At 38.4% G+C, this 72,089-nt stretch overlaps 1 protein-coding gene across 1 annotated transcript; it reads right to left on the reverse strand.

Annotated features, from left to right (window-relative positions):
* Positions 1 to 782: 782 nt before the first annotated feature.
* On the reverse strand, positions 783 to 48,016 carry nudt14 (nudix (nucleoside diphosphate linked moiety X)-type motif 14). The gene is made up of 6 exons (XM_056264430.1): positions 47,715 to 48,016; positions 21,240 to 21,283; positions 14,799 to 14,863; positions 10,378 to 10,675; positions 1,605 to 2,814; positions 783 to 1,573 (listed from the first exon to the last, which is right to left on the reverse strand). Exons 1-5 carry the CDS (start codon positions 47,793 to 47,795, stop codon positions 2,565 to 2,567), a joined length of 738 nt encoding a protein of 245 aa, XP_056120405.1. The 5' UTR covers positions 47,796 to 48,016; the 3' UTR covers positions 783 to 1,573; positions 1,605 to 2,564.
* Between the last annotated feature and the right edge of the window lie 24,073 nt (positions 48,017 to 72,089).

Here is a 72,089-nt window from a genome sequence, read left to right on the forward strand (position 1 = left end):
CTCGCCCCGGACATCCGTCAGTAAGGCTGTGTAATGATTACCAATGTGCCTAAAAAGAGCAGAGACGAAAACAAACATTACCTTGACAACTCAACTCCTCTCAAATCCCTACATAACGAAGAGCGCTCTGACCCCTAGAGAGCTCTGGATGAGAAGCTCTTGACAAATTGTCCCTCAGCTTGAATGAAAACATCAACGTCGTTTGACACATGGAAGCCAGATTGTAACCAAAAGGTGTGGTAATGCGAAAGGAGAGTAACACGAGGGCAAGTGGAGTGGATTTGGTCACTATTTAAATGTATTATTTATCAGTCATTACAACACTTTACAGCTGATTGAGGTTGATTTTGGACAGATACGGACTTACATTGATAGATGAAAGTAGAGACTCCATGACCTAAGGCAGGAACCTTTTTATTCATTTAAACTGAATGCAGATCAATGTAATACAGAGTGCACATGCAATATTTCATTTTTGAAATATATATATATATTTTCAAATGTCAAAAGTTACGTATATATATATTACATAATTGAAATATATATATATATATATATATATTTGTTCGCGGTGCCATGAAAACAATCAGTTAAACAACTTTTGTGAGATCAAAAAAAAAAGAAAGAAAAAAGAAAAGAAAAAAAGATATATAAAGACATAAGAGCACCTCTCTTGAGATAGTCGGAAAAACAAGCATTAGTAACAGTGGCACATGACAATAAATCAACAACTTATTAATAAAAAAAAAAAAGCCCTATCCTGAGAAAAACGTACAAAACACTCAAAGAAATTTAGAGTTTATTTTATAAGAAGAGATTAAGAAAATGAGGGGATGATATCTGAGGCATCGTGATAAGAAATAATGCTCCCAAAACAAATGCATAATTCTTAAATGTCTCATTTGCATACTTTAAAAGGAGTGCTTAAAGTTAAAAACACTGTCATTGTGGACCAAATCAATCCTGTTTGTCCTTCCCACAACACTCTTTTTGTCTGATTATATGAACATGGTAACTTGTAAATTAGCACATTGACCATATGTATTGATAAAGTTATAACACTCAATCACAACAGAATATAGACCAAATACAGTGATAGGACAGAGGAAATGCTTTACAATAAGATCCAATCAGCTGATAATATTGAATTTATTTAACATGGAGGTGATAGTTGTCAAGACAAGAACAAAGAAAGCATTAACAAATGTTTGTGCACTTCAATATCCTTCACAAAATAATTAAGCCAACAAGATATAGGAAAAATGATTGATTGATAGATCGATCGATCGATCAATTAAACTAGTGAATGCTTTGTGCTTAAGAGAATTTGAACTGAATTAAGAGCAAGAATCTGATTCAGAAAGCTTCAGCTCACCTTAAAAAATTTGTAAGTGAAGTTACAAGCAGCCTCTCAAATCTTGGAGGTATCATGGAGAATATTGAGGGTATATTGATTATATTCAAGCATTTATAGTAATCACCCTATATATTCATACAGTAAACCGCAACAGTAATACAAATGATTTTCAAGTATAGTAATCCATGGACTTTAGAAAGCCAATACTTTTTGTTCCTGTGACTTTGAGAGGTACCAGGCTTCTGACACTACATGGTGTTTGAAAATAATTTCTACTTTTTCAGCAGGCAAGCTCATGCACCCCTAATATAGTCTATTCCATAAGTTCTGAAAGAAGTCAGAACGTTGTTTCAGTTAAGATTATGATTATGGCAAAGCAGCTTTAAACCTGTAGTACTAGCACTGTACTCATACTTTAGGTTTTTGTAGTAGATATTTCATAAATTCTGTGCAAAAACACACTTAGAATATCAACTTAATGTTAAGCGGCAATAAAAAAAACACTTCAGTATTTTTCAGCATTGTCACTAACCCTGAATTTCCCAAAGTCAGCTTTGGACCTGAGATATATGCAAGAGCGTAATTGTTTTTCTGTCAATGATTGTTTTCAAGAAGTGGCTCGTTTGGGTAGCTGCCTGTGTTGTTTACATAAAACTCAAATTCGTTATTGTGATTATTTACTTGCTTATTTATTTCAAAAATTAGTGTTGTTATTCTAAACAGCAAAATTGGAATATGGCTATATACTGTCCCTTTCTGACCACATTGTACAGCTTCAATTGCGAATGATCCAGGTCTGATGTTCTCTCTCTGATGGTATCAACACGGTCTTTCAGATCTGTCCCTCTCTAACAAGAGTGGAAAAGATCCCCGTTACAAAGTCTTTAAGGGCTGTGGTGTGATTTCAAATGGCTGGCTGAAATTCCTGACATGTTTAAAACAAAGCATTCGGTTACACAAAACAAACTCTCAATGAACATCTTCAGTTCTATGGTTAACCGATTGGGATGTGTCAGCTCCCGTGGAAAGCTGGTAGCACAAAAGTGCTGCTTCAGTTTGAAATAAGACAATAGCTAGAACCACAACGAACAGATAAAAGTGTAAGAAATACCCCGAAAAAAATGAACAGTTAGTGACCATTTTGATTACTACGTATAAAAATGTATGTAATGACTTGTATTTCAGAGGATGGCTTGGAACTGTTACGTTACACATTAGTGGAGATCTTGTACTTCGGTGACATGTTGCTGTGGAACCAGATGAAGCTGAAAATGACACCCATTGTTTTCGGGATGCTCTCGTCAAAGGCGAAGGTCATGGCTTCGTGCAGGGGCACTTTGACCACCTCGATCAATTCGCCCTCTTGGGGTTTACCTCCTCCCTCTCCGACGCAATTCTCATCGGACACCTCTGCGTAGAACATAGTCTGCTTCGATCCAGTCACTCCGACTCCTGACCTGTGGGGGAGGAAAGCACAAGGGACTCAAAAAGAGCAATCCGAGAACACTTCAGTTTTCCTTCACAAGGCACTGCAGCTATAAACTATGAATGCCTGATTTAAAGGGATACTTCACCCAAAAATGTAAATCCTGTCATCTTTTACACACCCTCAAGTTGTTCCAAGCCTGTATGAATTTCTTTCTTCTGCTGAACACAAAAGAAGATATTTTTTAAAGAATATGGTTTACCAAACAGTTGATGGACCCCATTGCCTTCCATAGTATGGGGAAAAAAATACTATGGAAGTCAACTGTTTGGTTTCCTGCATTCTTCAAAATATCTTCTTTTGTGTTCAGCAGAAGAAAGAAACTCATACAGGGTTGGAACAACTTGAGGGTGAGTAAATGATGACAGGATTTTCATTTTTGGGTGAACTATCCCTTTAAGCTAAAGAAGCCACACGTTGATTAAATAAATGCGAATGCTAAATGCTAATGCCCCATGTGTTGTGATTCCTCCTTGGTAATCCCATATGTGTACTCTTTATTCTTCCACGATTTCCCTGTCTTTCCGTGGGCAGATTTGCTTTCTGCGTCTGAAGTAGTTCCATCCCAGTCTAGGTAGGACCTACCACAGAAGCCATTCCATACGTAACACTTATTGTTAGATTTTATTCCTTATTTTAAATGTGGACAAACAGCTTAGTCATTTTTTTTGTTTTTTTTGCATAATTTAAGCTAAAGAAGTAAACATTTTGCTAAAATAGAGGTTACATTCTGTACCAGTGTAGTCACATTTAACTCCTGATTTGAGATGATATTGAAATGTAATCTTGGCAAACAGCTTAATAAATGGTTTTTCCACATTCAGATACCTGAATGCTTATTACCAACTTGAAAACTATTTGACCAGGGGTGTTACCAAGATGGCAGGCAAGTGAACTGGCTGCCATTTAAGTCACTTAATGAGCAAAAATAAATTATGCTACATGAAAATAATTCCCATCTATTCAATGACGATTCTGAAACCCATTAGGGATGTATAGATGAGGAGACATCCACCATTCAAGCAGCTCTTGTGAAATTGCTTTTGTACAATGAGGACTAGGCATGGGCAAAGGGGTCTACTGCGAGGACCTGAAGGCATGAAGCAAGACCTCTCATACCTTAGTAAACAGCTATCCGGTAAGCTCCACTGTGGCTGAGGAGTAACCTCACCTGAGACTCTGTCATGGAGACGTCACCATGGAGATCTCCCTAACACCATGAGAGCATTACAGAGATGTGAAGCTTCCAGCTTATGAAATATGGAAGAAAATTACAAGGCCGTGATGCCTGCATACCATCAAACTGATGGATGATGGCCAGAGGAGGTAAAAATGGAACAAGCCCAGGCAATCACTTAGGATGAGTTTAAACTAACCACAATGAGTGCGTTGCAAAACTTAACTCTACATCTGAGAGGACGAATTTCACGAGAATCTCCAGGACACTGTGTCTGTTACCAATGAAAAATGCTGACATCCACTCCTTAGAGAATGGAGACAAGATGTGACAAATTAACTATTCTGAAGCCACCCTGCATGGCGCACTTATGGGCCCAGAAGATATCGTTTTCTAATAAATCTTTGGACAATTCCAGTTTCACAATGGTTTCAACATAAAAGATAGAATACAGCTCCTTCCTCTCTTTAGGAGAAAGTTTAGGAGGTAGTTAAGCTATACAAATGTAATTTTAACTTTATTATGATGATGGTCAAGAATCTACATTTTGCAAATTGTAAATGCAATGCAAATTACTCCTGTTCCTTCAGTACTGCCCAAAATAACTTGGCTTAATTTCTGTGATACTAAGTAAACAGAACTGCAAAAATAATTACATAAACAATGTTTTGATAGAGCCAGTGTTTACAATTATTGGAAGAATTAACCTACAAATTGCTTGCTTAGTTGTCTGCGCAAGTTGGAATATTTTCTAAAAATACATACTTTACCTTTAAATGTCTATGAAGTTACTCTCTGACTATGAGCACAACTTGAATGTTTACATGGTAAGGAATGTCTTGCACACAGATGTTAAAGGGTTAGTTCACCCAAAAATTCTGTCATTAATTACTCACCCTCATGTTGTTCCAACCCCGTAAGACTTTCATTCATCTTCGGAACACAAATTAAGATATTTTTGATTAAATCTGAGAGCTGGATCTCTCCTCCATACACTTCTTAAGGGATCTAAACTGAACGGCCCAAAAGTTATGAAAGACATCGTTAAAATAGTCCGAGTGACTACAGTGGCTCAATCTTAAGTTTATCGAACGACGAGAATACTTTTTGTGCACAAAAAACAACAAAAATAACGACTTTATTCAACTATTCATTTCCTTCTCTGTGAGCCTCGACATTTCACGTAGTGAAACTACGCAAAGCTTCTAGGTTGTACGTCACACGCATCACACACATGACCAGCGTCGGCCAATAGTGAGCCTACGTGTGACGTGCAACCTAGAAGCGTTGCGCAGTTCCACTATGTGAAATGTCGAGGCCCACAGAGAAGGAAATGAATAGTTGAATAAAGTCGCTATTTTTGTTTGCTTTTTTGCGCACAATAAGTATTCTCGTCGTTTGATAAACTTAAGATTGAGCCACTGTAGTCACTCGGACTATTTTAACGACGTCTTTCATAACTTTTGGGCCGGCCAGTTTAGATCCCCTTTAGATGGAGGAGTGGTCCAGCTCTCAGATTTAATCAAAAATATCTTAATTTGTGTTCCGAAGATAAACAAAAGTCTTACGGGGTTGCAACAACATGAGGGTGAGTAATTACTGACAGAATCTTCATTTTTGGGTGAACTGACCCTTTAAGTCAAGTCACATTTAGACTGCCATTCATTCAAATAAACATTGTTGTTTTAAAGTTTCTATTCATCAAAGAATCCTGAAAAAATGTATCAATTTCCACAAAAACATTGTGCAGCACAACTGTTTTTAACATTTACATGTGTGAAATCAGCATATTAGAATGATTTCTGAAGGATCATGTGGCACTGAAGACTGGAGTAATAAGGCTGAAAATTCAGCTTTGTGCCATTATTCTGTGCCAAAATGCCATTAAAAAAAAAAACATTAACAAAAGAAAATGGTTGTTTTAAATTGGAATGACATTTCACAACATTAGTTTTTAGTTTTCAAATAAATGCAGCCTTGGTGAGCATAAGAGACTTAAAAAATCGTATAGACCCCAAATGGTAGCGTATATTTAAATATATGCAAATAAGGATAAATATTGACCTATGTGCAGTGATATTAGAACAACGAGCTAAGACTACCATTCAATTTGGTTTGGGACATGATTTAGTCTCAAGTCAGCCACTGGTTTGATGATCTAAGGGCCCTTTTCACACCTACCTTGTTTGGTCCGGACTTTCAGACTTTTCAGTTTGGTCCGAATCAAAATTACAGGTGTGAAACCTCCCCCGGACCACGGTCCGGACCAAACAGACGAAATTGGTTCCGATGAAAAGAGGTAGTCTCGGTCCGGATCAAACTAAACAAAGGTTTGGTTCGTTTCTACTAATTTGAAAGCATTTTCTGTATGGTTCGGACTTTCAGACCTTTTACAGGAAGTTCCGGTGGTTCTCGCATAGCCGAAGAAGAAAGCAGAGATAGCCGAATGAGCCGTGGTAGCCATGGGGAGAGGAGAAGACAAGGGTTTTAATTGAAATATGGTCGACATACGACATAAGTAGTTCGCTGCTCTCGCAGGATTGTTTGCAGTGTTCTCCTCCTTTCCTGCTGGCGACGATAAAATGTTCGCACAACGAGGACGTTCATTTGGCGAATTTGAACTAGCCTCGAGTATAGTTGGTGCTTTACAGTATAGTGGCAACGATATACGTCTGTTCATTCATTGTTGTCAAAGTTACCCGCCGAATTGACTGACAACACGCTGGCTGACGTCAGACGCACGTCCGTTTACAAACCAATCAATGTCAAGATGCAGCCCACATAGATGATGACGACAGGACGCAAATGTCATGTAAAGTTCTTTAGTGCACTCGCATAATTGCAATGTGAAACCAAACCAAAACTTACCGAATGTATAAAATGTATCAAAAGTAAAACATGAACTTTGGTTCGGACCTTGATGGGGACTCTCAGGTGTGAAAACACCCTAAGAGGCCTGTCAGTTTGTACCTAGATAGGTACTAAGAGAAGCTACATTTTATCCAGTCAGGGTGTATATATCAGGATAGAAAGTGGCAATGAGGTTAAGAATTGTATTTTAATGATAAATGTCAGTGAAGGAAAAAAAATCTTAAACTGATTGAACACAATCTCTGGTTAGTGCCTTGATCTAGAGGTTAATGTAAATGCATATATGGACAATGCGTCATTTCCTCATCCACTTTCCCACAACATTTCTTGTTCCCTCTGGTTTCTAATTATGTGGAAAAGGAAAAAAAAAGTGTAATAATTCATTGTGTAACAATTTTCACTGAGTAACACAATCAGAAGTAGGTCATCCACTTTCTGCATTCCTTCATGTCCCCAAATATGTCCATAAAAGCAGCAGGTGCAGCAGGTGTTTATGATGGTGCAGTGCAGTCAGCAGGTGCGTCTAAACTGTGTCTGTGTGTTCATTTGAGAGGAGGATGCTTTGTGACTCCATGTGGTATTTTAGCAAATCAGAGATGGCTGTGGCACAGGTCACAAACAGCAACATGCAGATGTTGCAGGCTCACACACACACACACACACACACACACACACACACACACACACAGGTGGTGTGACTCTGGCAGGTGCGAGGCGGCAGGGGTTTACGACAGTCTCCTCAATGAAGACTGATAAGAGCATAATGCAGCACTGTTTCATCTTTCTTTACAGATGAGATTGTGACACAATTAACCCCTGAATACTTTATCTGAGGTTCTTTCCTCTGGGGGTTTACCAGCCAATGATCAAGATGAAGGTTAAATATTAAATTGGGAAACAAGATAAAAATGTATGTCAGTCATGGCAAAGTGCATATTAGCAGACATGTATACATTCCTCTCTCACACACTCTCTATAAACAACCATTCAAAAGTTTGGGGTCAGTAAGTTTTTTTTTTTTATATGTTTCTGAAAGAAGTCTCTTATGCTCACAGGCCCTGTTTACACCTGGCATTACGATGCGTTTTGGTTGATTGGGTCACAAGTGGACAACACTAAATAAAGGTGTAAACGGGGTGTAAGCGTTTTGAGTTTTTCCACTTTCGACTACTTCCAGAGGTGGTCGAAAACGCATTTCGACCGGATTGCTTTCGTAGTGTAAACACTCATGTGGTTGAATGCGTTCGAACAGCAACAAAAGAGCCTACTCTACGCCTACTGACCTAATGCCTAAACATTATGGGAAGCGCGCTAGCCAGACATGATTTAAACTTTGTTTGCAGAAGACCCAAGTTTGGTTTGAAGCCAAAAACATACCAAGCTCAATGTTCTCTCACCATTCCTGATTTCTAACACACACTCACAGCGTTCGGCGTGGTCTTGCGGCTGTCAGAGCAAAAACTATTAAACGAAAGCTGCTGTTCTCCGTGTTTTTTTCCCCCGTCGTCTCCAGGCATGTTCATATGTAAAGTTGTGTGAGCTTATTTTGTCCATTAGATCGAAAAAAAGATTGAAAGATTTGAAAAAAAGAAATAAAAATAAAATAAAGATATCAGGACAGAAGTGGTTGAAACTAGTGGACAAAAGAGACGGGTTAATACACCAGGTGTAAACGGGTACGTGTCTGCTTCGTCTATTTGTGATCCAATCGACCGATCTTAGTAACAGGTATATTTTCTTTTCTTTTTTTAATACATTATAAAATGTTATTTATTCCTGTGATGGCAAAGCTGAATATTCAGCAGCCATTACTTTAGTCTTTAGTGTCTCATGATCCTATCATTCTAATATGTTGAGAATAGGACGTTCAAAACAACTGCATTCATTTGAAACCAAAATCTTCTGTAAAATTATAAATGTCTTTCAAAAAAATCTTACTGATAGTAATAGTATTAAAGTAGTATATACATAAGGGGTGTATCGTACACAGAACTCACGGTTCAATACGTACCTCAGTTTTGGGGTCACGGTTCGATTTGAGTTCGGTACAACAGGAAAAAGCAACAAATCCCCAATGCTAGGTTTCTTTTTATTTATTTTGAACAGATAGTAGTGCAAATTACAGTTTGCTCCAACTTGTGGCATTTAGTCCCCCCTGAGGTAGTTGATACAGAAAAGACTCCTTTAGTGTATTAAGCACTAAACAGTAAACAGAATGCACTCTTGCATAAGCATCTTTTGTGTTATAAAAGTATAAAAATATAACTTGTGCAGAGATTAGTTTTTGCACTCCTGTAGTCTTTTTCTGCCTAGATCCGGTGATTGGTACATCTGGATTATGTCGTCTGCCCACCAACCCCCTCATTATAGCAGTGGACACAACTTAAAATACTCCATCATCTATGGTCATACAGATAAGAGTAACTGTAAAGGGTCTGTTTTTATTTGTGTACACTCACAATAAAAATAAAACATTGTGATTTTGTAAAATAAAGAAAAGAAACAAGATGCCGCTTTTTGATGTCCCAGTTTCCTTTCTGTTATGTTAGTAGAGCGCATACGAAAAATGTATTGATATTCTGCGTAGAGGCTACTAGGAAGCTCTTGTGTGCCATCTGAACTCTTGTTTCGGGTTGGTGCATAGATCGCCTCTTCTTCTTCTGTTCTTTTTCCTGTTGTGGCAGTTAGCAAACAGCGTTGCATTACCACGCGTGCACCGTTCTGGATTGTAGTGTGGATCGCCTGTGACTGACTGTATTCGTCGTCAGATTGTATGCACACTGTGATGTCCGTACTGTGACGGTTCGGGACGATTATATATATATGACAAAATAATCTCGATAGGGTCATATATATATATATATGACAAATAAACCTCGATAGGGTCATCAGGCTGACTGCAGAATGCTGTGATTGACCAATCAGAAGTATTCCAGAGAGTCATCTAATAAAGAAAGTAAAAAAGCCTGAGTAAACCTCACGACTTGTTTCATTATCAGTGTATCACTTACGACTGCTTGTGTTATTTTTAGCCACTTTCACACCTGAAAGCTGCTAAATTTCCAGATTTACTTTCCCACATCCATTATTATCCATGCACAAGCAGCAGCTTTGACATCACCAAAATACTTTAGAATTAGACTTCCTTTATTAATCCCAGAGGGGAAATTAAGGTGCTTCAACAAGCCAACAGAAAAACAAAAATAGACAATACAATCAATCAATCATCTCAGTAAGTATTTTAAACTCATTGACATCACCAAAATACTTTACATCTGACACCATTGACAAGAAATAACCTTTAACCATAAACCTATTGAAATTTAATGTGATGACATTTCTCATCACAATGTAGCTGCTTGATCTGCATCACATGGGCCTACAAGTAAATGCTTTGGAGTGATTGCTCTCTAACTTCACGTGTGAATTACGCCAATGAATTAGCCAGACTATCAGAAATGTTACTTATTTTAGATTGGTTCTCACCTGTATGACGTGATCTTTCTCAGTTTAGTGACCGGCACATCATATCCGCACTCTTCCAGCACTTCCTGCCTGGCAATCTCCTCTAGAGAAAGGTTGGGTTTGTCCACCAAGCCTGCGCAAAGCTCGTAGGTCACACCAGCCGAAGCTGGAGGTTGATGGCTTGATGTCTCTTCGCTTGAGTCCCCTGCTTGGTTCTCTTCCGGGACTTTAGCTTCTGTTGGTGCGGGTTCTGCTGACTCTTCCTCCGTAGGCTGCAGGGGCTTAGGTTTGCTCCGCTCCCATTCGCTCATGTATACAGCTGGGAAGAAGTAAGACGTGTCACTCATCGTTCAAGAGTGCTTTTAAACACAAAGATACTGTAGATGAGGAAATATCTGAGTGCACAAACACTTTGATTGATGAGGTCTCAAATATAGTGTTTTAGATCATGTAGGCACGTGTGTGAGAACAAGAATCTTAAGACAAAAAAAGTCTTCACATTCATACGGTTTTGAAAACTTTAAGACAAGTTTAAATTTGATGACTAAGAATGTTTTTTTTTTTGTGTAACTGTCACCTTATAATAATAACATAATATACTAAAATCATAAATGCATGGAATCATTATTTTCAAAAATGTTGTAAAATATACTTTTTGTTGTTTTTATACAAATATCCAGAATTATTTATTTAAAACAGTGTTTTTTGGTGAGTCAAAAAACAAACTTTTTATGAGTTTTGGCCGTTCATTTACACGACGATGGCGTTTTGGGGGCCTGAAAATGCTAAATTTTGAAAACTGGTTTAAAACATGAACTTGTGAAAATGGTGACGTCATGCGCATGCATATTATACGTTAAAGGTGACCTATAATTCAAAATTGAATTTACCTTGGTATAGTCAAATAACAAGAGTTCAGTGCATGGACATGACACTGGACTGTTTTTGCGTTCTCGTTTAATTCACGTTTATGAAAAACACCCCTGAAAAACGGTCGGTTCTCCACACAATACCGACTGTGACGCAATAGTCGGGATCATTAATATGTACGCCTTCAAATATTTGCATAATGCCAGCCCTCAATGCCAGGCGGAACAGCGCAGCCGAAGGATGGCAGTTGCTCAGTGTTTGGATGTACACATGAACACAAAAGTATTTTTTAGTTCCTTCATCTGAGCCTCTGAAGAAACAATGGGTTAATTTTATTTTCTCTGGAAATTTCCAAACATTTCACCGACTGTTTCCTCAACTTGGGCCAATACAGAGCTGGCCTCGGATCGAGCTACCAAGCAACACTTTCTGATGTGTAATTGTTCAAGTTCAGACAGGTAATCTTTCTCTCAAAATCGTTCAATACTGTTTATGCATCAGTAAGTCAAGCCAGTGACTAAAATATCAGCTTCACATCGTTTCTTTTAGTAGGATGAAAATAATCGTATTTAAATTGTGAACAAGTTATATACAGAAAGCGATCAAAGAACAATCTTTCCACACAGCGCGAGTTTATCTGGACACTTGCCAAACTCGTTATGAAATCAATGACGCACGTTACTGCACAACGAAGCTCTTACTGTATTTACATCATCGTGTTTGCATTGGTGAAAGCAGAGAGAGTGCAGAAACTGCTTTGCAATGATTAGATCTTCATTCTCGCGATCAACACACTGTCATCTGCTCAATGCTCATCACGGCAACATTTTATGTGATGGGAATAGATCTAAATACTTTAAAAACATCTCACGATTCGTTAATCTCGATAGCTGTTATAGTAAAAACGTATAATAGCAGTAGTAAAAGTATTCGAGAGAGTTTCACATGTAATGCGTTGCTATTTCATATGCAAGCATGTCAGCCAATCACAGCAGTGGCCGCGGTTACACTGAATCCCACAGCAGACACGCCCCTTCAAACAGAGTGTTCAAATCAGAGGCTAAAAGCAGGCTAGGAATAATGCCTTTTATTTCTAAATTATGATTATTTTTTATCTAAAAAACATACTAACATTATAAGGGTAACCCAGGAAACATTATAAAATAATAAAAAAAAACATTCTAGGGCACCTTTAAGTCTATAGGCGTGTAATGTTTCTTTACAAAGTGACATCACCAACTACTGGCCTGGCATAAATACAGCGTTTTTAATCATTTTTGTGGATCCATGTGAACGGGGATCGTTTTGACAACGTTGTCGTCTGTACGCAAAAAAACAAAGGAAACCGTTTCCGCTTTTAGTACATCATTGTCATGTAAACGTGTCCTCAGACAACAACCTAATTTGTCAAAAAATGGAAATTATATGATATTTTAACAGACTTATTGACCTAGTAATAATAAAGATGTTTGCCCAAACAGTTTATTTTAGTATCAATGATAAACTACTATCATACTTTAAATTAGATCTTTTTTATATATTTCTGTCTTTAACTTAATTTTTGTAAAAAAAATTGCAATTTTGTTGTGCTTCTTGTAAATTGTATCAGTTTTTTTTTTAAATATGTCTATATAGTTTTTATTAAGTTTAAGTTGTATTTGCAACTAGGTGAAAGCTTACGTTTTTTTTATATTTTATTTTATTTCAGTTAATGTTTGTCTTATTTCAAGTAATGAACTTTTTATATGGTTTTAGTTTTACTTAAGAACTGTGCCCAACTCATGGCTCACCACACATGGGTTTGAACCTACAACCTTACAGATATCTTTACCCAGATCTTTAACTACTACGCCCTTCAGACGAATGTACTGTACATATGGGACTGACTGAGAGCTCAATTCAAGAACAGCCATCCTTGAGAAGACTTGTTCTTATGTTTCCCTGCACAAGGCCTGCCTTTTCATTTGAAGCATTGTTTGAAGACTACAGAAAAGAAAAAAAAAACTGTAGAAAGACGTCTCTCTTTCAATGCAAGGCTTTCCTTCCATTCTGAGAAGCAGGGCGCCGTCCCTGGCGAGCATGTATAGAACAATAGTGTAACAGTGTAGCGCAGGGCCAAAGCTTCAGAGAGAGCACTGAAAAATGCTCTGTTTGCACGACCACCATCGACATGAAAAATGTCCCATTATGAGAACACTGCAATAGGTTAATATGTGGCTTATTCCTTTGTGTGCTACTACACATTTCAGAAGAATTACCTGATGGATGTGGGAAGGTTCTAATCTGTCTTAGAAGAAATAAATCTTATTTTTTCCTAGTCTATCATCCATGTTATTTTCAAGCAAACATTTCTCTCTAACAGCAGTTATAAAATGGTACCTGATATCTGTTGCATATCAGATGTTTTTTTAAAAGGTTAACTTTAAAAATCTGCAGCAGAACAAAACATTTCTTCGTCTCTTTCAGGTAGAGATAACAGAGGGATCTGGGTGTAGTACAACACCGTAATGAGATACAGTCTAAATTAAGTAGGCCTATGTGTGAGAGCATTTGCATGCAGTATGTCGAGGTGTTGTTCTGCTGTGAAATCATGCTACAAAATCTAAGTTTATCATTAAAAAAATGGATTTAGGGAAGTTTTGAATTTATCTGGCCCACTCAGGCACCAAGGTTGTGTAGGATGAGGGGGACCTTAGGTTAGTAGGAGAGCTCAGATAGATGAAAAAAAAAAAAAAACATTAGTTTAGGTGTGACAAGCCTCACATAGATGCTTTACTCACATTCTCTGTTTTTGGGGGGCTCCAAGAATATATCTAACAGGGTTGAGCAACATTAAGAAATGAATTGAGAATGGTTTTTAAATTACAAATCGATTCCTGAATTTGAAATGAACAAAAGGGATGCAGCATTGCAATTCGAATTCAATGAGGCAGAATTAAAATGAACTGCAATTCAAAGACTAACTGCAATGTGTACTTTAATTAAGAAATTGTGATTAAGGTAAACCTAACCTTACTCATAAAATCAGAGGGAAATGATAGGTCAGGGGTAGGCAAGTTCGGTCCTAGAGAGCCGTTGTCCTGCAGAATTTAGTTCCAACCTTAATCAAACACACCTGAACAAGCTAATCAATGTCTTCAGGATTACTAAGGCTATAGGCAGGAGAGGTTTTTTTCAGTGTTGGAGCCAAACTCTGCAGGACAGCGGCTCTCTAGGACCGAACTTGCCTACCCCTGTGATAGGTGAATAACACTGATATAGAAGCACCTAACCCTTCTTGTAAGCCTAAACTTCACCTAAACCTTAAACTTGTCCCTCAAATCTGTTTGGTTAATTGGAATAATGTTCCAGGATCAGGATCAGGATCCGAATCCCTTTAAGGATTCTGAAAGGGAGTCATTTCAGAATTTTGCACAACTCTGATATCTACAGTAATTGAAAAATACCTTACAGCCTTCCAAAGATCTCATGGATGTAGACAAATCGAACATTCGTTAAATTGGTGTGAAGAAAACAAGATCTAAAATCAGTCAAAATCAAAGATTCAAGCATGGAAAACTGCAGGGCGTTACCTGGGCGGAACTGCTTGACCAGGATAAAACAGTGTGAGGTGGTGTTGAAAATCAGCACAGAGACACTGGAGAGAGGAAAGAAAAGGAAGAGGAATGAATTTAGAAGCCAAGTTGTCACTTGGAGAAGCGGTTCCACATGAAGCAGTACTCAACAATGGATATCTTCCCTTCTCGTTAATCAATGCATCCAGTCCTGCAAGATCAACAACAAACACCACTGATCCAAAAACTTGGGTAGGCTTAGAGTAGTGGTAGAGTTAGGGAACATGAGCATGTGTGTTAAAGAGAGAGGCACATTGACACCCTTGCTCCATCAAGCCCCAACAAATCACCCAGGATTAACACCTTGGATGTGGTCTTGGCTTTTCACTTTATCTCGGTTTGAGACTGAACATAATGCTCTAAGAAGAAGAGAATAAATCCCTGCGTCTTAAGGATCTCTGTATAATAGGATTTATCCACTGAAGCATACTGGGATAGCCAGGCCTCAGTAGACTGGCTAATAGCTCAGCGTGGCAGGAGGTCAGAGGACAGAGTGTCTCTGTACAGCACTTTCACACTTATACAAGCAGCATCCTTCCCCAACTCTCCAACCAGGAAAACACATACCTGAAAAAAAAAAAAAAAAAACTGACTTCGGAGATCCAAGAGAAAAAGACTACCAAATACATCAAACAATTTGTACACACTGTTGCTCCCAAACACACCCAAGTATGTGTTTACATGTGCTGTTATAATCGAGCTACAGCGTTATTAACGTAGTTGAGCCACAGTCTTCATCTGCCTTATGCATAATCAAATATTTAATTATTAAACACAACTTATGTGTCTTTTGGGCCATGCACACAACATTGAGACCATTAACGTGTATACATGCATCATATTATCTAGATCCGTTAGCCCAACTTCACAAATACCATGCTGGCACACCCTGAGCTGGACTAGACAAACCATTGCTATAGACTGTATCAATTTAAGTTTTTTTGTGGGTCAATGTTGCAAATGTGTGGCCAACTTTTTCACATTTATGCGTAATTCATAAACACTTGGATTCCTAATGAAATGACTGGGAAATTCGTCAAAAACGATAAATGTGACCACACTATTAGAGAGCAAGATTTGCCAATTTTCACAGATCAGTTCCTTATCTGCTATAATAATATGTTGTATTAACGTGATTGTTTCGATGGCAAAGGAGAGCGAGACGGCTCTTTGAGTAGAGAAAGCGGATATGTCCGTAGAGGCAGGAAGCCCTGCCCTTCCCATGGTGAATGCTTGCCAGATATTACCCACACAGCCTGAATGCACACACACACACTCCTGAACCTTACCTACCAGTATTTGTTCTCTACAATTTTTTAACATGGCCACACACAAAATTAAAAGGAGTACAATAGCAGTACCATTTTGGTTATCAAATTATAGATTTTTTTATTTTTTATGATCGATTCTGGATATTTAATTGTTCATGCTCATTTCTCATATTTTTAGATTAATTAACTTTGCTGCTTACAGTATGTAAAAACATTAATAATTTCAGTGATGCACCAACATTTTGGCAACTAGAAATATTCTGGCAAAATAGCAAAAAAAAAAAAAAAAAAAAAAAAAATCTGTTACTATTTAGAGCATGTCAGCCGTGTCGACGCACTTCACTGACACCAAAAATGATGCTAGAGAAGCAATATGAAAAATGTGTTTGATTGAAATATTGAGAGGTGGCTCTTTGCCGAAGAACTGTTAACGACACCCTAAACATCAGACTGTTCAATTACCCAAATTAAATGATCAAAATTTCTTTTCAGTTTTTTTTTTTTTTCTGAATGAAACATTTATTTTCTTTTTTGACGTTTTGGTTAAAAAACAAAACACTGTAATATTTCTTAAGATAAATATAAATTTTTCATAATGTTCATTATAAGGTTGTAAAGCCTATATTCACCTGTGGCATTTAAAATGACTGATTTGAGTTTTTACTGCTTTATTTTTATTTAGACAAATGAGTATATAATTTTAATTTTGGCCATTTATCAATTATTGGCCATCACATGAAAATAATATTCTGATTATGATATTGGCCAGATTTTTTATTTGCATGTATATAAAAAAAAAAAGCACATTTATTTGTTCGGGAGAGAAACGGCAGAGGTTCCTGAATTAATATTATACACAAACTTTTGGTAGGAAGTGCTATCATCTGGAGACACCATTTGATGGTTTGAGGTCTGATTAAGAGGGGTCCTGGTTCAGTTTAAAGGGTTAGTTCACCTGAAAATGAAAATTCTGTCATTAATTACTCACCCTCATATCGTTCCATACCCGTAAGACCTTCGTTCCTCTTCGGAACAGAAATGAAGATATTTTTGATGAAATCTGAGAGCTTTCTGTCCCTTGCTTTCAAGGCCCAGAAAGGTAGCAAAAACATCGTCAAAATAGTCCATGTGACTACAGTGGTTCAACCTTGATATTATGAAGGGACAAGAATACATTTTGTGGGCAAAAAAACCCCAACTAAATAGTATAGTGTAAACAGTGCAGCGCTTCTGGCAATATATGCCATCACATACATGACCAGCATCGGCAAATAGTGAGCCGACATTCTGACGTAGAACCCAGAAGCGCTGCACTGTTTAACTACATCAACAGCCTAGGAGAATGACATGGAAGGGACAGAAAGCTCTCAGGCCCTGTCCACACGGACACGGGTATTTTTATAACCGTGACTTTTTTTACGCGGTTCGGCCGTTCGTCCACACGAAAACGCACTGAAACCGAACATTTTTGAAAACCCCTGCCAGGGTGAGGATTTTCAGAAATGCCGGTTACAGTGTTGTCGTGTAGACAGTGAAACCGGGGGTTTTGCCTTGCGACGTCAGAGTGTGCGCCGTTATCCGCTGTGTTTGACGTCAGATTTGCGCTTCTGATTGGCCAACGTGGCTTTACGGTTAAGGTTTATACAAGGGGGCAATCCATCGACCGGAAGTTGAAGCCGGCCGGGTGCAGCCATGTTGTAGCAGAACTTCACTTGCGTTAGCATTTCCTTTGACTCCCATTCATTTTGGCGTCACTTTGACAGCGAATAACTTCACATCTGAGGCGTTTAAAGACTCCATTTGTCCATTATTTATTTCTAAAGAAACACGACAATGTATAAAGGGCTCCATTACCTTCTATGTTACATTATGGCCCCATAGAAACCGTTTTTGTAAAAATAGGCTAACGATTGCGTCATAACCACTCGACTCTCTGTCGCGCTGTACAGAAATTACCGTACAGACAGGAGGAGAAGCTCGCAGGCAATCGGGGGGACGTCCCGTCAAGGGAGAAGCCCATAGATAATGAGTCCATAAAAGCAACGGAATACTTACTCCTGCTCACTCACGCCAAAGAACGCTTTGCTCAAGTTCCCCGTCTCTGCAAGATTAACGTTGGCAATTTTCACGCACAGCTACTAGAAGATTCACGTCTGTCAGACAGGTTGCTCACGTCATCAAGCTTAGTTTGAGTCGGTTTGAGTCTGCGCGTCAGGAACGGAAGTGCTCAAAAATCGCTAAAAATGGGCTTCAACTGTCTCAACTGAGTTCCAATGAGATGGCTCTTTCCACTTCTTATACTGTCTATGGGTTTATATCGCCGCCTGCTGGCGTGGCATGCTCTTGACCGCGCTTGATTGCGTGTTTTTACGTTTTCATGTAGACGGAGACCGAGCATGTGTGGACGGGATTTTTTTTAAAAACGCTGTAGGAAAAACTCCGGTTATAAAAATACCCGTGTCCGTGTGGACAAGGCCTCAGAATTCATCAAAAATATCTTCATTTGTGTTCCGAAGATGAACGAAGGTATTACTGGTTTGGAACGACATGAGGGTGAGTAATTAATGACAGAATTTTAATTTTTGGGTGAACTGACCCTTTAAGAGCACATCCTGCTTTTATACTCTCATCTATTCCATCAGGAGGAAGTAGCTTTTGAGGCACACACCTGATGTCAGTTAGGCTCCTCCTTTTTTCTTCACTGATGATGAGCTGTGGAGTACAGACTCTACGGAATGAAGAGTGCAGTCTGGGTCAACCCTTGAAAACTGCGGCTGACGGGTCAGTGCCCCAGCGAGCCGAGGCATGTCTGAATGACGTGCTCCTCGCTGCTTCACCTCTCCACCATGAAAGCACTGTCGAAGTCACGCAGGACGTGTCACACGCCATTAAGCCTGCTGTCCATTAGGGCCGTTTGGTTCTCGCTACGGGATGCAATGCAACAGGAGCAGCAGGAAGAGAAGGAGAGGCCTGGTGCAGCATTATACTAATCACTCACATCACACACTGATGCAAATCAGAAACTGTAGATGAAAGATCAATATACACACTCATCAACGCCCCTGAAAATCCTCACAAAGGACCACGGCTACCAACTCTCAAAGACCAGCAGAGATCACAAGAGACTGTAGCAGTGGCACTAATGACCTGAACAGATGCTCCTCTTAATGGCTTTACCTTTCAACTGCAGATCACATCATTCATCAATCAAAACAACGTCACAGTCAAATGGTGATGTCAAATATTTTAACAAGTGCACATACACAACTGTTCAAAAGTTTGGGGTGGGTACGATTTGTTTTTGTTTTTGAAAGAAGTCTCTTATCCTTACCAAGGCTGCATTTATTTAATCAAAAATACAGAAATATCGTAATATTGTATTACAATTTAAAATAACATTTTTATTTCAAATAAAGTAGTTTATTCCTGTGAGGGCAAGGCTGAATTTTCAGCATCATTACTCCAGTCTTCAGTGTCACATGATTCTTGAGAAATCATTGTAATATGCGGATTTGGTGCTCAAGAAATATTTACTATCATCAGTGTTGAAAACAGTTGTGCTGCTTATTATTTTTTTAAAAACTTGAATGCATTTTTTTTCAGCAAGTTCAAAGGAACTGCATTAATTTAAAACAGAAACATTATAAATGTCTTTACTGTCACTTTTGATCAACTCAATGCATCCTTGCTGAATAAAAGTGTTAATATCTTCAAAAGTTCTTACTGATCCCAAACTGTTGAATGGTAGAGTATGTTAGTAACATGGAGTACAAAATAAGACCACATAACATTCGAATAATTATTCGGCTTTTACAATATGAAGCACCTTCTCATAATCAAGGAATTTACAATAGAACCTCATCATTTTCTGTGGTGAATGAGTCTTCTCTTCTTCAGCTCTCAATCTTGTCCAGAACAGGTTTGACACAAACTGACAATTTGAGTTTTTATTCTTCCCATTGTCGCTTGAATTGTGCTGGGTTGCCCCACCCACAGTGAAAATCCAGATCCACATATGTTCTGATTGGCTGTAATTTTCTCACCTTGCAGAATTTTGAATTTATTGAGATTAGACAAACTACACGCCTGAATGAATGTTTAGGATGAGGTGTTTTAACTTCTTTGGTTTTGTGGACCCTTTTTCTCACAGACATGGTCCAGACACTCCTCATTGAAGAACAAATGCCTTCTGACGAAACCTAATATGGGAACATGCTGTAACTCTTGCTATATTATTGGCCAGAGAGTTTGTAACCACTTTGTTCCACCAGGTCTACTTGCTGAGAATGATTCAATATCCAGACAGCTCCATGGAAAAATAAAAGTGTTGTGCAATATTGACACACGGCCCACAGAGGTTCTCAATCCTCACCGATAGCTTTAATGAACCCTGTAAGAAAGGTCTCCATGATCTCAGGGCAGCAGTTGACAACTGGAGAGGTACAAAGAGGCTGCTCTTAGGTGTGTAATGACCCAAACACTGCTTTGGGTCGCTGAGAAGGGGTTGTGTGGAAAACAGAATGGAAGTTTAACTGCTTCTGCCTCTCTCTTGGACACTTCAAGCCTGGTCAAGGATCAGTAACTGCACTGAAGACAGGTGGAGGGCTGCAAGGTCTACCTGAAACTACTAAAAAGAGGACCGTGTATAAAAGTAAGAAAGAAAGGGACAGATTTATCATGACAAAGCTCAATGGAGACGTGAACGTGTAAAAGACCGAATTGAAGAGAGATCAAGATGTGCACACAAAGACTTTTGGGGCAGGGGAGAACTTCCTATTGTTGCACCGTGGTGAGACATTCCAGCTCCAAAAGCCTCTAATCCTCCCAGGTTTATAGTCGCCTTGAAGTATTATGTTCAATGATTTACACTCCACGCATCTCAACGCAAGGGACATCTCTCGAAGAATATCGTTAAATAGGTTATCTCCATTTCTCGCTAAAGCACTAAAAGCAAAATGTATCAATTTAGAGGGCAGTCAGAACTCCAAAGAGAAAGAAATACAGTAGAAAACAGAAACCAAATAAACCAAAATCAAATAATTCAGAGAGGGCTTACTTCAGTGTTATTATTGTAAAAAACAACAACAAAAATGGATCAAAAAAGAGAGAAAGAAAGACACATCCTCACCTATCATGGGTTTGCATAAAGTCCCAGGACTTCTTTGTTCCATTCTGTAAAAAAAATAATAATAATAATTAAAATATCATTTCTAAAATAAAAATTTAGGTAAATATGTAAAACAAACAAAGATTTGAGACAGACCATTTTAAACTGTAGAGTGCCCTTTCACCCTAGAGTCCAACAAATCTATTCATTTTGCAAACATATAAAAATCCATGTCCAGAGATTCTTCATGAGAAGAATGTTTTTGATAGTTCTATTTATAATGTTAAATACTGAACATTTTTTCATGCCGTAACTTCAGGTTCCCTAAGGAAGATTTGTTCTCCAAGAGGAGAGAGATTTTCATTTCCCTGCTAAAATGTGTAAACCGGGCTAACCGTGTAAACTCCTACTGTAGTTGCTAGGCAACCGGACATCCTATCAATCCCAAAATTATATAAAATGCAATTAGCCACAGATCCCAAGATACTAAGTTATAGTTGTTCAATAAAAATAATTGCATATGCTGGATGTCTATAATAAAGAGCGTGTTCATATTAAATATCATATGTATAATCAAACATACCAAGTTAAAAAGTTGCCATTTAATCTTAATTAAACTATTAAATGGCAACTTTTGGATTTAAGCGAGACAAGAATATTTGTGTTTTCGAGTTGTCAAAACTACAGCAATAATGGGAGAGGGTGTGTATCTCTTAACAGGTTAGTAGTAACAGCCCAGGCTTATGTTTTGTGTACAGTGCATGTACAGTACTAAGTGTCTCACTCACTCTTTTATATAAAACTCTAGCACTTTTGATCACTGCAATGCCTGAAGACAGGGATTCTGTCAGACATGAATCTCACAAGATCAGACATGCTTCTTGAAAAGGTTGTTGGTGTCTGTCAAGATAATAGGGGATCGGTCCAGTGTGTGCGCTTGTACTTGATGGAGCATCACCTCAGCATGCTTATTCTACATACACTTGTGTAAAACGTACTGTCCTTTCTTTATATCACGAGTTTAACTTGTAGTTTGGGATGGAAACTCAACACTCAATCAATGAACACTCAATTCAACCAACTGAGCAGTTTATCAAAGGCAATGTAATGGTATGTAAGATGCTTGGCATCACAGAAGTATGTTCTTTGAAGATCCAGTATCCTATTTTCAAAAATAGAACAATTACAACTATATTCAGAATACACTTATGTCCAAGACTTTGCACCCAATATTTGTCTCAACACATACCAGATCAAGATCATGTGTCATAATTGTGAACAAGTAGCCTACAGCCTTAATAATAAGAAGGGTTTGGAAATGAGTAATTTTCTTTTCATGGGCGCTCTTTATGCTTACACCCACAGTAACTATTCATTCACCACAAAAGAGTGAATTAGTACATCACTCTAAACTTTGAAAAATTAAGCATAGCTCAGCATAAGCAGTATCTTGCTGGGCTAAAGCTAAAAGAACACAATACCAGGCAGTATCATCTATCATGATACATTCCATGTAGATTCATGTGTATAAATATTATTATACGTTAAATGATTATAAAAAAAAAAAAAAAAAATATTTGAACTTTGTTGTAATTTACTGACTTTCTTGCAGAATTCCATCTGTGGACTAGTTAAACCCTCAAAGCCACTGTCACATGTCACAGAAAACTTTGAAATGGGCGTTGACCATTTTTAATATGCTCATTATTCAATTTCTGAAGTGCTATCCGCCTGGTTAGCAGATAAACTCGATGTATGTTTGCAAGCGCAAAGGCAGAAATAATCAAAGGCACCTCTCAATGAACAATGCGCTATTTAAAAAAAATGCAACACCTTTTTCCAGTTGAACAGCTTAAGCGTGACCTAGCTAATCATGGTTGCTGGTCTGATCTGTTAATAAGAAGCAAAGCTCCATTAAATGGAAACAGTCATCGGTTACCTGAGGCAACCAGTGTAAAACTAGAGTGTGGAAAGTGAACCTGCATACCAAGCATGGTCAGTGGATCCGACGGGGTCATGTTTGCTTTGGGCAATGCCGCTTTTCGTGCTAATGACCTGTATCCTTTGGCTCCAAAATGTGGCTGTTTTGGAGGGAAGACTGAGAAAGCGGAACAAACTTCAGTCTCGTAGCTCTATATGGTGTCAGAGTTGCTCCATTAATCCAAGAGCAGCTAGTTAAATGCTTGAAAGGGTTTCTTGTGTAATCTTCATTACTCAAGCGTCAGCTGCTTTACTACATGAAAGAAACGTCGATGTTTAGAAAATATCAAATCTTTTTGACTAATGGATTTTCATTTGTGATTACGTTGAAGATAAAAATTTTGTATAATAATTTTAAAGTAATTCAGATTTGCTAATGACTCATTGGCCACATTCGCACAGCAGCAGAATACGGTTGTCAGTCCTGTATTTGAGACCTATAACCAAACTTACACCCGTAAATTTTCAGGACTTACAACCGCATTCTCTGAAAGCCCGCGCAGTGTGAATGGAACCGGACTGGATTACTTGTTGTCTGTTATGTCATAAAGTGCGAGAGAGCCGCTCTGCGTTGCAAACATGCGTGTCTCTATCATGTGTAGTGGTGGGTTTTCGTGTGGTTTTGCTTTCAGTTTTTTTTTTTTTTTTTGCTTTCGGTACCTTGACATCTGAAGATTTTCGATACAGTCACAGCTCTCCACCGGAGCTATTGCCATCAGTTTTGTGTTCTACGGGCAACTCAAATGCTCCAGATATAAAAACTCACGATATTACTTTGGTCATTGTCGCTAAGGTTACTGGTAAAATAATACAGGTTTTGACTCCTGTTGCACTGTGTTTAAAAAGGAAAAAGGAAAAAGAAAAAAGAAAAGGCTGCTGCCTTAAATTTTTACGTTTTAAGTAATTTTTCAGTTTACAATCAACTTTTGTAATGTTTCAGTCATTTCAACTTAAATTACATTAAACTGACTTAAAAAATTATTTGAATCTTGTATAACTTATCAAAATAAGTTAAGCAATTTTTAATAAGTTAAAGCAATGTAAAAACATGTTGTCATAACTTATTGATCATATCATTTTTTATAGTGTGAACGGCTATGCAGATAGTATTTGAGATGCTACTGTAAGTTGCTGTTTGAATGGGATATTTTGAGACTCACATCCGTATATAAATACGGGGGTCAATCCCAATAACTGACAATGTGAACCTAACCATTTAGACAGATCTATGAACTGGTGTGATTAGTTCATTGAAAAGAATCATCTCAAAAGAACGATATTACGTCTTGCAAGCAAGATATCTAGCCCATGAAATAGTTTGGAGCAGACTGTAACCAGCAAACTGTATATTCACAATTCAAATTTCTCTGAATTTTGATATTTGTATGATTTTTATTTATTGAAAACAAAACTTTTCAGCAAAGAAAAAAGGGATACTAATATTTTACTCATTATTCACATTTGAAAACTTTGGTCTTTTTGTACCTTTCAGACTGCAGAAGAGATGCTGTTTACCTCACAAGAAGTGTTATAAAAATACCAGGGCCAGGAAAGAGGTGTGTGCCACATCCCTAATCACGTCACAGTGATCCAAACATTTTTGTGTAGGTGCAAAAAATCCTGCAGGGCTAGACAAGTGGGGATAAAAGTGCCTTTTCATGGCAAGTGTATACTTGAGTGCATACTTGTGGAGGCAAAAGTGGGTATGTTAATGTGTGGAGGGGGATGTAACATGCTCAGCTTTAGATTGTCAAACAAAAGTCTTTACGCTACTATTATCGGAGCGATTATTTTTTTAGGGTTCATAGCGGGTTGATGCCAACTACAGTATCTAAAACAAAGACGACCCCCAGTTAAAAAAAAAAAACCTTGAACATTTGCATTCCATGAACGCAAACACTTAGTCTTAGTCTGAACACCAGTATTAACCCAACCATCACTAAAAGCGAGAGCACTGAAAGGGAGAGGCTATGCAAGTTTATGCACAGCAAAGACAAGCCCACAAAGTGAAAGTGCTGCAAATTGAGCATAAGCTATTACAACATAGAAAAAGTAGTAGGAGCAAAGAGTAAGGGCTTTAAGATGAGGGGAATTTGTTCAATAGGAATTGTTGCTCAACCGACAAGTATGCACATTCACGTACCATAGACACCAGGTCTATTGCATCTACGTAATAACTGGCATGGAATCCAAAAAAAAAAACAAAAAAAAACGCATTACCACAAAATTACGCATTTCACGCATTACCAAAAAAACAGCATAGACTAAAAGATTGACTAAAAGATTGACTTTAGACTTTAAGAATCAATATCGGTTTGACAAAATGAAGATAGATTAAAAACCATTAATTGATATTGTCAAACCAGCCCAAGTATCAGTTGCTAAGAACATTCTATAACATCATGTTCACATTATTGTGACTTACAGAGGATGTTTCTTTAACTATTAGCACATGAAAACTCATCTAACAGGTGAACCTTAAACCTAGTAGCCATGCATCCTGGTAAAGCAACCGGATTGCTGTAGGTTGTGTAGATTTTTGTATAAATGGCTATATAATATATATAGGCTAGAAAATGTAAGATGACATCTGAAACAGACTAACCGATTAAAAAAAAAGTATACCAATTCCAATACAAACGTTCGCTAAAAAATTGACAGAAGTCCAAGAATCTACAAACTCCATTCATGCCAGCACACTGTAGAAGTGATCCTATAAATGGCATTGTTTCCAAGAAAATGCATTTATTGTAAACATACTAAAAAAAAGTGCAATATTTTGTAATGACTGATTCATTTATTGTATTTCAAGCAGTGACTGTAAATTCTTGATGTTGCTTTCTGATGTTCTGCAAAGCATCTTATCTAAAGAGACAAAGTGAAAACAGAGATGTTGCTCTGCAGGTCTGAATCCTGTAGAACCGCACAAAGCCCTTAAACTGTACTACTGTTTTAAACTTATGATTTATGAACACATTAAAGGCAGTTGTATTTAAACCAACCACTTATACTGATAATTAAAACATTTTAAAACATAAGATGATTCTTCACCAAGTCTCATTCATCTCTTATTACTGTGCACATGATCACACAGAACTTTCAACAGTAAAAAAACAAATGAACAAAAATGAACAAATGAGACTGTAAAAGTATAATTGAACAATTGTAAAAATGAATATTAACAATATATTTTCTGGAACTAAAATCCAGGTAAATTAAGAGATAAGGATGTGTACAAACATGCAATCTTAGCTCAAAATGTATGCTGTTGAACTCATAAGGTCAAATGACTGTACTAGTTGAATACATGACTGGAAGGTACAAGAAATTCAAGTTTAATGGAGGGCTATAGGCTTCACTTGTCAAGAGACATGTGGTACAGGTTTGACAGCACTACGTGGTTTTCAAGGTAAAGCATCTTGTAGTACGAGTAAGTACATTATAACTTACAATGTTAAGTCAACATCTGTCTGGGTTCTGGCCAGAATTTGAACAATCATCTGGTTCTAAGTGCCGAGCCATAAGCCATTGAAGTGATAACTTTCACCTAATAAAGGACATTCTGTCATCATTTACTCACCCTTATGTTGTTCCAAACCTGTAAGACTTACTTTCTTCTGTGGAAAATCAAAGATGACGTTAAAAAAAGGCATACAAAAAATACAATGGGGTCCAATGAGGTTGACCTCATTCAATCCTATTGACTTTTATTCCATGGACAAAAACTTCTATATTTCTTCAGAATATCTTCTTTTATGTTCCACAGAAGAAGAAAAATCAATTGGAACAACATGAGGGTGAATAAATCATGACACCATTAAAAATGACCTATAAAATTACTTAACAAGTGTTCACTAAATTTTTTTATATGATCCATCAGGGCTCGGCGATATGGCCAAAACAAATTATCACGATAATTTTTTTATATCAGTCGATATCGATAATTATCACGATAAATGTCAAATCTTTATTTCTTTTAAGTTTAATGGCAGATTTTTGCTCCTAAGTGAAAGTTGTAGAAACCAGTGTGTTAATTGTGGTTTTAAACTATTCTTTATTGTCAGAACATATCATGACAAACACTTGCCAAACATATATTTGTGGTTTGTGTTGCCTGACTTTGATTGCACGTATCTTCAGCACAGTTTGCAGTGCAGGCTGCATTATTAATATTACATGTTTTATCTCGAAACGCATATTTGACAGTGAGTTGACAGTAAATCGGCATCTTAACTCAAGCTACTACTATGTTAAATTTATGTTCATTAACAAAAACGGTAACATCTGTTAAAAAAAATGTAACAACCACATTTTTATTTGGTAAAATGTAATATTCTGACTGTTTGAGTTTTATTAAAATTAACCATTGGTTATCCAGTATCAAGCATTTAGATCATGATAACCACAGATAAAACCAGGCATAGCCTATAGCACCTCACAATCATGGCAAAATGTAACTTTATGGTTTGTATGGTATTTGTATGAAAAACAGTAGCCTAAATACATTATTAAATACTGTAATTATATTCCATTAGTCCTTTAATACATTGTCTACATTAATAATATAATACAATTCAATATGTATATCCCACATTTCCTGGTGCAGTTAATATTACTAGGCTAACCTTACAGTAAATCCATGGTAAATGGATTCACAGTATCTATTCAGATTGACTGTATCGTTGCGCACAGTTTCTCCTGTTTGTCAGCGCTGTTTCATCTGCCTTTAAACAGGTTTAAATCACGGAGACGTTTGTGTTCTTCGCTGAATTCAAGCGCTTCTCGTGAGCGAGACGATCAGAGTAAACGCGTCTCCTCTAGTGAGCTCGCGCGCGCTGCCGTTTCGACTTTGAGCCGAGCGGATAAACAGTCCGTGAGGCGCGCGGTTCAAATGAGTTTCGTTCCGCTTTTGGCGCATAAACATTATCGAACATTTATCAAACTCTTGAAATCGTTTTATCGAGAAAAATTATATCGCGATAATTATCGTTGTCGTTTTATCGCCCAGCCCTAATCCATCATTCTGAAACAAACCAATTGAAGCCCAGGTTATATTGCCTCCAAAACCCCTGGTGAGGTCCTAGCTCTTTTTATTGTTTTGCCCCCTAAAGGACTATTCTGTGTGGCCAAGAGTGTTCAGGGTCCCTGGCCTTGCACACAGATGGTGGGGGTCCCTCATTATCAGGGCCACTCTCTAGGTCAACAAGAAAAGCCTTTTGGGACCCTGGGAATCACAAGCGACATGGATTACAACACAGATTACAGGGAGTGGAAGGAGACACAGTGAGTGAAATTATCGTGCCCCCTCCGTCCTACTCGCAATAAAAGCGTATGAGTGAATAGGGACGGAGCGACAGGCCTTGTTCTTTTGCATGCTTAAAGTCTAATTATCATCAGCTTGCAGTATATAATGCTGTGACCCCGACAGCTGCTGAGAATTCAATTGCCGTCACGCTGCCATTTACAATCAAGGCCTTTAATTCGCACCATGTGCTGTTCAACTTCCTAAGATTTAAAGCCCTTATCGCACATTATTCCCACCAGGCTATCATGTGCCAAGCCCTGCTGATATTCATAGTAAGAAAGATGCTGTCTGGAATCTGGATCTGGTAGGGTGTGTTAGTGTGAAATACAAGGGATAATGAGCAAAATGATTCATTATTTTGAAATCACATGCTTGTTTACTGTACCAACCCATTCATTTTCTTCTAGTTTAAAAGCCTTAATATCAGCCCAACATGAATCTCAAACTGAGAGTTGTATTTTATGCAATTATGCACTGCCACCCCGCAAAGGGTGCAAAGGTTAATTGAGTCCTCAACCATACTTCAGATCTCAAAGGTAAACACCAAGGCGTCATTACACCGATGCTACTGAACCAACCAACCAACCACCTAAACAAAACACTTTCTGTGTAAACAACCAAACACAACCCTCTGACGCAGACACATGCTGATTCCCCTCAAAGCTCGCTGGGACGACCATAAATTACGACAGAAAAAAAACACGCACAAGTGAGTGACGAAACAAGAGATAAACGTTTTGTGGAAGGTTTCTTTTCTGCAAGAGTTCTGTCAGCCTCTGAGATGCGACAATCATCTTCGTCCATAATCATTTTTACTTACATTTTGAAAGTGTAAGGGCAAAGGCAGACATGTCTGCCGCTTTAACCTAATTGAAAAGGCTTTGTGTGGCTTCTCTTTTCTGCTCTTGCGCTTCAGAGCACAGGGGTAGGGATGAAAGAGATGGGAGAACAGAGGGAGCTCAACCTCTGTGTCTCCATCTGCTTTTTCTCCGCGCCCTCCACCCCTCATCGACCCCTCTCTCCTTCTGCCCCTCCATCCCACAGGTGTGAGCTTACCTCCCCAAATTACCCCCTTCGTGTACCCCCGCCCCCCTTCAAGCCCCATGCTGAGCTTAAGTAGTGCTCTTGCCTGTGAGCCTAGGGCTACAAGTTCCTGCAGCCATCACACAAATACCTACTGTAAAGGAGGCAAATAAAGATCCTTGATTACGCCACCAGTTGATGGAGGGTAAAACAAACTTGTATCACAGGTTTTTATAAACTTTATCAAGCGCCGCAGTTTGGATTTGTGCATGGGAAAGCCCATTTGGATTTGTTGCCCATGCACACAAAAGAAAATTCAAAATCTAGTTTAACCCTCTGGGGACCAGAGTGTTTTTGGGGCCCTTGGGATGTTTTGACATGCACTGACATTTGTGCTTTTTTCAGTTATTTATAAACATGTTAATGGCAAAGGTGTAAATTCACTCTATATAGCACAAACTTGGCATCCATGATATCTGAGCAACATGTATGTACATGTTTGTATTTTTAATAGAATAATGTTTATGCGTGGTTATTGAAAAAAATAAAAATAAAAGTTGCTGAAATAAGACCACAAAACACATATTGATTATTTCTTCACAAGACTTTTGAAAATTGTATCACATAGCCTAGAATATTTGCTCCAAAACTATGTGAGAATCATCCTGACTACTCATTCAGATAAGTCAATAAAGTCTTTTACATTTTTAATGACGTGTTTTGTTTGAGAAAGCTTTATGCAGGAGGCTTGATCTCTCATTAATATGTATGGCATTCCACACCTGAGAAAGACAAAGACCCTCCCATAATGGCCCTATTAGGTGCTATCAGGCCATATCATTACAGGAGCCTTGCACAAAGAATGAGGAGATTTAAAAAAGAATGGCTTTTAGATTGTTTGGATTTATATAAGGAAAATACAGGGTGCATACGTCTGGACACTTCTATCACACACCCTTCACCATATAGACATGGTCAGTTCAAAGTTAGAGTTGGAAACATCTTGAAAAGAAAATTGTCTTTCTCCATAAATGTCTTAGTTTGATCATACATATTTCAAAGTTGAGGATTCATTATTTTGATATAGCTTGAACAAACACTATAACATCTTAGTTGATTAGTTTATTGACAAAACATAGGCCTACTATATATTTAACATATGAGCAGAAACTCCTAAAAAAGCTTATTTGATGTCTATTTTAGAGTAAAAACTTTATCCAAAACGAGAAATGTTGTCTGTTATTTAGTCTGTAACAGTGCGTATCTGTGCGTTCATTCATTCATTCATTCATTCACACACACACACACACGATTCACATTTAACAGTATGCTATTTTTCCGTTTACAGACACTACGTTATTCTATATCGCGATTAGAACAAAGCACTTGCATAAAACACTTACTTCTCAGCTGAATCTGTTCATCCTCGCAGTGAAAATAAATCCAGTGGTAAGTGTCCCAGGATTGTTCCTCATATAGCCGCGCAAGACGACAGTAGATTAATCTGACTAAAAAATAATGTGTGTTTTCAGAGTTTATGGGCGTTAACGCGTCTCAATGTTTTGCTTCACATATTTGCGTTTGAATAGCGCGTGCTCTCCGTGGGCGTGTCACATTACCAGGGATAATCAGCTGAGAGAACGATAATGAGACGGGCTGACACGTCTCTCTTTTTATATAGATGACATAAACGGAGAATAATAATTTTAGTTTTGAATCGGATCATTTAAAAGTACAAACTCAAATGATTTAAAAGATATATTGCTTATGGCTGGGTGAATAGTTTTAGCTGAGTTGTGTTGAAGATTAGAGACGTGCTCCAGAAAAAAAGTTCACGGTGACCGAGAGGCAGAACGCACACCCTGTTTATTTTCTTTATTTTACAAAAGCACAATATTTTATTTCGATTGTATGTGGGCACATAAAAAAAGTAGACATTTAACAGATTATTTTCTCATATTTCTTAACTCTATATGAACAGAAATGATGGTAGTACTTTAAGTCTATTTTTCTGCTATGTGAAAAAAAACGAGCAAAACGCGCCCGCGCGTTTCTGGTCCCCAGAGGGTTAACACACGTACCACGTTCTAAATGTGCTTTGTATTCACGTAGGTTTTATATGGTTTATTTGGTAAATTATACAATGTATCTTATTTCATTAGTGTTTTAAGTAATTAAAAGTAACAGATTATTATCAGGGGATTTTTTACTTAATTTAACTTCGAAATTATAAACATGCGCGAATTCAAGTCATTGTATGAATTGCATTTTAAATAAGAGATTCTCAAGTATCATTTCATACACCCTTGTAACTTTGCTTTCTCTAGGGAAAAACAAGCATCAGAAAACAACTCTAACATGTAAAGAGAGACATCAGTGTACATTATATTCTTCACTATGCGAGTGATTTATTAACTTTTCAAAGAACCACACATCATTGTTCCTACGAACAATCCACAATCTCACAGGGAAATGATATACAGGACATAAATACAATGCCTTGAATGGCGGCTGGAAACCTCCTGCCACAAGATTAAGGCTATGCTATGCAGTGGGAAAATGTTCTTGGGTGCAGTTGCTTCCAGATTCTCACCATACAAAACCAACTTCAGTAAGAGAAAGGATGTCAATGGTGATATAGGGCCACACAGTCTTGGGAAAGTGACAGAGTCCTTTCATCAGTTGTCTTATGGGTTTGGAAACAGTCAATAAGTAGTAAGTTACACTGTGACACACTTACCACGCAATGCAAGATGACAGGCCAGCCTTGGGCGACAAAGAGTACTCGAGGCTCAAGAGCCTTTCTTTCTCTTTTCATCTCCTTTTGCTCTCATTGTTTTAGAGTGTCTCTGTAAAGCTCTACATAGAGGGTAGGGTTAACGGCTTTCATGAGAAGTGCACATCTCGATCTCACCTTTTTCGTGCTCATTGGGCTCTAATGCATTCATTACCTCTCTTGCGCACATCTGCCTCACATAAATCCCATTTCCTGTGTCTATTGAGCGCGCCCAGTGGCCTGGTGCTGGGGGCGATGGCCGCCACACGTTTCCCATGGCCTCCTCACCCTTCTGCTCACTCCAGCGTCCCTACCCCTATTGTTCCTCATCTGTTCTTCCCCACCCAGTGAACACTGTTGTCTGCCCAACAACCCCTGCTTTAATCCAACACCCCTCCTCTCCCCAATACACTCTCCTTTGATAACCCCCTTCCCTAGCCAAGACCCCTGCTGCTAAAGCAGTAGCCTGGCAGCTGGAGCAGTTGACCATGTTGGCTCAGCTGCTGGTTCTCGGGACCCGAGTGACTCTCGGCTCTGCATGAGAACAACACTGGGAACTGGCTCAGGCTAAATTTCATTATCCAACCACTCTACAAATGAATTAAGGGGCTGTCCAATGGGAGAGCATTGGATAATTACTGTACCTGATATACAAGAACCTGTCATATCATATTTCATGTCTAAGGGACAGTGAGCTGTAAAATAATTTGCACCCGTGTTCTAGGAACCGAGAGTCGGCTTTGTCTTGTGATGGGTCTTGATTCAGATTTAGCTTTTTTTAATCAATCCATTTGTGATTATTAGACCTTCGTCAGGGTAGCGACATATTTCGTGTTAGACAGGAATCAAAACGAGGCTGTAAGAGATAGAAGCAGAGTGTGTTCAATGGATTGTACTGTTGTTTAACAACAAATTGATTGTTTGGGTGATAAAACATCTTTCCAAAAGACTTTTAGAAGTCAAAAACTCCTCTATACAGCACAAGCCATTTTCAAAGTTGGAAAATTTCCATGGGAATTAAGGGGAATATATGGGAATTAACTGGACATGTGCAAAATTGCATGTTAGCCTATAACAGGGAACTTAAATGTAGTTGGAAAAAAAAAAACATCTTGCAGCATAATCTTGATTAAAAAACAAATTTGATGCAAATTCAGTATAATTCTACCCTGCTCATTCCTAAATCACATGCATACAGCATACTACTTACTGCAGGGCTATTGAGGCTACACCCCCTGCATGCATTGTGCATTCCTCCATCACATTTTCTAGAATCCTTGGGCCTCATTTATAAGACGTGCGGTCCGCTGATAGACGCCTGCTTGTTTTTAAACACTCCTGTGCGTTGATCATTGTATCCAATCACAGACATATCCGATGAGCGTGAACACAATGGCCAATCAGATGCATTTACATTCAGCTCAACAGCGCTCAAAGCGTCACAATTTTAAATTTCATTACCGACTTGCTACCGAAGTCGGTACATTTTGACAACTCTAATCCACGCCAACCGTCATATTTATAAAAAAGGTCTTTGATGTGGAAAAGTGCAGCAGATTTAATTTAAGCTTTTATCACATATAAACATTAATCAATGCACACAACAATTATGGTAAACAGAAGCTCAAGCATGCTTCCTTGAGAACCAATGAGGTTCATTCTCGTGTTACGCAGCACGTTTGAACTTCCGCAAGAACCAATGAGGTTTGTTCTCCTGCGTCAAGCAAGTACGGCTAAGCTTGTGTTTATGCTAGCTGATCCATGTATATATGTGAAAAAAATCCAAATTCAATCTGTTCATCATATAAAGTGATCGATCATGTCTCTTCGCAAAATTTATATGAACCACTATATAGTATATAAAACCACTAAATTCATATGGATTAGATTTAGGATCCCTTTATGAACTTTTTAAAGCATCAAATTGGTACTGTATTTGCGTAGATTGTCAACGGAAGGACAGAAATATCTCAGATTAAATAAAAAATATCTTCATTTGTGTTTTCCGAAGATGAACGAAAGTCTTATTGGTTTGGAACGAGTAAATGAGTAAATGATGACAGAATTTAAAAATATTGGTGGTGAACTAACCCTTTAACTCTATTAATCGTACACAGCAAAGTGACAACTTACAAAAGATTAAATTAATCACAAGAATGTATGGCAAATTCCAAAAACAGACAATCGTCATAATCATCCAAGCCCTAAAACTTAGACAATTTCTTAGAAAATTAATCACAGCCCTAGTACTGACTAGGGGTTGAATGTCTTCAGATTCTTAAGTCGACATTTATGTGATGAAAGTCGAGTGGACGTCGACTAGTCGCTGATGACGTCATTAATGAACAAATAAGCCTGAACCTCGAGGCGAGACTCATACGCGGGTTGCCTTGTGCACAGCAATGGTACATGACACAGCGCTGCCCACAAGGCTATTGCTCCTATATAACTGCTTATTTTGATCAGTTTTGTCTTTGGGTCGTTATATTTCTCACAGATTTCTGCTTGTATTACAGATAAAGTAGTACAGTAAACAAGATTACATATATATGCATTAGTTACATGTTAATTGATTCTACCTGACAGTGTCTCTACAAATAATGAAGCTGTGGGTTTTAGTTAAGAAATAAATGCTAGACAGTGTTTCCTCTAGGATTTTTTCCAGCCGTGGTGGCAGGCCCATTTCGCCAGAGCGAGGGGGCGTGGCCCATGAGTGATATTCACACTGGCCACGCCCAAGTCCCAGGTGTTTAAACCTCCCCTAAGCATTATAACATGAAAGGCGCCAACAAGAGCGGCAAAGCGATTATGCACATCCCGTGCGCAGAGTGATGCACTTGAAGCAACGCGAAGTCACAGCGTGCAGCGCTTCGCATTGAAAAGTTCAAAGCACAAAGAGAAGAGATTATATCTATCTATGCTTAATGTATTATATCTATGCAACAGTTTATTGAGCCTTTTCTTTTAACGGTTTTAAATTTCAGTTAACTTACAGTACGCATGAAGAACAATTCATAGTGCTCTCTACTTTAGTGCTGTTGTAACAGACACCCGGGAGAAAGGAATATGATTTAGAAAGCGCTATAAACTCCAGCAAGATAAAGTAATGTTATGCAAACTATAGACCTTTATCTACAAATAAAGTATAATAATGGGAACATTGATCTTGAAGAGAGTGTCGTCGTGTTACTATGTGTTACTGTCGTAACCGAACGCGACGCGCTGTTTGAATGCTGAATGGAGAATGAGTGAAGAGAGATAAGTTTCCATTAACTTTAACTTAACGACTTAAATATACATTTTTACCTCACATTATGCTATTGAATGACTTTAGAAGTCTTGGAATATAGTGCGAAAACTTCATGGTGCTTTACAAGCATGTTTTGTATGTCTTTAGTGGGGCTTAACTATAACGCATACAATATCGGACCGAGAAGCTGCAGCCGTGGCGGGATGATTTTAGGTGTGGCGGCCCGCCACTGCAGAATGAATGTAGCGGAAACACTGCTAGAACTTTTCAGGTTCTAAGCTATTTTATTGATAAATCACAAAACAGTTTTGACAATACATTTCTGCGCTACTTAATGTTTCCGTGTGTGCTCGTTTTGAACATGATGTGCGAGCTACTGTCTTTATATTTCTGTCAGGACCACTATCATCAAATATGATTGACAATTAGCAAACAGTTTGGATTGGCGGTATGGTTCTGTTCTGGAAAAGAACTCCCTGCGCATCCATGCAGCCTATGGATAAGAGCACAGAGAGCAGCAATAACCCCCCTTAGGGTAAACACACAGAACAGAACCAACATGAATGTATTGCAGATATCATTAATTCAAGATTTTAAAGTATAACATAATTCAAAAATCTATTCTGATTCAAAGGGCAATCAGAAGGCCAAATACTGACTGACGAGAGGAGGAGCTGGGGATGGAGGAGGGTAATTTGCTCCTGAGAACGCGATAGCTGCTGATAATACTGAAGGAGCTTATATATGAATACAGTAGTAGGCATCGTATTCCTATAGGTAGACGTGGATCAGCTAAGAGTCAGCCTATGCAAGCTTGACTAACGTGACCTGCCAGAACTGACGCTACGCTTATTGTGTGTTACAGTGCAGCAGCGCATTAGCTTAGATCGGCGATTAACTTGCGTGTACAATAAACTGTTTACAACGTGCATTCACCTGATCAATTTTTGAGTATCCAGGTGGTATAATCAAACATATCTTGTGGAGCGCTCTCAGAATATGCATATATTTGCCATTTTAAATATTGGAAACGGAGCATAAAAGTGGACTTCAAAGATTTCTAGGGCTGTATTGTCCTAGTCGATTAGTCGATTAATTGGTCGATACGTTATGGTTCGACCATAATTCTGATTGGTCCATTTTTTCCCCGCGTTCATTTCATCAGTTTTGCCGCGCTGAGGCGCGCTCATTTCATCAGGTGGAAAGCACTAACTGCTAATGGGGGTGTTTTCAGAGTACCCTTGTTTCACATGTAACAGTCTGTCTTCAGAACACCCCCCTTGTTTTCACCTTTTTTGGATTAGCCCAACCCAAGAGAGAACGATAAGTAGGCTATAGAAGGTTTGATGCTGAATATTATTTATTTAATTGTGACAGCGTTTAATAGTCAGTCCTCTTCTAACATGCCAACAACAAAGAAATCGACAGTGTGGCAGCATTTTGTTAAAATTGAAACGGGAAAAAGGTCGAATGCAAAGTGTGCAAGCAACCACAGCTCGACGACAAACATGACATATCATCTAAAAGTGGTAAGCTCACTTGTCTGCGTTAGCTTGCCCTGTCTGTTTTGAGTAGGCTATATGAACAAATCAGAATTTGCATATTTCAATGTTTTAGTGTGATAACCTAACTTTTTTATTTTTTGTTTGGAGCCTAATGCGCAATTGCGCTGTGCCGACTGTTTGTGTTAGTTTTGAGCCTAAGATGCTTTATTTTTCAGTTATGCACTTTATTTCGTTTCTGCTCTTGATCTGGTTTAATAAATATTCTTTTTTTATTAAAGTGTGTTTATTAAGAGTAAAAGCTTTAAGTTTATAGTCTTTTCGTGTCTCAGCCACGAAGCTGATCTCTTTTATGTTCAGCCTGTGCGAGGACATGCACAGAGCGGCTGAAATGATAGTGTCTGACAGTTATAACATTTGACAAAAATAATTGTCTACATTATGTTGCATATTCCTCAACAGTTCTTGTGATGATATCACTAGTTGACAACATAGTACTATCTTCGGAAATCATAGGCTATGATATTGCGCAGGTGCACGTGATGCAACGCTGTCAGAGCCGACAGACTCGTGTGTCAGACTCATTTCAGTGCAAAATAATTCGGTCAAAAAGATTTAATATACTGCAAATAGCCTACTAGTTTTTTTGTTTATTTATAATTCATTTAGGCGGACAACAAGGCTACCAAGTACTGCGCACTGTGCGCAGCTAATTAATTTAACGTTTTTTTTTCTAACGTCATTTTTAGCCGATTTTCAGTCGATTGTCGAGTTCGCGCGCGCGATCGTTAGTTATATTACTTACCAATGATCGCGCGCGAGAACTCGACAATCGACTACTGTGGACTTCGAACGAAACCAGGAAGTAAATACAGGTATGTGAGCTGGCTGAATTAACATCATTTTTATTAATATCTTTCACATCTACTGCAGTCAGATTGACCGTGGTCACTCTTAATAACACCACTCGCATGGCTGTGCACTTGTAATGACACATTAAGGTTGTTAAGAGGCTAAAAGCAGGTTTAGAACTTGCCCCATTGAAGTCAACAGGGTGCGAATTTTAAAAAGAGGATAACACGGTGTAGGCAACACCGATTTTTGTCGTTTTTGTCTGTACTGACAGCACTCCAAATGTACAAAAAAATGAGCTCAATGTTAAAATTGACCGGAGTTCTCCTTTAAAGCGCCATGGCAGAGCATTTAAGTCAACTAGTCTGTCCAACCCCTAGTACTGACTAATTGAAAAAGTATTATTTTTATCCAGCCCTACAAGACAACACATTGACTCATTGAATAATACCAAACCCTGGAGGTGAATCTAAAGGCTTGGTGCAAAGGTGAGATGTGAGCTGGGTGGCAAAATGTGAAAATACAGGTGGTGGAATGGATTGGCAGCAACCGTGTACTGGTACATGGCAGCAGGGCTGTGTGGGTGGCAAAGCGCCTGCGTGACTCAGTGATGCGGCTGGTGCTGAAAATTTCAACTTCCTTCAGAGAGGCAAAGTTTGTAGGTGTGGGTGCATAGACTGCACTTATCTTCTGTTGCACCTGAAAAAAGTGTCTGGATGTTTTCTGACCTGCACTTTAAAGCGCTCACTTTTAATGCATTTAAGACCTCCTACGATCATTCATAATGGAAAAGCGGGACAATTAAGGCCTAATTATTCTTTTCTACTAGCCTGAAAAGGACTTCATATGCTTGCATTCCTGACAACACTTTGTAGTTATTCGCACAAATTATATCTATGAACTGACTGGCCTAAACATACTGTATTCATTTTCTCTCTAATGGAACATATTCCTAGCACAAAGCAATATTCAAATATCCTGCATTACTATCTATGACCTAGTACCACAGCATCAATTTCAAAGCAGAATCTGGCTTTTTACAACAAATACACAATAGAAAATGATTTCATGATTTACTATTATTTCACTGCATATTATTTTGTCAAATCAACTTAAGCCCTATTCGCACAGGATAAATATTATCTGGTGACCTCTAGTCATTTGTAATAATTGCGGAGGTTGTCTGCGATCTTAATCCCGTGCGAATCGGCATCTCTGTGATTTGGCGGGGTCATTTATAATTTTTCAAGATTTTTGTTTCCTGTGTGCTTTTTCACCCATCTTTTGCGAAGAATGGAGGTTGCGCTGGAGTGTTTTGATAGTATTTTGGGTGCTGGGTCATATCGCTATACACCATACAACTATACAATTTGCAGAAAGAGAAAGCTGAAAACCATCAGAAGAGCAAAAACAAAAAGAATGATTAGATGGAAATGAATAACATGTATACTAGCAGCATGTGGTAAGGAACATTCTTCTGTGTATTATGATATATCATATAGCTAGACCTATAATAACGACAAGACATTTCCAAGCAATAGCCTATTGCCAATTGCCATCAAATCCGCGAGATAAGTCAGGAAATTCGAGTAAAACCACAGGCTTCGCTTATCCCGTGTGAATGCGCCACACGAAATTCAGACGTGGGTGGGTAATATCTAATTCACACGAGGTCCCCAGATAATACTAATCCCGTGCGAATAGGGCTTATGATCATTAATGTTGTTCAGATAATATAATATTTTGAGTTTCTGTTGAATAAAGCAATCACTTTTTTTGTATCAACTAAAATTTTTAGCTATTTAGTTATTATAAACTAATAGTTTGTTTTAGTTTTGAGTGAACTAAAAATTTTAAAGCAACCAATCTGAGAGCTTCGTTTGAACTTCCGCAAGAACCAATGGGGTTTGTTTTTTAATGGATCAAGCAGTTGAGCTAACAACCAGGTTACTTACTTTTTTTTAATTTAAACCAAGGATTAGTTTTTTACAGTGTAGATATGCTTAAGTGTTTAATCAACACATAATTATTACACTGAGAATAAATGTTAATATGCAAAGGCAAACGAATGAGAGCCTGCCAAACATCACCAAATCTTTGTGGTATTCAGTAATTCCACTATAGAAATCATGCTAAAATGTCGTAACCATGTGTACTGTTTCATGTTTAGGAACATCTTGTTTAGGAAGGGCATTACTGAAAACAGTGAAAATCTGGACACCGTCTGAGTCACCAATCTCGTTTATACAAAACCAGATTTATTTTTTTATATCAGATGATGATATTTTGATGTGCTCTTAATGGTAAATATGTACATTCCTAATGCCAGCAGTCTATGAGGGAGCATGGCATCCCTATAGCATTTAGTTGTAGGTGTAGTCCGAATAGTCTGACAGACCACCATTTTAAAAACAAATAGCCTAAGCCACTGAGCGAGGCCTGACCATTAATAGGCTGCCCTTTATATCCATACTACAAGATTTAGTTTGTGTGTGACCCAAAGTAAAACATGAAACATCTTGAAATCCCTTCCCCTCACATTAAGGGACTTAGTGACAATAGCACAAGAATCTGGAAAGAAAGCACCATGCATTCCATCCATGCCCGCACAGAGCAGAGGATGTGGATGACTAAGACACCTCATGTGCAACCGTGTATGTGGACCCAGCGTCTGCTTGTCAAACTATAGTAGGAGGAAGTATTACTATACTCTGAAAAATGCAACACACAGTTTGAGGAGAACAATCAAAGAGGAAACACCCACAGGTGCCCCGCAAAAAACAAAAAGGATTTATTGCATACCAGTACAACAGAAGGAAAAATTACGTCAACTCAGGAAAACACTGGATGTGTTGACATATTTGCTACCACAGTTCCCAAAGAAAAGGATTGGGATGCATGCCAAAAATCAGTCAGTACCAACAGGTTAAAAGACTAAATCATACCTGTAGGCTATTTGAATATGAGGTCTACAGATGTGTTGGCATGGGCCTTTAGCTACTACTCTACAGTTTCATAGAAATAAGAAAAGGAAAGCAATGCCAAAACAACAGATTAAAAAAAGGATAAAAGCATGGTCAGGGTCACAAATTAAATTTAGGGCTTTGAGCAAAAAAGCCACTTAGAGTGGCTAAAAGATTATTAACATTAAATGCGTGCATAAAATGACCTCGTAATGATGAAGTCCTGTTTTTTTTGTGTGTTTTTTATCCATGTAAGCTAATATTATAATGTATATTGCATTTGCTGTCTCAGTAGTGAGTGTTGTTGAATGTGTATCTACTACCTAATGTATAACAAACTGGGGGAAAAACACATGAATTATTAAACTAATAGCTGCAGTCTCCTGATTGGTAAATACTGTAGCATTCCATTAAAGCTAAAATCAAGACTTAAAATCAACAGTTATATGATACAAAACACCTGTTCACCACATCAACGCACCCATAGAAGATTATGTTTTGCTCACAGCAATCTACTAGGCTATATGTCAAGAACTAAACTATGCATCAGCAACAAAAAAAAGAAACATCCTCTCACTTTCAACTGCTTTTCCCCCCAACAAATTTCTTAACATGTGTAAATAATGTGTATGAACATAAAGAGATTCAACAACTGAGACACAAACTAAACATATTTCACAGACCTGTAACAAACAGAAATGGAACGAGTCCCTGAACAAAGAGGGAGCCAATATCAAAAGCAGTCAGCATTTGGGGTGGCACCAGCTGCTTTAAAGGGTTAGTTCACCCAAAAATTAAAATTATGCCATTAATGACTCACCCTCATGTCGTTCCAAGCCCATAAGACCTCCGTTCATCTTCGGAACACAGTTTAAGATATTTTAGGGTGTATTCACACCTGCCTTGTTTGGTTCGATTGAATCGAACGTTAGTTCGTTTCCCCCCTTGGTGCGGACCTTTTGGGCAGGTGTGAATACAGCAATCGAACTCGGGTGCGGACCAAACAACCGAACCGTGACCCAGCTGAAGAGGTGGTCTCGGTACGGTTCCAAACGAACTCTGGTACGGTTCGTTTACGGTGTGAACATGAACCGACCCAATTGCAAGAAAGCACTGCGCCTTTGAGTTAACAGGCTTCCGTAGTCGGAGTTGCGTTATGGGAAAGTGATCTGTTGTAGCCTACTACATTACATCTGTTGCGCGTCTTTCTGCGCGTCGTGTGTGCATCATTGGAATGGAATGAATGAATGAGTGTGTGCATCAGGGGCCTCATTTATAAAACTGTGCGTAGGATCCTTACTAAAAGTGTACGTGCGTCCGAAAGCCAAAAATGGCGTACGCAAAAAAATATTCAGATTTATAAAACCGTGCGCACGCCAGAACCTGCGCAGAATTCACTTTATAAATCCCGATAAATCCCAGTCAGCGGAAGATTGTGCGCACACGCGTCTCCTCCCAGAAATAACCATATATGGAGCTTACAACACCTAGTTTTACTATGCATATCCTCATCTGCATATCATTTGCATATGATTATTCATCCACGTGATAACATGTTTAACGGTATAGACATTAGGAAAATATGAAATAGCCTAATACGGATGTGCCGTCACATTAGCCTACATTAACAAAAATAATTTAGTAGCCTATCCTTGCCTTGTTTTTGAATAAATAAATCAAATAGTGTAAAATACATTTCAGAGAAAGTTTTCACAATCTTTTCCACTGACCAAATAGTATTTTTTATTGATTTATATTTTTAATGGAAACAGATAGACTGTTGTGCATTATTTGCACGAAACTATTTTCTCAGACAATCTGCTATTAGCAATTATCTCTTTAGTTAAAATATTAAAACACAGCATGCCAGAGGAAAAGTGTTCAAAAGCATTGCATCCACAAGAAATATTTATATTTATTGAATATAAAAAATGTTGTAACTTCTCAGTAATGATTTCATGTTTAAGTGTTTAACTCCATCAATGACAATGGCATATTTAATCTAAATGTTTATATCAGAAGTAAAACAGTTTAAATCATTCTTTTATTTATTTAAACTGTTATTGTGAACATGCACTTTTTTTATGATTAGGACTCTGTCGTTAGATAGGCGTTAGTTTCACTAAACGGCACAATGCGCTCGCTGGCTCGGACATTTAAGAAGGGATGAATATTTGCCTCAAGTGATATGCTTGGTGAGTGAAATTATATTTGTATTATCTTTCTGTATAGCCTATGTATAATTTTCTTTAGATTTTCTGTCTAAAAGTCACCAAAAAGACATTTAACTCCAGCTCACCATCGGTGTCGCCAAACTGCTCCGTCTCCAAAATGTTCGTACGCATGAGTTTGCGTGCAGGTGCGCACATTTTTCCGTCAAGTTTGTTTTTATAAATCACAACTTATGCGTCGGAAGTGGCGTACGCCTCTTTCAGGGCCTGTTTTGTGCGTACGCAACGGTTATAAATGAGGCCCCAGGACATTCACATACAGAGCATTCTCTTTAGTCTAATCGCGCATAGATGCAAAAAAAAAAAATCTTTTGCAGTTCATAATGTAACGATAGTTACAATACAAGGATGATGCTGCGTTAATTTACGTTAAGCCTTTTTTGCACTTCCTGATTTCCCTACTTGAGAATCCTTGTCCAATGAATGGACGACCTTAGCACACGTGTGGTTTTGTTTACAAATTTTGGTTCACTTGCAAAAAGAGCAGTGTGAAAGCGAACCGTACCAAAAAAAAAAAATCAAAAAAAAAAATTATTTGGTCCGGACCAAAGCAAGTGAACTATCGGACTTTCCTGGTGTGAATACACCCTTAGATTTAGTCCGAGAGTTTTCGGTCCCTCCATTTAAATTGTATGTACGGTATACTGTCCTTGTCCAGAAAGGAAATAGAGACATCATCAAAGTAGTCCATGTGACATCAGTGGGTTAGTTAGAATGTTTTGAAGCATCGAAAATACATTTTGGTCCAAAAATAACAAAAACTACGACTTTATTCAGCATTGTATTGTCTTCTGGTTCTGTTGTCGATCCGCGTTCAGTGCCGCCGCTGATGACGCTGCTGACGTGTGTCTGGTGCGTCCGTGTATTTCGGGTTCAAATAAATATGTCTGGGCAAAAAAATGCAAGTCTTCCTCTGTGTGGAAATCCTTAGACATGTTTGCGAAGATTGTTTTGTTTACAGCGCGCGTCTCCCTCAGACTGTAAACGAAGCTCGGGCTCACCAGACACACGTCAGCAGCGTCTTACGTCAGCGGCGGCACTGAACGCGGATCCACAACAGAACCGGAATACACACACACACACACACACACCAGACACACGTCAGCAGCGTCTTACGTCATCAGCATCACTGAACGCGTATTGACAACAGAACCGGAAGAGAATATAATGTTTAATAAAGTCGTAGTTTTTGTTATTTTTGGACCAAAATGTATTTTCGATGCTTCAAAACATTCTAACTAACCCACTGGTGTCACATGGACTACTTTGATGATGTCTTTATTTCCTTTCTGGACAAGGACAGTATACCGTACATACATTTTCAATGGACGGGCAGAAAACTCTCGGACTAAATCTAAAATATCTTAAACTGTGTTCCGAAGATGAACGGAGGTCTTACGGGCTTGGAACGACATGAGGGTGAGTCATTAATGACATAACAGGGCCTGAATTTCGTTTTGAAAAATGGGGGGGGGGGGAAATCCCCCCTTAGATGATTCTCATGGGGGGGGGGGGGGGTTTGTTTGAGGGGAGAAAGGGAATTTTTTCCAAACAAAATTATTACATTTATCTTGCCTAAATGTTTGCGCTCATTGCATTTTTACAATGGGTTAGGCCTAATATTGATTTTATATGATAAGAATTTACACATCACAAGGAAGCTTGATTTAAATTGTTTAATTAAATTGAAAAAAGTAGCACAAATAAATACAATAGAATAAAGATACAAATAAAGAGAAAAGTTTTTGAATAGGTCTCTAACACTAGTATTCATATACAGAAACTGAATAAAGTAATCAAATGGAAAATAACACTGGGTAGTATTTTAGTCCTGAATAAATTAAAAACATAGGCTATTAATCCTGTTTCCTTTAACTTAAAGCTATCTTTTGTTGTTTTGACAACAAAATTAATGACAGACACATACGGCTGCCGTCACTTTAAGAGCTAGTGCACGGACCCTGTGTTCATTATACTGGCATGCGTTTTATGCTTATTAAAGACAAAACCGACTATGTTTAGAGTATACTCACGAAGACCGAAATTGACAATTTTGCGTGTTAAAGCAATATAATCCGTGAAAAATAACTTTTGTTACTGGCCAGCTGTTCTTGAGGCGGATTTTCTATGAATGTGCGCATAGAAAATCATCTCAGAGAGCGGGCGAAGCACTGATTAGTTTAAAATCGCTTAAATGTTTAAACTGGTAAGACTTAAAAAGACGTACAAATGGTAAACTTCAGTCACGATGCACTGCTGGCCCGATTGTGCAAGTGAATATTCCGTCATGTCCCGACTCCTAAACGCGAGTGTGTATTATCGCCGCAGCGATTGATGCTTGCCTTACACAACACATTATGAGAGAAGAGATAGAAGACGCGGCACCGCTGAACACTCACGCTGTTTGTGAAATTGCGTCTGACAGATAGTTGTTAAAAGAATGATTTGATTTTATATTGCGGGAATTTCCCGCACCGAAATTCGATCCCTGCATAATTTTCATTTTTGGGTGAATTAACTAACCCTCTAAGTACTACAGTGCATCTCATCCACACGGACTGCAGCAGATTTGCCAGTTCTTGTTGCGAGATGTAAACCTACTCTTCCAAAAAGGCAATTGGAAGTTCTCAAACATGTCTGGGGGCACATATGGTTACATGTTGTTTGCCATGCGAGGTTGATCGGTTGCCCTTCCTGTCTCCCTATAGCACTGTCTGCATCTTACATTATGGACATGGCAGTTTATTGCGCTGTTCACATCTGCAGTCCTCATGCCTGGTGTGGACTGTGAAAACTGAGGTATTTGAAAACGATGAAGCATTTTTAGTCATGTGACGCATATTGAACTGTTAGATATGTGTTTTTACCGCTATTACGCGCTATAACTTTCACACTGTTGCTAAAGATATGTTACTTTGTACACTCCTCATATCGCAGTCCTGCAAAGATTTACTCGCAATTGCTGTCCTGTGCCAAAACATGAGAGCAGTTGTGTTTTAGACCAAACATTTAAAGGCGAGTGAGTGCGACCCGGACACATAAGTGAATGAAATAAAATAATCCTGCCTGAAAAATAGCATGAGAACTTGATTATGTCTGTTCCATCAGTATCATCTAATTGAGCTTTTTTGAGGGTTTTACACATGCACAATAAGGTGAATTTATCATTTTCGGGCGTTTCATTGAGGATGAGAAACCTTTGGAAAATGCTTGAAAACGCTAGTGTGGAAGGAGAGCATTTTGAAACTAAAACGCAGTTTTCAAATATCCGGGTTAATGTAGATTTAGCCTTAGTGTTTTAAGGACTGTTCCACAGGTGCACATGCAATAATTGTTCATTATTTCTGGTTAAGCATGAAAAACATTATTTAAACCCATTCCAAAAAAAAAAAAAAAAATCTGTAAAGCTTATTTGGATTTTACAAAATTATCTTTAAAATACAGTATGCTAAAAAATGTATGTTTCTTTTTTGCTGAGTTTATTTATCTTTTAATGAGTCAGATGTCACATAATTAATTTGCTTAATGTTTTAATAACTCCAAGTCCTTATAATATTTATAAAATCAAGAAGGCCTTCACTGCGGGTTGTCCTAACAATACCCTTTACCCTGACTATATTCAAAACACATTTTTTTTTGTTTATATACAATTATATATTATATACATTATATATATATATATATATATTATATAGGCCTTTATACACAAACATGTAAATCAAATATGTATTTAACAATGTAAAAAATATATATATATTAGGGCTGTCAAATGATTAATCACGATTAATCACATCCAAAATAAAAGGTTTTTTTACATAATATATGTGGGTGCATTGTGTATAATTATTTTGTATATATATAAATACACACACATGCATGTATATTTAAGAAAAAAATATAATTTATATATAAAATATTTATATTTATATATAATATAAATTATATATAAATCTATATACAGTATATACATGAAAATATTTCTTAAATATATACAAGCATGTGTGTGTATTTATATATATAAAATAATTATACACAATGCACCCACAAATATTATGTAAAAAAAACTTTTATTTTGGATGTGATTAATCACGATTAATCATTTGACAGCCCTAATATATATATATATATATATACCAAACCAAAATTGGTTATGACAGAGAGATAGATAACAGTATGGATAACAATAATGATAATATAGCTTGTGTTCTAGCATGTTTCCATCATGTTAAGTCCAGGATATCGTTTTATTCCTCAGTACCAACTGCATGGTATAATATTATTTGCATCAGGCTTTTAATAAAGCCTAAGGCAGCTGTGCTGCTTAATGTAAAGCATGTGCTCGAGGGAAAGTGGATGCTTTCCTGTCTATAGCTTAATAGCGTCTTGCTAGTTAGCCTAAGATCACAATACACGATATCAGCAACATTTTAAATACGTCGTTTGTCATTCTGAATGCCGCTATGTATGTTATGCTGATTGTGAAATATTAGGCGCATTGTTGGTCGATAAAAGCAATGACAGAATGAATGGGGGTTGGGCTGCTGACAGCAAAATGATGAGGTGTGACCGCATCACTGACAGATGATAACGTGCGATTAAACTATAGCAACTCACCTGGTTGTAATGCACCCTAAACGGTCTCAGATAGTTAGAGCTGGTGCAAGGAACCACCTGAATATTATTGATCTGCTCCATGGCTTTGATATAGCTGCCCACGGGTACTTCTCACCACAGATGGCAGAGCCGCAGACTACGGGAGAATGAGGGGAAATGTCTACGGAAGCCTGTGAAGGGCAGAATAAGAACGCTGTTTAGTCTTTGCGTTGTTGTAGTAATGCTCTGTAGAGAGAATGACTATGCGGTGCAGAAAACTGCCAGTCAGCTATAGTTTTAAGGATAAGGTCATTCGTTTATTTAATTTTATTTTAAGGTTAAACAACGGACTCTGTCGCCTCAGCACGCCCCCTTTTCGACCTTTACCGGGCGCGCGCCTGACGCGCGCATTAAGGTGTGTGCTTGGCTCGTGCAGGCATTACCTCTCACATAGATAGCGCCAACTCCAGGGAGCGCGTGATTCGCTAAATAAACCGCCAAAAGTCTTTAAAGAATTTAAACCGCCAAAAGTATTGATCAATTTTCTGTAAATCTTTTCAGAAACGTGCACTGCCCAAATTCCTGAATGATTCATTTGACCCCCCACCTTCCTCGACAGGACAACTAAGGTATTTGTTGTGGAAATATTATAAGGTAGTAGTAGGCCTAGTAGGCTATTTGTAGAAAAACGAATTTAACAAGAAAGATTTTGTATTGGCTAATAATAGCCTAACTTATATTGTGAGTAACAACAAACTGTTTATAGCCTATTCGTTTTATTTCTTTAAAAATATTTATATTTTATTATGCATATGTATATACATTTCATATAGTTTTCTTTTTCTTGATTCATTTATTTAATTTATCTGCCAAATGAAAGGATCTTTTTTTAACACAAAAATGGATTGAAAATGTGAAATAATATTATGTTCTGAGATGATAACTGTTCATCATCACACTCTCTTAATTAATCATGCAATGTAGTGAGGTCATGTGAATAATGTAGCATACTGTCTGAAACATTCTTTTATAGCCTACTTTTTCTTTTCCATCTAATAGTAGATGTATTTCATTTTTTCAGTTCTTCATTTTCTGTCTCTTACCCCCACAAACACTCCACTATTGCAGAGTAAATCTTTCTGCTTATCTGATGGCCTTAAAACATCAGTGATGGACCAGTGAATGTCTAAACATGTGGTTTCAATGTAGTTTAGAGAAAACAGAATGCAGCATTTGACATGGATGTCTTAAGAATCGCAGAGGTAAACTGTGTGTTTCATGATTGGTGCAGGGTTTTTTTTTTATCTGACTGTATGCCTCTGCTTGCGTCTCATCAAAACCAGCTGACAAAGCTTATCCTCTCTTGAAACATCTTATAATTCCTTTTCTTCAATGGTTGAAAGGGTAGTGTGTTTGTGGTCCCAGTGCTGAAGTATCAAAACTGTTTTGTGACTCTTGGAAGGACAGCTGAAAGTAGGCTCACAAAGGTCCAGTTTTTGCCCTGCACAATTATTATTATTTTTTAATGAACTTAATTTAATTAAGGAGAACTTTTCCATGCAATTCCATGCACAAACGCCACTCTTCTGCACAACGAAACTCAAAAGCATAACATAAACTCTTTTAAATCACTATTAATATAACAGCACATTAAGCACTAACAAGTCTTTCTCTTTATTGAAAAACACAAAATAACTGTTAATTTCAAAATGTACTCTCCTAATGGAGTCCCATACAAAGCATGCTGGGAACTACAGATCCACTGTCCACTTAGTTGTCAACAAAAATGATTCAAGTAGATTGAACCTAATCATATTAATTTGTGAGAAAAAATGAAAGAATTAAGTTGCTTCAGCACATTTTAACAAAGTAATTTGAACAAGAAAATTCAAGAGTCAGTACTGATCAGAAGTGTATAAAAAATGTATTTTGAGAGATGATGTTTGTTAGTCACCATCTTTTTCACAACCACAGAAAGTGCCCATATGGTGACAATTTTGGTCTGCTCTAGATGTCTGTGATCACACCTTTCACATATAGAAATGACATCATCTTGTCGGTTCATCATCGACAGGTGGAGAATATGTCTATTGATGGCTTGACATGATTTCAGAGACAGCAGAAGTGGAGCGAATTGCTAATTACACGGAGGAATTCACTAGGGACCTACAGTATATGACTGTCAGGTCAAGGTTACAGACATAAAGAGGTCGAAATTGTCGTGCAGTTCCTGAATTATGTATATTGTTTTTATATCCAACATTATTGTCTCATCCAAAGTAATTAGAATGAAATTGACATCGGATTTTTACTAGTTCTGTATCAATTAATTGTCATCAATCAGATGTATTTAAATGCAAATAATTGTATTTGCATTCTTCTTCTATATACCCATATGTTCTGCAATATCCTTGGGCCTTATCCAGTAAGAAATCATACAAATATTGAAAACAAATATTGACCCAAATGTTTTATTTCTCATGTGGTTGGTTTCTCTGTATAACCACAGTGATTAATGTGACGGCAATTCAATCCACAATATACTCCACACCCTGTTCTTTCAATCATATTTCTCATACCTCTAATCATAGTTCTCAGAACTCTCCCACACGAACAGATTCCGCCCATTGGTTCCCCTTTCCTGCCCCTTCCAATCTTCTGAGTTTGACTGGAAAAATACAAGTTCTAATTTGATCTAAATTAGATCTTTTGATGAAGGCGGGGTGGAAGTCAGACGATAAGGCATCATGGAAATTCAGCGTGTTCCTTATAGACCCCGCGGGGTGTGCACCTTTCCAAACATCTTTAGACGCACTACTGTGCAGTACTGTGATTGTGGTTGCCTACAATAATACAATAATCAGTGTAATCACAAAAGCACCATACAGGCCCGGGCCAGGAGGTGTTGAGAGGAGCTGAAGACGTGTAACACCCAGGATGCCCCGACTTTAACGATAAATTCGGGGAGAAAGGGTGATGTCACCCAAACTGCAATAGGGCACTCGGTTTCTGACATTCCGAGGGTCCCAATCTCTTCAAGCCAGTTTCCTCCTCAAAGGGCCAGAAGTCGCACCCTCCATACACTGGCAGGATGTAACACTTTTGCTGGCTGATTTACATCTAAATAAACATTGCCAGACAAAACAATGTGCAACTGGAATGGAAACGCAGCCCTTTTTTCTCCACCCGGCCAATTGATATGAGCCGATTAAACATGGCTGCACTTTTTGATAAGCAGAATAGAGGTTCACAGTCGTAACTTTCGAAGTTGAAAAAGGGGTTCACTGAGAGTTTAAGAGCCTTTCGTGGGGACACTTGATTCGAATATTACAAAAATATACATATATGTTAAGTATTAAATACTTGTTACTTTAGCTATTACAAAAGACACATATATATACGTATATATATTTTTTTTAATATAATTTATCATCTCCATGTTTTAAACTAACAAAGGTCAATCAGTAATGTTACTGATATGAAGAAACACAAGCTATGAAATGAATGATAAACTGCGGTTCAGTAAGTGAGTCAGATGTTGATTCACTAACTGCTCGGATGAATCCAGTTCTGTAAAGGACTTGTCATACTGATTCAAACCGGTGACTTTTGCTGTTGAACTATTCATTGAGAGATCCGGCTCATATGAGCCATTCGTCTGGGAGTCAGACTAGTGGCATTGTATGTTATTATGGATGATCTCTTATTCTACAAGTTTTTTCTTGTGGTAAAAAAAAACAAAAAAAAAAACGTTGTACCAAAAGAGATTAAACATCCACAGGATTTTGAAACTATTTATATAAGGCACTGTAAATATAGCCCTGTGTTCTGCGGCAGAGCTTTTGTGTGAACTGCCCTTGTTTTGAACTGTGCACAGTATCCAAATAAGTAGCCGAAGAAGTGAAAGTCTGAGAACACAAGATAACTCAAGATGAGACATGGCTCATTACACAGTCTATATCTTAAAGCTGAATGGAAAACGGATATCGGATCCCCCGGTCCTCCTTTCAGTCAGCATGAGGCCCCCTGCAAGACCCCCTGTATCTTATCAGACCATCTTTTTGGCTCGGGAGCCCCAACAGAGTGCTAATCCTGCACCCCTGCGCACCTCAGGGCGTCACTGTGGTTTGGACCGTCCCTTCACTCTGAATTACACTCTTTGGCATTGCAACACAAGCCAGGCCACTGCTGGCTTCAGAGAATACAGGGTCATGGAGCCTCACACACTCCTTTTCATATGTCTAGCTTATTCTCTGTCTCCCCTTGTAGTCTAGGCACAGTAGGTTTATCAGCAAGGGGTCAAGCAGGGATTTGCTGTTGCCGGAGATGACAAAGGTCAGACTTCTGGGAATGCACTTAGCTGAGGTGCCTGCAACCCTTCTGTTAGCGTTCACATGGTGTCGAGCCAGACACGACATCCTGAAGAGATTGTGGCCTTGAAGGCCAGTTGCATATGGGTCAATGACATTTTAGTGAGGACATGAGTGTCCACGATATAGAAAAGGATCTTTTCAAAACACGTGGCAATGTACTCTTGTATTCATGTTGGTTTCACATAGTTTTCACATAACTTTGACAACGACTTTGACAAGTCTAAACACGACAACGATGTACTAAAAACCAAAAAGTTTTTCCTGTGTTTTTCACGTGACAACAACGTTTTCAAAACGATGCCCAAAAACTATTAAAAAAACCCACCGTATTATGGTGCCAGGCCAGTACTTTGTAAAGAAAAACGACGTGCCTTTGGACTGAACACGTAATACGCTTGTACATGACGTCAACGTTTTCACAAATTCACGTTTTTGTAGTTTACACAGAGACAATAACGGTATAGTTTTCAAAAATGTGCACTTTGAAACCTGTTTTCACAAGTTTTTATTTGAAAGCGGCCCCTATATATATATATCAGGGGCGTTTCCTCCGAGGAGGCAAGGGAGGCAGTGTCTCTTAAAAAAAACTGGATGAGAAAATAATCTATATTATTACAAAAAAAATAAAACAATGCAAATATTCCAAAATCTGACGTTAAAAAGTGTCAAATTCGCTCGTTTTTCTAAAGTAACAGTGTCCAACAGCAACACCCGCAGGTGAAGTGACAGCGGGAGTCCGCGTCTGTCGTGCATCTGTCCTCCTCATTGACTTAAAACAGATTTGTGCCGTAGGTTTAGTGGGAGGTAATTGAGAATGAATGGGGGAAAGTCACTTGAGAGGAGGCAATGGCCCTATTTCACTTTGATTGGATATGATCGGTTATGATTGGTTTGTGCGATAAATCCCGCATCTTGTTTTTGTGCGCGTTCTCATCGGCCTGAATAAAAACGATGATGGCGTTAATGGTAAAGTAAACAACTCAGACATTTCACCGCTTTATGTCACGTAAAAATAAAACTTGAAATGGGCTGAAAAGAAAACATGATGGCTGTGGGGTTTTTTAGTGAGCAATCAGCTTGGGGAAATTAAAGATATCTTCGTGTCTGTGACCAGTGTGTACAAGCTTGATGACTGCTGAAAATAAGTTAACTATTAAAAAGAAAAGCTGAACATTTCACAAATAATATATAGGCCTATAGTTTAAATTGTTGCTGCCTTTATTTATTATTTTGGAATAAATGTAAAAATGCGTAAAACTAATTGAAAATTATACTTGGTTTTAATAAATAGAACATTTATACTCATTATAAAACACCACGCACACCACTGATACATACAAATATACAGTGGTTAAGGTGGGATTTGGCAGGTGGGGGAACCCTCAAATTTTGTGTTGGTGCAACAGGGAAAAATTACTCACCGTGGGACACAACATATTGAGTATCGTGGTATAGCAATACTTTTTGGGACAAGAGTGTCACTGTGGCATGTATCAATCCTTATTTACTTGATATTTTAATGGTTTTATTTTGGTCCATCTACACTGATATGATGACGATACTATGTTAAAATTGCTGAACACCACAATATGGAACACAGCCTTGTTTTTCATATTGTAAATTCAAACATAAAAATGTGAAGACCAAAACTACAAATTGAACACACCAAAATGGCTGAAGACAACTATAACAGAAATAAATCACAACCACAATTATGGAAATTTGACATTAGCCTACTTCACCAACCCCCCCCCCCCCCCTGTTTGGGGTGCATGCTCCATCGAGAAAAGTTGTATTTCTCTGACCTGCATATGTGCAATTTAAGACTTTTGAAGGCCAAAAAATTGATAATAAATAGCTTTAAAACCATGTCAGTGGGCATTAGAATATTTGTCAATACCTGCTCTCTCCTCATCTCCATCTTTCTTTTTCTCAGTCTCCTTATTTTGCCCTATTTCTTCCCCTCCTAAAGCTGGACTTTAACTGGTAGTCTTTTCATTTTCGTCTGTGTCAGTGAAGAAAGTAAACATAGGCTCAACTGATTTTATATATGTTTTATGAATCATTTTCTTAGATAAGTTAATTTACTCAAGGCTACCAGGTCAGTATTGCCAATAGGAACCTTCTACAAGCTTTGGAATTTGGAAACGTTTGTTTTTAAATGTTAAAAGTAATTTTAAATATTAGATATTATAGGCTACGTTTAACGCAGTTGGTGGAATTGGCAGACGTTCCCTTAGGCATCATGCGCTGTGGAAACGCGTCAAAGCATTCTCAGGTATAAATATGCAGCATAAACGCAAGCAGTGGCGTCATGCCCATTCAAAGTGAGGGGGCACGTGCCCCCTCAGATTTTTCCTCCCTGATAATTTTTTATTTCTTCAGTCTTGTTATAATCAGATTCAGCACGTTGTTCGTCTTCAATCCGCAGCGGCGCCGATCAGAGCGCACGTCAGAAACAGGACAGGGTGTGTGTGTGTGTGTGTGTGTGTGTGTGTGAGTTCATCTGAGCCGCATTGGTCTGTCACTGCTCGTCAATGTCAGAAAATTTGAGATGACCAATGAAATCAAAGTAGGCGGGCTTTATGTTCACAGAAGCTGAGCGCGAATTTTAGCAGTGAGACTCGACGCTTCAGTGTGCAGTCAAGTGCGAGATGTAAGTAGCTAAACTAAACATTTCATATTTGACAGTTTTTTTAGTTCATAAATGTTAAACGAATGACAAAAATAATCAGGCACACGAATATACTTTTGTCTAATTTCGCCATTTTGAACTGAAAATAGGCCTATAACGTGACTCGTAATAGGCTAATAATTAGTTTACTGTCATTGTGAGGGGAAAAGCCGTTTTCATTGTTAGGCACAAGATTAATAATGAATGTGTACATATTGAGAATTAATATAGTACAATTTGTAGCCTTAAGTAAATTAAAAAAGCTCAGCTTTAGGAGGGGAAGGCAAGATCAGGAGACTGAGAGAAAAAGAAAGAGTGATGAATAAGAGGTGAGAGCAGGTATTGACAAATAATCTACTGTCCGCTGACATGGTTTTAAGGCTATTTCTTATCCTTTTTTTTGGCCTTCAAACGTCTTGAAATGCACATATCAGAGAAATAAAAAATTTGAACCCCCTTTCCCACCTCAAATTTAGGACCTCTTTGATTATAAAGCCCTGTCTACGGCCCTGTATTAGGTATAAGATCAATAATGAATGTGTACTGTGAATGAATTTAATAAACTTAGTTAGGCTACCTAGCTTTCCTAGTAGCTTTCAGTAAATGAACTCGTCTGAGAAAATGATTCATAATCAACCTATCAGTTGACCCTATGTTTACTTTCTTCACTGACAGACAAAAATGAAAAGCCTATCAGTCAAAGCTCAACTTTAGGAGGGTAAGAGACAGGGCAAGAGAAAAACAAAGAGAAAAAGTGTGATGGAGATGAGAGAAAAATAATCAGCTGCGTGACATGGTTTTAAAGCTGTTTGTATCCAGTTTTTTTGGCCTTCAAAACATCTTATAATGCACATATAAGATACACATATACTTTAACTTAGTCCTCAGATAGAGGAGGGTTGCTGCTAGCTCCGTTAAGGTATTTCTGTCCCTCCCAAACTGCATTGAAATAGTATGTTTCGCAGCCAGAATTAAAAAAATTTCAGGGGGAGAAACCCCCTGACCCCTCCTAACATGATCCATATCACCCGTCAGAAAACAATTGCAACGTCTGTCTCAGATTGTGCCCCCCCAGAATTTTGGCTTGCATGACGCCCCTGAACGCAAGTAGGTGATTTTGAACGAATATTTCATGTCGATATGGTTACATAATGTTAAAACTAATCCTGCTATGATATCTTTGTAAGACTGCCGACCCTATAGAACAGTGGCAAGGGAAAACAAATGTCCGGTGAATATCAAACCTAAAACTAACTTTACCGCGCTCAACCATCATGAGTGCATTTCACGCATTTGTAATCGCTCGCATTCAACGTGGAGGTGAGGAAGGGAGATTGGTCGGTCGGTCGGCCTATCTCGGGACCAGCGAGATTCGTTGAGATTAATCTATTTATTTATTTATTTATTTAATGCAGTTCCGGCCCACTTAGACCCCTGCTGTATATATATATATATATATATATATATATATATATATATATATATATATATATATATATATATATTATTGACACACACATATGCAGGTGTGATGTGTGCGGCTTTGGGCGTGACAAGAATGGCCATTGCCTGTCACATCAAACGACACTTCGACCCTCCTCCCATTCCAGGTAGGGCCTAAATTAAGGCAACCTGATCTGTGTGGAACTCGCCTCTCCTGAATAGTCCTTCAAAGCAGCAGGCCTCTCTTCCATCCAAGGCCTTTGTAATGGAAACCACCTCTGTTATTTTGCCTCTTGTATTTTTAGGCAGGGCTATTATTGTTCTTGTGGCCCCGGATGTGTTACCCAGACAGAATTCCCGCGTCCCGCTCCTCATTTTGCGCAAGAATTATGACCGGCGTACTCAGACCAACAGTACCATTCATTCATATTACAGAGTCGCAAACAGAAAAGAGATGGTGAAAGAGGCAGTTTGTGATTTTGATGAGTTGGGAAAGGTGAAACTTAGGTCTTTAAGTGATAAAGAGGCGCCTGAGGAGGTATTTTTAGAAGTGGTCAAAAGTGGCAGTCATCTTTTGGGATTACAGGGCCACAGACCTGACAAGCCGACAGAACCTTGATCTCTCTCAATTTACTAAGGAACAGCTGACTACCCCCTCTCCTGCAGTGGGGACTATTTTAAATGCCTCGAAACTCAAATCCTATTGTTTTGATATGATTCTTTACTCACACTCGAGCTCGGCCGCAGATGCAAGGCTCTGGGCCGAGTGTGTTTGCGAGATGGCTTGTGCCTCTCATCACCATGGGAATGCACGTTCCCTTGCTAATTACTTGCTTGAATTGGCCCACAGAAACACTGTTAAAGACACAACCTGATCTCAAAAACCTGAGACGCTCCACAGAAGCTGCCGCCTGTATACGGAGTGAGAGGTTACAGAGGGCGTCTGCTGCAGTGGCGGGGGACTGTAGTGGAAGAGGTGACGAGAGAGAAACAGTGTGACACACTAAACCAACTGTGCAAACGCAGTTCTGTCTCCAATTCCATAGACCATTATATGCCCTGTGACCATGGGGGAAGATTGGTGCTGGTCATAGCTGTGGTGGATGAGGTTATGTGGTGGTGGTGATGGGAGGGTTGGGCGTTATTGTGTACTTTATTAACTGTGTACTTAACAGCTTTAGTGAAGGAAAGAACTACAATCACATTAAGCACTGCATGACAATTGAATTAAAAACAATGGCTGCGTCCGAAATCGCATACTCTCTTGAGTAGGTACTTATTTTGATTAAGTAATTCACAACCCCTAAAAAAGTACATTCTATATACAGTAGTATGAATGTGTGTATGTAATCCAGACTTTCTACATTCGCCATGTTGTCATTATCATGTGACCTACCAGTGTCAGTTGTGTCACTTCACACGTCATTCTCAAATCCTCTCCCGTGGCCTCACGGGATAGTAAAGTGTCCATCAGATGCACACTTCAGAATCTCGCCAGAAGTAGGTCATCCGGGTACTTTTTGCCTTCTCTTTTATGAGTACTGTGAATTCAGACATACTTCTTTTGTCACATACTGTTTTTCACCTACTATATAGGACGCATGTAATTTCGGATGCAGCCATTGTAGAGTCCGACTCGATTCACAGTGCATGGGAGAGGGTGTTGCCGGCAAAGCTCTTTTGGTGTGATTTGCTGACTGCGATTCTCTGATTGGTGGAATTTTCTGTACAGCATGATGGGTAACAGTTTTTCTCCAGAAATTCTGCTGTTAAACAATTATTTAAAAAAAATATGCTGAAATAATCTTCAACAAAAGTAAATACCATGAATTGTCCTCAGAGATCACAACAGGTCTGTCTTTAGAGGTTTATAGGTTATGGTTTAAGGTTGTTTTTTTTACTTCCGGAACCCGTCTGTTGCAGTATGGCAGTGGACCCTCAGTTGCAGCTGGGTTCATTAACCACAGTCTAAGAATAATAATTAGTGCTTTTGTCACAGCAGTCGTGTGTTAATGACATGCTGGGCCATAGTCACTGCAGAACTGTATGCATGGAGCGGCACTGCTGCCCTAAATATCAACCGCACGTGATGTTGCATCAAGCTTGGCTAAATAAATAAATAAAACATACAAGAGGTGATTAACAGCCCCTAGAGTCTGGTTACTATCAGGAATAGTCAGCCTTTTCCACAGCTGAATTAACATGCTTTATTGCTAGATCTCCTGAGGTCTAGCCTTATACCAATATTGTTTATCAATGGGCAATCATTGTCAAGGTTGGTAAAAGTTGTTGTATCCATTAACATTATTATTGGTTAATGTTAATTTCTATGCATTAACATTTCAAGTTGTATAAATGTACATTAATATGAAAAAACAATAAGTACCTTAAATAACAATAAACTATTTGTAGTTTTTTTTTTATAAATAACAATAATAATACAATTAAATGTAATTTATAATTGATTATGCTGATTATTATTATTATTTGTTAATTCTAATTTCTTAATATAATATTTTAACTTTTCAAGTTGTATAAATTAATATTATCTAATGTATTATTTAAAAACATTAATTAAAACGTAATTATTTTTATAAATTAAATTCAACTGTTTTATAATAATAATTATTATTATTAATGTTAATTTGTACATATACATTTTTTATCATTTAAAGGCCTACAACTTAACAAAATACCCTCATGTATTGTGAACATGTACCCTTAATTATTTTTTATACACAACATGAACCTATTTAATAAATGCTGATGTTCCTTGTTAGGTCATGATACCTATGCATTTACAATTGTTATTTATTTTAAAGTGTTACCTCAAGATTTAATATAGTCCAAAACAGCCCAGAATCATGGAAAGTACAGCAGTGCTCAGATATTATGAATCCCGTTCTGGAGTAAAATAAGCTTTAGGATGGTGGCAACCTTAGATCATCACATTCATTATCAAAACTGAGTGTAAAACACATGCAGTGATCATCAGGGTATTCAGAAACCTCTTTTAATCACTATGGGGCAGAATTCATTATCAGGGTGAAGAAATAATTTCACACCTCCACTGAACTACCAGTATTCATTTTCACCTCTGGCTCAGAGAGAGCAAGACACCTGCGGTGGCACAAATAAATACAAATCTAAAAAAACAACAATTTGAGAGACTGATAAATATAGAAGAAGATTGAGATTTGTCTCTTTTTTTTTTGTCACGCCATGAAGTGTGGTCATGATATGGTAAAATTATTGGCAAATACAGTCCAGATTGTTGTGTGATTTTGTCCACAATGGTAATCATTTACATAGAAAGGTTTTTTTATTTGTTCCCTATCTCTTTCTGTATGGTTGCGCATCAACATTTAGTGTGAATTGATTAGTCACAGATGGTCTTACAGTCAATTGTTAATCACGTAGGGCACACTCATACACACTAATATGTGTGATGTCTACGCCCTCAAACTGATTCTGACCTGTGATAAAGGTCAGAATTTTTAAATAAATAAAACATACAAGAGTTGATTAACAGCCCCCGTTACTATCAGTAATAGTCATCCTTTTCCACAGATTACTTAACTATGCTTTATTGCTATATCTCCTGTGGTCTATAGCCTTACCAATATGGTTTATCAATGAACAATCATTTTCAAGGTTGGTAACAGTTGTGGTATTTGTTCCCTATTGTTCCCTTTGTCGCCCTCAAACTGATTCTGACCTGAGGAAAAAAAATAAAAATCACACAGCTATTTACTTTTCAGCTACAGTCTTTATAGAAGTGATGTGATAAGTCTGCAACTTTATGAGGGATAAGCGCCACCCATTGGTCACAGTCCCGTACTGCCATTTTCACCCCTGAAAACCAGAAGATTTATTGTGTTCAAATCAATTCAGAAGCACTATGCGTACAAACAAGGACATCTTCAGTTAGCCAATGTACTCCTCAATAAAACTCTAAATCAATCTTTAAGCAAACAAACGTCACATAGCTGTAAATCCATCAACAGATGCTGTTGCAGCACAACAATTCCTTGGTTAGGCAGTCACACTTGCGAGGCCTTGAGAAAAGAGTTCCCGAGTCAAGGCCCATTATCCGAAGCCAGGGGTGTTTTGTCATGCAGCGCTTTTGATTCTGCAGCCCTCCCATGGGTGCCAGCGGTACGCCAGTGACCGGACGGCTGTAAATAAAGCCAGAGAGTTTTGGGTAACTCCCTCGAGGCTCCCTCTTTTCCTGTGCCACCCGCTTCAGAAGGGCAATATTATTCTGTCCCCAGGTCTGAAGAATGATTCCATTGTACTGGAGGCAGAATGCGGCCTTCCTCTGAGCCCACTTTACTGCCGCCGTTCTTTATTTAAACAGCACTGCCTTTATCTGCCCTCCACTGTACATGCTCCTGCTGTCACTCGCCGGGCTCGGCCGGGTTTGGTAGATAGGCCTTGATAAGGGTGGCGCTCTATGCAAACATGTCCCAGCATGGGGACTGGGTGACCAGCAGGAAGCATCAACAAAGAACGGGGTATTAAAAGCTCTCGACAAGTTTGATTGTTTCCCATCGTGATTGATAATCGTAATTGTACGGTGCTATATAACGGCTGCCATCCTGTACGTGCCTTTCATTGTTGCATTGTTCGGCTTTAAAGACCACCAGGGAATATTAATGAAGAACTTGTTAATAATAATGAAGCATTATGCATCCATTCTGTTGAAGTGGGTAACAAGTGCAATGCTTAAGTATTTGAAAGCTATACGGCACATGTTTGTCGGCTATGGATGGTGCACGCCAATAATGTGTTCCTGAATGCCGATGCATTTGTGCCTTGGGGGTTGCATTTGGATCTTTTGTTCACTGTTAGATAGTTTCCTGTATATCACCACACCTGTGTGTGCCCAGAAATCAGTGGAGGGTCAGACCGCCTGCCCATACATGTTAGCATTTTTCTTTCAATCAGGCAATGGCTTTGGTAATCCGGAAAAAAAAAAAGACTTTGAAAAAGAAGGGATCGGCCCAAATCAAAATACACTCCTGTTTTTGGTTTCTATGGAGCATGTGTGCTTGTTTCACTTGTGTGCCTATTTTAAATCTCAGATCCTGATCATTTGATTTAAATAAAACATAGTGTTGCACATCAACAAGGACATTTGGCCACTGTGGCCTATTGACACAAATCTGTCAGCATTTCTAGGTTCTCACAGGTCTAATCTGTCTGTTTTAGCTATTTTTGTCCATACAATGAAAGTCAATGGGGTCCAAAATGTTTAAGCTCCAAAAGGACAAAGTTAGAGTGAAATTAATCTATATAGAACTCTATTGTAATTTTCCAAAGTGGCACAATCACCTAGTATGATGAAAAATAGATTCTTAATTAAGATTAACATTTATTTCATGCTACATTTATATACCATTAAAAAGTTTGGGGTCAGTGAGTTTTAAAAAAAAAGATATTAATACTTTTATTCACAAAGGCCCCATTAATTTGATCAAAAGTGACAGTAAAGACATTTAAACTGTTGCAAAGATTTCTATTTCAGAAAAAAATGCTGTTCTATTGAACTTTCTATTCATCAACACAACTGTTTTCCACATTGATAATAATAAGAAATAATTACTGAGCTGCAAACCAGCATATTATATTCTGAAGGATCATGTGACACTAAATACTGGAGTAATGCTGCTAATAATTCAGCTTTGCCATCACAGGAATACATTACATTTTAATAACATTTCACAATATTTATCTTTTTACTGTATTTTTTGATCAAATAAATGCAGGCTTGGTGACTTAAAAATGCCATTTTTGACTTTCATCATAACAAACGAAAAAACTTTTGTTTTGCACAATAAATAAAGTAAAACAGGTTTGTAAAATGTACATTTTGGAGTGAACTATTCCTTTAAGAGGAAACTAATGCCAGTCCCATATACCAGTCGAAACCAGCATTTGAAGTAGAGTCGGTTTCCTCCCCGGGGAGCTTTGATTCCACCGATTCTGCCGACTGACATTGAAGTGGCATAGCCTATATACCGTAGTTCATTTCACCGATTTCTTTTCTCCCCTCTTTATGTTTAATTGCTTCCCCGATGACAACAATCTCTTATATCGCCACATTGTACTTTAGGAAGATACTGTTACAGCAGATATCATATTTCTGCTCAGCCTTAGCTCAATTATAACATCCTCCTACTCTCTCCAGGATCTATTGGCTTTACTGGAAATGGTGTATGGCTTTACTATCAGTCCCACCAACCATGGCAGTCGGAGGGCAAGTGTATGATAAGCGAGACTCAAACCACCATATGACAGGACTTGTTTAGGCTTTGCTCGAGCAGTCCAGAGGAAGCCTGGCTATATTGAATAATGATTATGCAGAGAATGGAGACATGTACAGTCGACGTTATGAGGCTACAGAACATATGAATAGAGAGGAATGTGCCTTCTGAGTACCATTGTTTGGGGGTTCACTGGAGGTGGTGCGTAGCTGGTTTATCCATGAGGAGAAGAGCAAGCGTAGGCGGCTAATGGGATGTGTTCCCTCATGTCATTCCCGCTGCTGCAAGAGAAGGAGGGAGGGTGGCAGGCAGTTTGCTGTGGAGCGGAACTCTTTTCCAGGAGGGATTATCTTAAGGGAGCAAACAGGCCTATTGGGATACTGTGGCACGTTCCGAGAACTATTATTATTAGCTCACCTACGTTTACAGCAATGGAAACGGGAATAATCATTAACAAACCCATGTGTCAATCACAACAATGCATAGAAGGCAGGAAAAGGTAGAAGGCTGCTCATGGAGGTTATTTGAGGTGCCTTATAAAAAAAAATCCCACTTATATATTTTATATGTATACTTATTCATGCCAAAAAAAGACCCCCCACATAGTATAAACAGCTAATATATTTTAAAACCTATGTATACTGTGTAAGAAAAAACAGTATGTGTGCTAATGTAAAGATTGTTGTCATTGTATTAATCTAAGGCCAAATTATTCAAATAATTTCAATTACTAATAATTTATAGTGTTTCCCCAAATATTGGTTCAAAACAACTATTTCTTCTCTGAAATTTTCTCCTGACCGCAGTCTGAAAATCCTGCATATGTTTTGAATAAAATGTTTACTGAACATGTTTTAACTACTAAATTAAATGAATATGTTTTGTCATAAGAATGTTGAGGACGGCACATATATTTACATTATGCCTGACAAATAGTCAGTTTAATGAACAAGGATTCAGCTCTCAACTCATAGAGGGGTTTGAACAGGTGAAACTGTCCAAAAAGCTCTTTTTAACACAACAAAACAGGGGTCCAAAAATATATATTAGCATGGAAAAACATGGGAAAAAAATACTAGACCATACCTTATTATTTTGTGGTGGGAGATTATATTTACTGATTATATAAGGGAAGATGGGGTGGGGTGACCCATATACATTTACAGATGCATTGTGACAAATATACAGTGGATATGGGTTTAGCCTTAGCATCAACTAATATATTATTTTACATGAATGCATTTAGCTGCTTTTAAACAATTTGTATTGTGAATGCATTGCCAATATAAACAGAAACATACTAATTTTGTTGTTATAGCACAATACTGAAAATTGTGTATATAATTTGACCTTGATGTGAGTTTGGATAAGGTTGAGGAGATGGTCTCCTATAAATCTCTGCAATGGCGTAACGCCATCTTGTCAGTTTTATGGTTCTCTGTAAAAAACACAAATGATATACAGTCTATATGCTGGAACACCTGCAAAGGTGACGGGTTCAGAATTTAGACAAAATAACAGCGAGAGAAGAAAGCAATAAAAGAATATATGTCTAGTTTTAAAATAATTTAGTGTGTACCTTAACAACTGTCAACACAGGCAACAATTGGAGATCTCGGCTATATATTATCCAGCTCAACCCACACTTTGGTGAAGATCGAGGTGTTGGGTCAGTGTTTTAAGAGCACATATAATGTATATTTGAATTTATACAAAAAGGATAGATCCAAGGTGAATGCTGGTCCTGCTCTACTTCATTTGCTGAAGCTGAAAATAAAAAGATGGTTAGAATTTCTTTTGTTTGGCAACAGCACCATCTGGCTGTTCTTGCTTATATTCAAGAATGGCCAGGTTTTACAGTTTTTCACAATTGCTAAAACACTCAACTCCATTCTCTGAACCAAATGCTATACTGATTTGTTGAATAAATAACTCTTTCTGTAAAACCTTAACAAAAACCACCAGTTGCAAATCTCATGCACTCTTTTCGCAAAACTCTAAACACATTCATTCTCACTCACTAAAACACATTCTCCACTGTGATGAACGTGTGTTGTAAAACGCTAAACATGAGTGGCAAAAGTTAAACACAACTACAACACAGCTGTCATCGTTTACACACAATGGCTCAAAATTGTTGTTTCTAATGATGTGATCAAACCAACTGTACAAAATATGAGCCTGCAGCTCAGAGTGCACAGGTGACACAGGTGCACTGAATGTTGATACCAACAATGGATGGAAACAATCTGAGAGGGAGAGGAGGAAGAGGATGAGGACGAGGAAGAGCAAGGTGTGACTGGAAGAGATATCATTGCCTGTGATGTGGATGAAGTCCTCAGGCTGGACCCAACATGAAGACGTGACGATGAGGCAGAGTCTATCTCTCACTGACCTTGATTTTGCAGATGCACAGCTTTTCTGAGTGTACTGTAATGTGCTTTTCATTTAGAGTTTTCTTTGACCTTTTGCAGTTGGACTACTGCATTTTTACAGTATGAAAGTGCTGAATATACAGACATTCAATACAATACTATACTTACAGTACATATGGTAAACAATATTTTCACCTTACTAAATTGATTACTATACTTTTTATGTAATTGTGTAACATTTTTCTGTAACCTCATGCTCTGGATGCTGTTCTCAGTTACTACATCTGTAGTGTTTATATATTGGCTGATATGTGTATGATCTAAAAGCATTGTCTGATTTTGAGAATAGGTGAAATAGTTTTTGAGGCATTTGTTTAATTTGGCCAGAAAGAGTTTTGTGAATGTAGTTTGAAGATTTGGTTTTGTGTTTCCTGTTGTGAGAAAAGTGGTCAAGGTTTCAAGAAATGTGTCTTAAAGGAGAACTCTGGTCAATTTTAACATTGAGCTAATTTTTTCGTACATTTGGAGTGCTGTCAGTACAGACAAAAACAACAAAAATCGGTGTTGCCTACACAAGTAGTCAATTGTCGAGTTCGCGCGCGCGATCGTTAGTTATCTTACTTACCAAGGATCGCGCGCGCGAACTCGACAATCAACTACTGTGGACTTCGAACGAAACCAGGAAGTAAATACAGGTATAGTGAGCTGGCTGAATTAACATCATTTTTATTAATATCTTTCACATCTACTGCAGTCATATTGACCGTGGTCACTCTTAATAACACCACTCGCATGGCTGTGCACTTGTAATGACAAATCAAGGATGTTAAGAGGCTAAAAGCAGGTTTAGAACTTGCCCCATTGAAGTCAACAGGGTGCGAATTTTAAAAAGAGGATAACACGGTGTAGGCAACACCGATTTTTGTCGTTTTTGTCTGTACTGACAGCACTCCAAATGTACAAAAAAATTAGCTCAATGTTAAAATTGACCGGAGTTCTCCTTTAACAATTGTAAAAAACTGTATTGTATAATGTCTGGAATGGAACAGTACATTCACAAATTTTATTAACACTTTACAATAAGGTCTGTTTAGAATTACGTCACATTAGAACTCGTTCCATGAACGAGGGCAACAAGGGCATTTCTGTAATGCAATGCATGAGACTGACCTATCAAATTGCTTTAAGTGCACATTTAGACACTCAGTCATGAAACCCCACACAAACCTGTAAGACATTCTCAGTTACAATTAGACATTTGAAAAATAGTGAGCGCTTGGCTGCAAAAGTCAGTTGCTGCCTGAGTGTGTTTGCGATTTTGGTACAATTTAGTGTTTTATTTTTATTTTTTATGGTTACTTGGGTTATAGGGCCCACCCCAATAAGGATTCAGTTTCTTAATTATTAAATGAATTAATAACTACTAAATACTTAACGATAGCAATGAAGTACAATTATTCTTCATGATGTTGACATGATAGATTCAGGTGCTTGTTTGTTGCTGGTCCTCGAGCATATCAATGGTATTCCTTGGCTGAACCACTCACTGTTGATTACGGGCAGTATTAAAGAGATATTGATGGACGGCTGATGCTCTCACGCTTCTTTTATGACATCAATAAGAATCAGAGGTTGTCTACTGAGTAGCAACTCATGAATGCAGATACCTGAGGCTCTTCTATATACCAAGTAATAAATGGAATCATGGGAACCCAGTCACACCCATCTCCATTTTTTCCCCAGCATTCCCTTGAGAGTGGTACAAAGAAGTGTGCAGACAATTCATAAACAAAGACCATTTTGAACCAGTTCATTAAAACGAAGATTGATTAAAATCAAGAAAGATTTTGAAATTGATATCGTCAACCCAGCCCTAGACACATATGACATGTTCATACCAAGACCCCCCTTGCAACACATTGCATTTAAATAAATTGTATAAAGTAAAATAAAGAGCAAATGCTGAAGGATGATAAATGTGTTTCACTCTCTTCATGCTGCACTTCTGCTTCCCATGATTGCATATTTTTTCACAAGCTGAACTAGGGAATCTGGCTGTACTGTGACAGATTTTTGGAGTTTTGTTTTTGAGGGGAAATCTGCTGAAAGGATTTTAAGGTGTGTTTTAATATGTTAAAATGTGTTAAACAGTACAACACTGTTAGTGGTAATTCAAAGCATTATTAAATAGCCAAAATATTTAATAAACAATTAGACATGGGACTAGGAATTTGTATACATTTTTATGATTAACAGGCATTACAACTCTGTGGAAATCTGCAGAGCTTTCTGAGCCTCAGCAGGTGCAGATTTCATGTGGGCCTAAACGATATGCCTGACTGGATGGTATCTTGTCACATTTCTGGAATATGTAAGCACCAGATAACAAGGAAAATGGTTTTATTATTTAAATGTTTTGGTTTGATACCATCTTCCAGACCTGCATCCCCACAGGAGCACTATAAGCCTGAGCATGTGTACTTACACCGTGCCATGGCTCTGAACGGCAAGTCTTTCATTGACAAAAACTTTTTTTTTTTTAGAAAGACAGAGACTCTCAGGACCAGCAGGCTCATTGTTACACATCCTATCCACAAATCAGTCACAGACCTGAGAAAAAAAAGGGACACCCACACTTTGTTGTAATTTTACCCAACCTCCATCTGCATTCATTTGAAGTGCCACGGGTGAAATAATACACCAGCCTCAACCTCTTTGTGATCCACTGATTCTCTTTCTTTCTCTCACACTCTTTTTGTGTAGACACAAAGAACTGAAAGGGGAAAGACTGTCTTTCTTAGTGATGCTACTTTGAGAAGGAGGGTATTGCTGTGATTGCAGAGATAACAGAAAGAAGTGTAGCTGGATACTACACTTTTGCATTCACTTCTTTAAAAATGAATGCAAACAAGTAATCAAAAAGCAAAGAGCACAGCAGGATGATAGTGTTCTCCTGACAAAAGTGTTCTCTTGTTCTTGGTCTACCTAACATGCATGAGCCTATGGAAGCCCAGCAGGCACCGGACATCAATATGATGTCATATTGACATCAACATCCAACAATCGGACATTGTTGCTCTTGAGCAAGGAACCAAACCCCCAATCGCTCCCTGGGCGCCACAGCAAAAATGGCTTCCCGCTGCTCCGGGTGTGTGTTCACGGTGTGTGTGTTCAATACTTACTGCTGTGTGTGTGCACTTGGAAGGGTGAATTGCAGTGCACAAATTTCAAGTATGGAACGGACACCATACTCGGATTCACGTTACGTCACTTTATATGAACACAGAGTACTCTCAGCTTGTATCCAGATGTCTCATAAGGTAAACACAGTTGTACCAACCAGCTAATATGTTTAATTATTGCAGTGGTTTACATTGTTTTTCTATCACAAGTGAGTGAAATGTCTTACAAATGTATTTGATGAGATTGTTAAATTACTCAAGATATCATACTCATAGGATGAAAATTCTGTTATCAGTTACTCACCCTCATGTCTTTTCATGACACACTGACACCGGCAAAGACACGGACACACCGGCACGGACATGGACACACCGACATGGATACACCGGCACGGGCACACCGACACAAACACCGACACGGACACTGGCACGGACACAGACACACTGGCACGGACACACCGGCATGGGCACACCGACACAGGCACTGGCATGGACACGGGCACAGACACGGACACACTGGCTGCGGCATGGACACCGCACGGACATGAAACATGAACATGAAACAAAACCCAAAACTAAATGTGACAATATTATTACAAATTAAAATAACAGTTTTCTATTTTAATATATTTATATAATGTAAAAAAAATGATTTATTCCTGTGATGGCAAAGCGGCACGGACACGGACACCGGCATGGTCACGGACACACGGATACTGGCTGAGGCGTGGACACCACACGGTCACCGGCACGGGCACACCAGCATGGACACCGGCATGGACACACCGGCACGGACACCGGCATGGACACCAGCACAGACACACCGGCACATACACACCGGCATGAACACCGGCACGGACATGGACACACCGACACGGATACCGACATGGACACAGACACACTAGCACAGACACGGACACACCGGCACGGACACACCGGCATGGACACAGACACACTGGCACAGACACGGACACTGGCATGGACACGGACACACCGGCACGGACACACCGGCATGGACACAGACACACTGGCACAGACACGGACACTGGCATGGACACGGACACACCGGCATGGGCACACCGGCATGGACACACCGAAACGAACACTGGCACGGACACGACACAGACGGGCACACCGTCACGAGCACCGGCACAGACACACCGACACGGACACCGGCACATACACACTGGCACGGACACCGACACGGACACCAGCACCGACACGGACACCGGCACGGACACACTGACATGGAGACCGGCACGAACACCGGCACAGACATGGACACACCGGCACGGGCACCGGTACGAACACATCGACACGGACACCGGCACAGACACACCGGCACATACACACTTGCACGGACATTGACACGGACACCAGTACCAACACGGACACAGCGACAAGGACACAGGCACAGACACACCAACAAGAACACCGGTACGGACACACCGGCACAGACACACCGACAAAAACACCGGTACGGACACACCGGCACAGACAAGAAGCGGACACCGGCACGCACACCGGCACGGACACAGCGACACGGACACCGGCACAGACACGCCGGCACATACACATCAACATGGACACCAGCACCGACACGGACACGGACACACCGACAAGGACACCGGCACAGACATGACACTGACACTGGCACGGACACGGACACATCGGCACGGCCACCGGTACGAACACACGGGCACGGACACATCGGCACACACACCGGCACGTACACGGACGCTGGGTTTTGGTCAACATACCTCACGACAAAATGTCAGTATTTTACATCAAAATTACGTTGGCTTGAGACGTTGGCTCAACGTTGGATTTTGGTTACTTTACAACACAATCTAAAAACAACAAAACATCAACGTCTAATGATGTTACAATTTGACATTGTATTGACGTTACCATTATGTCGTTTAGGAGATGTTGGGTTTTGGTCACCATACCTCTTGACTAAATGTCAGTGTTTGACGTCAATATGACGTTGGCTTGAGACGTTGGATTGACGTTAGATTTTGGTTAGTAAATACCTCAACCTAAAACCAACAAAAGATCAACGTATAATAATGTTAGAATTTGACGTTGTGTGGACTTCACCATTGTGACGTTTAGGGGACGTTGGGTTTTGGTCACCATACCTCACGACTAAATGTCAGTGTTTGACGTCAATATGACGTTGGCTTGATGTTGGATTTTGGTCAGTAAATACTTCAACCTAAAATAATAATGTCTAATAATGTTAGAATTTTATGTTGTGTGGGCGGATGTTGACAAACAGATGTTGACACCAAAATTTAACCAAATATCAACGTCCTATGATGTTGTGTGCCTGCTGGGAGACCCTGAGACCCAGGCTTAAAAATGGGTTTTATGATCAGCAGAAACCAAATCTTCTAAACAGCTTCTGCAAGATAATTGTGATAAACCAAAAGAAAAAATACTCCCACTGTTGGTTCAGTGACTTTCAGTGTCTTTTAACCCACTATTCACAATTTTCTCTAGTCATTTTAGCTTCACACACAAAGCTGAATTCATTGTTATTTATTAATGTGTCCACTCATAATGGATATGTGCATAACTAGCTACAGAGAAACCATTAAAATGATGAATTGCAGAAGAAGAGTCCTGACCAGGGTCATTAACCTAAACCCTATCTACCAAATGTCATTCCTCCTCATTATCACAAGCGCTCAAAATCCTTATTTTGAAACCATTTCAAATTGTGTGCTTGTGCCAATTAATCAATCACATCACATTAGAAAAATGTTCCTCAAAACTAATGTGATTATTCACTAAAGAGGTGACTTAGATGCAAAAATGTTGTTGTTGTCCACAACCATCACTTTTTTTTATCTTTTGTGATTTACTGGATAAGGAATAAGGATAAGGGTTTTTAAGAAAAGGGATTTTTTCTACCTGATAATATTTTAGAGCTTGGCATAACAACATGTATATTCATTTCAAATTCAAATTCTTCAAAAAAAAAAGAGTTGTAGAGGGGGTGAATTTTAGTGGTTTTTACATATTTGAATGTGTGTTTTGTCTTAATTTTAAATCCTTATAAGTCATATTGAGGCCATCTTAAGCCAGGATTACACTGTTTGAGTTTGGCCACGATATGCCTATCTAAGACAAATTTTGAGAATCCTAAAAGATTCCTCTGATCCGGTGCCAAAATCTGAAGTCGGATGTTCGCCGATAGCCGATTAACCCTCTGGGGACCAGAGTGTTTTTGGGGCCCTTGGGATGTTTTGACATGCACTGACATTTGTGCTTTTTTCAGTTATTTATAAACATGTTAATGGCAAAGGTGTAAATTCACTCTATATAGCACAGACGGGACTACCATGATAAGTGAGCAACATGTATGTACATGTTTGTATTTTTAAGAGACTAATGTTTATGCGTGGTTATTGAAAAAAAATTAAAATGAAAGTTGCTGAAATAAGACCACAAAACACATATTGATTATTTCTTCACAATACTTTTGAAAATTGTATCACATAGTCTAGAATATTTGCTCCAAAACTATGTGAGAATCATCCTGACTACTCATTCAGATAAGTCAATAAAGTATTTTACATTTTTAATGACATGTTTTGTTTGAGAAAGCTTTATGCAGGAGGCGTGATCTCTCATTAATATGTGTGGCATTTCACACCTAAGAAAGACAAAGACCCTCCCCATAATGGCCCTATTAGGTGCTATCAGGCCATATCATTACAGGAGCCTTGCACAAAGAATGAGGAGATTTAAAAAAAGAATGGCTTTTAGATTGTTTGGATTTATATAAGGAAAATACAGGGTGCATACGTCTGGACACTTCTATCACACACCCTTTACCATATAGACATGGTTTTATTTCAGTTCAAAGTTCAAAGTTAGAGTTGGAAACATCTTGAAAAGAAAATGGTCTTTTTCCATAAATGTCTTAGTTTGATCATACATATTTCAAAGTTGAGGATTCATTATTTTGATATAGCTTGAACAAACACTATAACATCTTAGTTGATTAGTTTATTGACAAAACATACTATATATTTAACATATGAGCAGAAACTCCTAACAAAAGCT

The sequence above is a fragment of the Rhinichthys klamathensis genome, unplaced genomic scaffold (genome assembly GCF_029890125.1).
Source record: "Rhinichthys klamathensis goyatoka isolate OS25496 unplaced genomic scaffold, OSU_Roscu_1.1 h1tg000221l_1, whole genome shotgun sequence".
Lineage (NCBI taxonomy): Eukaryota > Metazoa > Chordata > Actinopteri > Cypriniformes > Leuciscidae > Rhinichthys > Rhinichthys klamathensis.

What these genes read in the sequence shown, in the direction of transcription:
- nudt14 (XM_056264430.1), bottom strand. Translation starts at nt 47,795, where the DNA reads ATGGAGCAGATCAATAATATTCAGGTGGTTCCTTGCACCAGCTCTAAC. An exon ending in TTAGGGTGCATTACAACCAG is followed by an intron (nt 21,284 to 47,714) that starts GTGAGTTGCTAT and finishes TTTTTTTTACAG; the next exon opens with AATGGAACAAAGAAGTCCTG. An exon ending in TTTATGCAAACCCATGATAG is followed by an intron (nt 14,864 to 21,239) that starts GTGAGGATGTGT and finishes TCCTCTCTCCAG; the next exon opens with TGTCTCTGTGCTGATTTTCA.